Source organism: Mauremys mutica, chromosome 4, assembly GCF_020497125.1.
Source record: "Mauremys mutica isolate MM-2020 ecotype Southern chromosome 4, ASM2049712v1, whole genome shotgun sequence".
In the NCBI taxonomy this organism is placed as follows: domain Eukaryota; kingdom Metazoa; phylum Chordata; order Testudines; family Geoemydidae; genus Mauremys; species Mauremys mutica.
The window spans coordinates 138,422,275-138,493,486 of record NC_059075.1 but is presented as its reverse complement, the minus strand read 5'-3'; the positions used below and the strand labels follow the sequence as shown (position 1 = coordinate 138,493,486).

The 71,212-nt window shown below is 46.7% G+C and overlaps 2 protein-coding genes across 2 annotated transcripts; one reads left to right on the top strand and one right to left on the bottom strand.

The window, feature by feature from the left end:
• Positions 1–8,191: 8,191 nt before the first annotated feature.
• ELK4 (ETS transcription factor ELK4) lies at positions 8,192–24,827 on the top strand. The gene is made up of 5 exons (XM_045015973.1): positions 8,192–8,363; positions 16,488–16,703; positions 19,491–20,378; positions 21,738–21,854; positions 24,049–24,827. Exons 2-5 carry the CDS (start codon positions 16,497–16,499, stop codon positions 24,145–24,147), a joined length of 1,311 nt encoding a protein of 436 aa, XP_044871908.1. The 5' UTR covers positions 8,192–8,363; positions 16,488–16,496; the 3' UTR covers positions 24,148–24,827.
• A 9,968-nt stretch (positions 24,828–34,795) lies between these two features.
• MFSD4A (major facilitator superfamily domain containing 4A) lies at positions 34,796–70,627 on the bottom strand. Its single transcript, XM_045012325.1, has 10 exons — positions 70,210–70,627; positions 61,144–61,342; positions 60,744–60,983; positions 50,649–50,817; positions 46,519–46,634; positions 42,585–42,758; positions 39,854–40,001; positions 39,171–39,241; positions 37,155–37,275; positions 34,796–35,157 (listed from the first exon to the last, which is right to left on the bottom strand). The coding sequence occupies exons 1-10, from the start codon at positions 70,437–70,439 to the stop codon at positions 35,093–35,095; spliced, it is 1,533 nt and encodes a 510-aa protein (XP_044868260.1). The 5' UTR covers positions 70,440–70,627; the 3' UTR covers positions 34,796–35,092.
• Between the last annotated feature and the right edge of the window lie 585 nt (positions 70,628–71,212).

Below are 71,212 nucleotides of genomic sequence, written 5' to 3'. Positions count from 1 at the left end.
AAACATTGTATAAAGTCGAGTGCACGTGGCCACACTAAGCACATTAATTTGGCAGTGTGCGTCCATGTACTGAAGCTAGTGTCAATTTCCGGAGCGTTGCACTGTGGGTAGCTATCCCATAGTTCCCGCAGTCTCCCCCACCCATTGGAATTCTGGATTGAGATCCCAGTGCCTGATGGGGCAAAAAACATTGTCGCGGGTGGTTCTGGGTACAGCCTCACCCCTCCCTCTGTGCAAGTAGCAGACAACTGTTTCGCACCTTTTTCCCTGGTGAACTGTGCAGATGCCATAGCATAGCAAGCATGGACTCTGCTCAGCTCAAGACAGCAATCATGGACGTTGTAAACACCTTGCGCATTCTCACGCAGTCAATGCTGAACCAGGACCTGCAAAACCAGGCGAGGAGGAGGTGGCGGCTACGGCAGCGTGGCGATGAGAGTGATGAGGACATGGACACAGAATTCTCTCAAACCACGGGCCCCTGCGCTTTGGAGATCATGCTGGTAATGGGGCAGGTTCTAGCCATTGAACGCCGATTTTTGGGCCCAGGAAACAAGCACAGACTGGTGGGACTGCATAGTGTTGCAGGTGTGGGACGATTCCCAGTGGCTGCAAAACTTTCGCATGCGTAAGGGCACTTTCATGGAACTTTGACTTGCTTTCCCCTGCCCTGAAACACCAGAATACCAAGATGAGAGCAGCCCTCACAGTTGAGAAGCGAGTGGCAATAGCCCTGTGGAAGCTTGCAACGTCAGACAGCTACTGGTCAGTCGGGAATCAATTTGGAGTGGGCAAATCTACTGTGGGGACTGCTGTGATGCAAGTAGCCAAAGCAATCACTACCTTTCATAGCAGCAGCTTAGTGACTCTGGGAAATGTGCAAGTCATAGTGGATGGCTTTGCTGCAATGGGATTCCCTAACTGTGGTGGGGCGATAGATGGAACACATCCCTATCTTGGCACCGGAGCACCAGGGCACCCAGTTAATAAACCGGAAGGGGTACTTTTTCCATGGTGCTGCTGCAAGCCCTGGTGGATCACAAGGGATGTTTCACCAACATCCATGTGGGATGGCTGGGAAGGGTTCATGACCCTCGCGTCTTCAGGAACACTACTCTGTTTAAATGGCTGCAGCAAGGGAATTACTTCCCAGACCAGAAAATAACAGTTGGGGATGTTGAAATGTCTGTAGTTATCCTGGGGGACCCAGCCTACCCCTTGATGCCATGGCTCATGAAGCCATACACAGGCAGCCTGCACAGTAGTCAGGAGTTGTTCAACAGGCTGAGCAAGTGCAGAATGGTGGTAGAATGTGCATTTGGCTGTTTAAAGGCGCGCTGGTGCACATTACTGACTCGCTCAGCCCTCAGCCAAACCAATGTCCCCATTGTTGTTGCTGCGTGCTGTGTGCTCCACAATCTGAGAGTAAGGGGGGGGAGACCTTTATGGTGGGGTGGGAGGCTGAGGCAAATCACCTGGCCGCTGATTACGCGCAGCCAGACACCAGGGCGATTAGAAGAGCACACCAGGAAGCGGTGCGCATCAGAGAAGCTTCGAAAACCAGTTTCATCATGGGCCAGGGTATGGTGTGACTGTGTTTGTTTCTCCTTGATGAAACCCCCTCCTCTTGATTGACTCATTCCCTGTAAGCCACCCACCCTCCCCCTTCGATTACCGCTTGCTTCCTAAGGAAATAAAGTCACTCTCATTTAAAAATCATGTATTCTTTATTAATTATAAAAAGAGGGAGAGAACTGACAAGGTAGCCTGGGTGCGGTTTGGGAGGGAAGGAAAAGGCCACTAAAAAAATTTCAAAATAATGACAGCCTTTTGGTTGGGCTGTCCACTGGGGTGGAATGGGCAGGTGCATGGAGCCTCCCCCCACGCATTCTTAGTCGTCTGGTGGGTGAGGAGGCTAAGGAACATGGTGACGGGAGGGCGGTTATACAGGGGCTGCAGTGGCACTCTGTGATCCTGCTGCAGTTCCTGAAGCTCCACCAGATGCCGGAGCATGTCAGTTTGATCACGCAGCAGCCCCAGAATTGCATCATGCCTCCTCTGATCTTCCTGCCGCCACCTCTCATCTCGAGCATCTCCTCTCCCAACGTTCACTGGCATCTTTCCTGTACTTTGATACCACATCCTTCCACTCATTCAGATGAGCTCTTTCATTGCGGGTCACTTCCATGATTTCTGAGAACATTTTGTCTCGCGTCTTTTTTTTTTTTCCCGCCGCCTTATCTGAGATAGCCTTCGGGACGGAGGAGGGAGACTTGAAAAATTTGCAGGTGCAGGAGGGAGGGAAAAAAAGGGAGAGAAGTATTTAAAAAAAGATACATTTTACAGAACAATGGTTATACTCTTTCACAGTGAACAACGCTATTCACCTTACATAGCACATGTGATCTCACTACAAGGTCACATTTTGCATCTTCATATTGAGGGCCTGCAGCTTTGGTGTTAAAGATCACAGACGCAGGTCCGGGCATTAGAATTCGGCTTGCATGTGGCCATGGTGAGCCATTGTCTTTCGGCTTCTGCAGCCTTCATATATCCAGCGCCCTCCTTTACCAAATAGCAAGCAAAGCCTGTTGAGTGCTGCTTCTTTCCTGTTAACGTGCAGCACCAGAATGGCCCCCATCCAATTCTCTGGGATGATCGCTTTACCCCTCCCCCCACCGCGTGGCTGGTAGCAGGGAAGATCCCAGCTTGCCAAATGCAAAAAAACTCAGCGCTAGTGTCCCGCCCCCTCCCCCTGCTTGGCTAAATGCAGGGAAGGATTTATTTTAAGCCACAGGCAAACAGCCCAACCATCTCTGTCCCCATAATTAAATTCCTGAATTTCAACCAGGTTACCATGAACGATATCACTCTCCTGAGGATAACACAGCGAGATAAAGAATGGATGTTGATTGAATGCCAGCAAATACAGGGACCATACGCTGCTAGGCTTTGTCATGCAATTATATCAGATTACTTGCTACATGCATGGCGTGGTCAAGTGTCCTACCATGGAGGATGGAATAAGGCTGCCCTGCCCAGAAACCTTCTGCAAAGGCTTTTGGAGTACCTCCAGGAGAGCTTCATGGGGATGTCCCTGGAGGATTTCTGCTCTGTCCCCAGACATGTTAACAGACTTTTCCAGTAACTTTACTGGCCGCAAATGCATCCCAAGTCCTCGGCAAATTAATCATTAAAAAACGCTTGCTTTTAAACCATGTTTTATATTTACAAAGGTACACTCACCAAAGGTCCCTTCCATGGCTTCATTGTCTGGGACAGTTGCTTGGGAGGGTAATTCCGTCAGGGTGAGAAAAAGGTCCTGGCTGTTGGGGAGAACGGAGTGCTGTGTGCTCTCTGCAAGCTCGTCCTCCTCCTCATCTTCCCTGTCCGCAGAATCCTCAGGCATGGCTGAGATTACCACCCCCACCTCGGAATCCATGGACAGGCGTGGGGTAGTGGGGGAGGACTCCCTTAGAATTGCATGCAGCTCAGTGTAGAAGCGGCATGTTTTCGGCCCTGCCCCGGACCTTCCATTTGCTTCTTTGGTTTTCTGGTAGGCTTGTCTGAGCTCCTTAACTTTCACACAGCACTGTACTGAGTCCCTGGTGTGGCCCCTCTGCATCATGGCCTTGGAAATTCTTTCAAATCTTTTTTCATTTCGTCTTTTGGAATGGAGTTCTGTTAGCACGGAATCCTCTCCCCATACAGCGATCAGATCCAGTACCTCCCGTGCAGTCCATGCTGGAGCTCTTTTTCGATTCTCAGGAGACTGCATTGTTACCTGTGCTGATGAGCTCTGCGTGGTCACCTGTGCTGGTGAGCTCTCTACGCTGGCCAAACAGGAAATGAAATTCAAAAGTTCGCGGGGCTTTTCCTGTGTACCTGGCCAGTGCATCTGAGTTCAGATGGCTTTCCAGAGTGGTCACAATGGTGCACTGTGGGATACCACCCGGAGGCCAATACTGTCGAATTGCGGCCACACTAACCCTAATCCGACATGGCAATACCGATTTCAGCGCTACTCCCCTCGTCGGGGAGGAGTACAGAAATCGGTTTTAAGAGCCCTTTATATCGATATAAAGGGCTTCGTTGTGTGGACAGGTGCAGGGTTAAATCGGTTTAATGCTGCTAAATTCGGTATAAATGTGTAGTGTAGACCAGGCCTTTGAGTGGGTCATGGTACATTTCAGAACAACCTTTGACCCTCTCCTTTCTTTACTTGACTTTCTAATATAGCTGGGTGTGTGTTGTGGGGGAGGAAGAACTAGGAAAGATTGAGTCAAGCATCTCCCTGTTCCACCATGCAAGTGTCTTGCCAGGCACAGTATTAGGATCCCATTTCTGTTCATATGAGCCCTACTATGTTGGGTGTATGTGATCAGGGCTGCCCAGAGGGGGGGCAAGTGGGGCAATTTGCCCCAGGCCCCGCAGGGGCCCCCACAAGAATGTAGTATTGCAACTTTTTTTTATGGAAGGGGCCCCTGAATCCTCTGGGCGGCCCGGTATGTGATAATCTACCTGAGTGAGATACTAGTTTCCAGGAGCTAGGATCTGTATTTAATGGAGTTTTGTTTTTAGTTCTAGAGGTTTGTTGGATATTTCTGCTGTTATGAAAGATTAACCTTCAGCACCATCACAGGGGTTGCAAATTGGCAGCAGTTAGCCATGCTTGGTGCTGTACAAGCAAATGAGGGGATACGGTCCCTGCCTTCAGGAACTCTCAATATAGGGGTTCCAATTTTGCAGACCTTACGTTTGTGAATAATCTAATGGAGCTCATGAGGAATTCAACTGACTTCAGTAGAACTGCTTCTGTGAGCAAGGATTGCAAAATCAGGCCCCTACTCTGTCCCAAACATATCTCTGAGCTGAATTAATGCAGATACTGTATTGTCAGGCAGATCATGTGCTGCTTTTCAAGAGGGATCTGAAGGGGGGAGGGATTTTCCTCAGTGTGTGTGAAGAGAAGAAGTTGTAAATAGAGGAAGCAGCATGGAACAAACTACAAAACCAAGACTAAAAGGATACAAAGAGGGTGGCTAGGAATGGTTTATCCAAAGACTTCATCCCTTCTCTTGGCTGAAGTATCCTGATCTCTCATAGTGTTTCTATAGTAGAGTAGCTCCTACAGGCTCCAGCAAAGAGCAGGTCTCCATTGTGCTAAGGGCTGTCCTAAGGCATAGTAACAGTTCCTGCTCCAAAGAGTTTATAGTAAAAATGTACAAGACAAAAGGAGGGTGAAGAATCAGAAGTGCAGAGGTGTGAAGTAACTTGCTCAAGGGACGGAGCAGGAACCCGAACCCAGGTATCCTGAATCACAGACAAATCTCATCCACTAGGCCACACTGTGTCCTAATGAGATGTTTTACATGAGCAAAAAGATCACTTGTCTTTTTTCCCCTCCTCTTTCAACTGTCAACCTAGAAATGAGTCTTCATTCATTTTATTATAGAGTCACTATAAGGAATGAAATGGATCCAACAAAGAAGGGGGACTGATAATGGCATATAGCTCACCTCAGCTGAAATAATATAAAGTATAATATGCAGTGTTCCTGTTTAACCAGGAGCTGAGCAAATGCTTTTAGCATATTAAGGGGTATGAAGATAATGCCTAAGTGAAACTTATCATGGGCCCCATGTCTTGTATTTTTTAGTGCTGCGCTCTGTTGAAAATCTGCCCCTATGCTCAGTTGGGTTTGGAGGACTGAGTTCCTAATGGGTGCAATTAAGGTGAAATATTTTAGTAAAAGACTAAAGGGGCACACAATGCCCTGTGAAATGGCATCCAGGAAACTTGAAACTGCCTGTTCTGTGGTATCAGTTCCTTTCCTAACTAAGTGCTGCTTAAGCTTTCTTTGCAGCTGGGCATGAGTGGGAATGTGATGGAGGGCTGGGACTGATGTTATTTCTATTTGAGGAAGGAAGAGTGCAAACCCCTCTGTATTTCCTCTGTTGTCTTTGTTGCCTTAATGAAACCATCCCATTGAGGAGGGGATGACAAGCTGCATCTGTCCTAACCAGGCTTATAAGGTGGTAAAGTATAAGGCTGATCAAAATGGATCTCTAAGCCAAGGCAAAGCAGTCAATCCTTCAATGTCTGACCCTAGAAGATCAATTGCTCTGTGTCCCGACAGTGTGTGGGTGGGCTGTTTTAATGAGCTTTCCCACGAATTAGGGCTCTCCATGGAGTGCGTAGTCTCCAACTTCCCTTTTAAAGGAATGGTGTGTTAATAAAAATGGAGTCTCAGATACCTAAAAGACATGCATGTTCTAGCACCATAGGTTGAGTGAACCATATACAAGATACAGGAACAGAAAGCTGTCTAGAGCGAGGTTGGGGAACCTGATATTCTTACATAAGAAATAGATTTCTATGGGGGTTAAAATGTATTTATTGTGTAATATAGTGGCCAAGCTCTACTGTGTTCCCTAATGACTGAAAAGAACCGTGGTGTCATTCCTCAAGGAGGAAATATTTTGCTTATAAACCTCTCTCAGTAGCACAGTGTGCAGTGAAGTGAGAGTTAGTGAGAAAAGCGACACTGTCTGATGGTAGCTCCTAGCTTTAGCAAGACTCCCCCTCTATAGAATCCTCCCTGGCTCAGGGCCTGATCTTCTGCTCTTTTATCACTGTTCAGGATCTTTTCTACTACTCTTATCTTTTAACCTTCACTACTATTTTCATGCTGATACTCCACTGATCTTTTACCACTTTTCAAGGGCTTCCCCTTTCCCGCCTCTTCAGTTTCTCTCAACCACACACTCGTGACTTCACTTCTGCTTTCTTCAAACTAAGCACCTCAAGGATGGAAGCAATTCTCTTGGGCAAGATCCTCAATCACAGCACGGGCTCTCTCATTCTGCTCTATGGACTGTAGACTTAATCCTGAAACTTTCTTCTCTTCCTGCAGCTCTTCTGTGCTCACATTATGGCCTTCACTCCCTCCACAGTGTTTCTCATGTAGGCCTGTACTCCTTCCACTGCTCATGCGGTCATGTGTGACTTGATCTCCTTTCACCTTGCTTATTTAGCTTTCCTTCTTTATGGTCTAAAGTCTTACTTCCTGTATTCTGGCTTGGGGAGAATGCTGCCTCCTATATGTTAGTTCATCATCCGTTTGAGCAACTGGACTTGACACTTGTTTAATAATCACATGCTTCAAAAGTTCACTCGCTAGGGCTTTTTAAAAAATCTTCCCTGGAGTTGCTCTTGTTTATTTCACGGAAACTTGCTTCTTCCTTTCCTAAAATGATCTCCTATCGCCTGCCTCTTTTCCTCTCCCGCCCCTGCCTTGATGAACCCTTTGTTTAGTATGTCATCTCCAATAGCTTCCTTATACCTCTCTGCCTCTAGCAGTTTCTTACCTTTCTCCCTCACCACCTTATGTTCTGCTTTAGCTCTGTAATTGTGTAATGTGAAAACAGTGGCTGATACAGCTGGCACTGAGAGTCTTCAAAGTAAATTTATGTGTAAAAACATTAGCACTGTCAACTTGTGATTTTAATGTCCCTGTCTGCTTTTTCCACGGAGGATTCTAAAGTGTCCTACCCTTGTTGATGAATGAAATAACATCCATTCCCCCCACCTTTGAAATGAGCCAGTATCATTCTGGTTTTGCAAAAGCACCACTAGGGCTGTCAAAGACAACTTTCTTGTGCCTCCTAATGTTGCACATGCAGCAGCTGTGGCCTTTGGTGTGGTTTTCAGAAAGGCTGAGCACATGCACCCTTCCCTCCTCCCCCTGCCCCCCTTCCAGAGGTGAGGGTAGGGAGCTGCTGGTGCTCAATGCCCCTGAACGTAGATGGCCTGGGCACTACACCATGGTTGGATGCTGTGATTTGCCCAGGCACATGGCGTGACTGGGGGACCGAAACAGACAACCCAGGACTCCTCCTGGGTCTTATATGCTGCCTACCCAGGAGTCCGCCCTCAATATTTGCCCCCTGTCCAGTCCTTAGGCACATGGTCCAGCTGGCCAATACTAGCGCCAACGCCCCCGAACTACATTCCCCATAATGCTCTGCAGAGAAGGAGGTGGAACAAGGCTTTTAATAGGTCAGTCGTTCCCCCAGAGGCGAGCTGTGATTGGCCAAGTCTATTCTCGCCTCCAGTCCCCTCCCTCCGAGGCGGAAGTGTGGCTTACGGTGGCCGGACGGGCCCGTGTCGCGTGTGAGCGAATGTGCCCTGTGTCCCGCCATGTAGCGCGCTGCCGCCGCCGCCTCCGCTCTGGTTCGGTTCCAGCGCCCGGGATGGGGGCCCGGCTCCCGTCCCGACAGGGGGGCCCCCGGCCATGAGGGGAGCCCGGTACCTGCCGCTGCCAGCGACCGCGCCGCTCGGGGAGTGGGGGCTCCGCCTCGGTGAGTCCGGGCTCCGGCCCCGCCCCTGCTGCCCCCCAGTCCTGCCTCGTGCGCCCCGACCGCCCCGTACCCCTGCAGTCCTGCCCCGTGTCCCCCGTGCGCCCCGACCCCCCAGTCCTGCCCCGTGTCCCCCGTGCGCCCCGACCCCCCAGTCCTGCCCCGTGTCCCCCGTGCGCCCCGACCCCCCCGTGCCCCTGCAGACCTGCCCCGTGCGCCCCGACCCCCCCATGCCCCCTAGTCCTGCCCCGTGTCCCCGCAGTCCTGCCCCGACCCCCTCGTACCCCTTCAGTCCTGCCCCGTGCGCCCCGACCCCCCCGTACCCCTGCAGACCTGCCTCGTGTCCCCCGTGCGCCCTGACCCCCCCGTACCCCTGCAGACCTGCCTCGTGTCCCCCGTGCGCCCTGACCCCCGCGTACCCCTGCAGACCTGCACCGTGCGCCCCGACCCCTGTACCCCTCAGTCCTGCCCCATGTCCCCCGTGCACCTCAACTCCTCCCGTACTTCTCCAGTTCTGCCCCGTGCGCCCCAACTCCTCCCGTACTCCTCTAGTCCTGCCCTGTGTCCCCCGTGCGCCCTGACTCCCCCCATACCCTTCCAGTCCTGCCCTGTGCACCCCGACCCCCCCGTGCACCCTGACCCCCCGTATTCCTCCAGTCCTGCTCCGTGTCCCCCAGGCCTCTCCAGTCCTGCCCCGTCTCCCCTGTGCGCCCCGACCCCCGTGTCCCCCATGCACCTTGACCCCCCCGTACTCCTCCAGTCCTGTCCTGACCCCCCCTGTCTCTCAGTCCTGCCCCTTTCCTCATACCCTTCAGTCCTGTCCCCTCCCCGCGAGTCACCCCATGTACCCCGACCTCCCATGTCCCCTGTGCACCCCTCCCCCAAGTCCCCCAATCCTGCCCATGACCCCTGAGTCCCCCCACATCCTGTCCCTCCAAGTCACTCCATGGATCCTAACACTTCCCCTCTCTTTCCTCCCCCCATATATCTAATCCATTCCCCTCCCCTTGAGTCCCCCATGCATCCCCCCTTCCCCTTGTGCTCCTCCCAGTCCAGCGCTCTCCCCTCCTGAGTCACTCCCTGGACCCTAAGACTCCCCCTCCCCATCTCTCCCATGCATCTCAGCCCTCCCCTTCAACGGCCCAGTCCTTCTAAGTCACCCTATGGACCGCAACAGTTTCCTCTATATGCCCCCCCAGTCCTCTGTGGGCTGCCTCCCCCAAGTCACCCCATTCAACCTGGCCCCCTTCTTCCTGATCTTCCCCCCAGCCCCATTTTCTGGCCCAGTGCTTGTGCCTCCTGCCCCTCCCAGTCACCCCATGCATCCCAGCCCCCTTTCCCAAGCAATTAACCCATGATCTGCACTCAACTTGCCCCTTACTACTGCCCATTTTCCCTCTTTCTTTCCCCATTCCCCTCCTCTCCTGCACCCCACTAAACTGCTTCTCCCTCCCACCAGCTTGCCACCCTGGCTGGGAGATGGGGCAGCAGCAGTGGGCGGCTGCAGGAGGAAGGAGCCAGACATAACAGGATGTTTTTATGGCTGGTAGGGGTTGGGTGGAAAAATAAACAAATTTAGGTGCTGGTGTCACTGAATGAGTTTGAGGATGGGGTGTCTTGGGGATTAATCTGAATCCTCTCAGAAGAAGAGGCAGTAAGTGGCTTATTTTGTGTCTGTCACAGTGAAAAGAAAGCTAAAGATCTATAGTAACATGGTGTCAAGTATCAGAGGGGTAGCCGTAACATGCACACTCTGTATTGGGTTCATTTATGTGTCTTAAGACCTGCATGGTTCATATTAGCACACTTGTGGAAACATAAACTGATTTTTATATGGCAAGTAAGGTACTTTTCTTTGTGGGTGGGTGTTTGCTTTATTTGTATGAAAAGGTTGGGGTTTGATTCGGGGTGGAGGGGATTTCTGTGTGTTTGCCAGGAAGTTGGAAAATGAAAGCAACTCTGTTAAAAGCTTTGAAATGGTGTAGTTCTCCTCAGGACTTTGATCTGTGTCACTACTATCACAGTTGTTTCATGATTGGTGGAAGCTCTCCCTTTATCTGGTGTGAAGTTTCCTTTCTCTCTCTTCTTGCTTGAAGTGCTTCATTTTTTTTTTAACGGAATACAGTTATTGAAAATGAGGATAGACCTAATTAACACACACTTCTACAGTAGTGACTGTATGAATGCCTAGTCTCAGATTTACAGCTATCCAGCAGTCTTCCCTCAGCCTTTTTATCATGGCATTTTTAGTGGGACACTTTCCTCTAAAACTAGGACTATTTCCTTTCTGATGTAGTATTTTAATTGCAAGACTTAAACCCTTTGCTATTTGGTACTTGTTACTTATTTGGCTCAATGTGATGATGTGACTTAGAGCAGGGCCATGGTTTCTGTTCCAAAGTTTGCTATGGCCTGTTTGTGATCATAGGCAAGTTTTTGTATGCTTCTGCCCCTCAGTTTTTTCACCTGTATAATGAGGCTGATACCCACCTTGATAAATTAGTTTGAGGGCCTTGGATGAAAGCATTATACACCTCTGCCTCGATATAACGCTGGCCTCGGGAGCCAAAAAATCTTACCGTGTTATAGGTGAAATCGCATTATATCGAACTTGCTTTGATCCGCCAGTGTGCAGCCCCGCCCCTCAGAGCGCTGCTTTACCGCGTTCTATCCGAATTTGTGTTATATCGGGTCGCGTTATATCGGGATAGAGGTGTATAAGTTGAAGATGTTATGTTTGAGTAGCATGTGCATTGCTGGGTATGTGTGTAGTACATGTATACATACTACATTCACAGTATGTATTTTTTGTTTCCACTGAGCTAATTCCTGAATTTCATTTTCAATCTCTTCCCACTCAAGTGTGGGTACAAGATCTTGGTGTTAAATAGCAGCTTCTGAAATGTAAAGGGATCGAATCACAAGACAATGCCTCATTCACTATGTGCAGATTTTAGTGGTTACAATTGACTTATCTTCCTAATGTATTCAAAACAAACATGATCCATATAACAAGCTGACACTCCCTGACTGAACTGCCTGTTCATGATTTTGGTCAGCCTGTTTATTTTTAGGGTCTTAGCTCCTGTTTGTAGAGAATAGTTGTCCTGTCGTCGTAGCAACCAGGCTATGTGTACTATAAACATTATTAAAGGAAACCTTTTCCATCCTAAATGAGACTTCCTTTTCATAATAAAGTTAGGGTCAACATGCAAACATTTAACCTTTTTTGTTCAGGGATTATTCAACAGCATGCTACAGAGAATTGTCCATTCAGTCATAAACAAGGATGCTTTTACTTTTAGCAGATGTGCATATCACAGCTAATTTCATACGCAGCTGATAAACACTTTTTCGCCTTTGTGCCTGTGGACCAGGAGAAAACAAGTATAGTTTACTGAGAGCTGAGTGTCCTTAGAAATAGGGGGTTTATAATACATCCTGGAAACGAAAAGTATAATTGTCTTCTTTCCCACATCAGGAAGGTTAAAAACCAGATAAAGGCATTTAGTTCATGATGTTTTCTATTTCAGTTCGAATGACTCCTGTGATGTTTCCCTTTAAGTCTAGTATCTCCTTGTGGGGTGAAGGTGATCATGGAAATTCAGACTTCCAACCATGTTGAAAAAAAACTATGAAGGTTAGGTCCAGTGACTACATAACTCATATCCTTGGGGAGTTATGACGTCTCCAGCCAAGAAAGCTGGTGGATCAGAATGACTGCAACAACTGGAGGAAATGCATGGAAAATTATTCTTGATCACAGGAGTTCTCCCTACTTGTCACCTCCGAACAGGGATTGAAATGTTTTAAATGCTAGTTTAGGCAAGACAAAACTGTTTTCAGCAACACTGGAACAAGCATGGAAGATTGTCTCAATCATGCTTCCTGTAATGATGTTGGAAAACCAATGTTGGTCCATCTGCTGTAGCAGCCTAGTAGTCTTCAATTCCAGGGTGGCTAGGAGATCACATTATTGAAATTGTTACCAATGACTTATCTTGCTACAGTGTGTGTTGGAAACAAGCACGACTTTCCCATGGAAATGTATAAGGTACAGAAGACAAGGATATATTTATTTAGTTGATGGTAAATGGACTAGTTATTGAGGGGGGGTGTATATTTCACCTCTAGTTCTAAAAATCTTTAGTGTAAAATTGCAACTTAATTTTGAGACATGGACTTGGAGGCTCATGTGCAGTGTGAGTTTGAAGTAGACATAACTGTCAAATGATAAAACATGAAAGGTGAAAATTATAGACAAGCTCTTATCATAAGGGTATCTCCTCCAGTCTTGCCCTCAGAGATGCCTCCTGCCTTGCTGGCCACAGTTTCTCTTGCAAAACAGGCATGTTTTTATGTCTGGCATGAAACCCAGTGTTTAGTGGAAGCCAGAGAGATAAGGAGGCTGGATTTTTGAATTCTTTATTTTAGAAGTTTGGCTTTGGATTTCAGCATTTACTTAGTGAAGAAGTTACTTGAAGGATATTCCCTGAGAACTAACAAGGTGTTTTGTTTCGTTCAGGCTTTTGGTTGGGAGTGTGGAAATCCAGGTCTCCAGTTTAAGTTACTATCTGCAGTGAATTGCTTATCTTAATTTTTATTGTAAACAGGCCTTTACTGGCAAATGCCTGTTTGAACTGGAAGCCTTATTGAGTTTTGAGGTAATGTTTAATGCTGAGTTATGGCTTGCCATCAAAATACTAGCTGATGCGGGCAGAAGAAGTCTAGATCGGGGTCATCAACCTTTCAGAAGTGGTGTGCCGAGTCTTCATTTATTCACTCTAATTTAAGGTTTCACGTGCCAGTAATACATTTTAACATTTTTAGAAGGTCTCTTTCTATAAGTCTATAATATATAACTAAACTATTGTTGTATGTAAAGTAAATAAGGCTTTTAAAATGTTTAAGAAGCTTCATTTAAAATTAAATTAAAATTCAGAGCCCCCCCGGACCGGTGGCCAGGACCCGGGCAGTGTGAGTGCCACTGAAAATCAGCTCGCGTGCCGCCTTTGGCACCTGTGCCATAGGTTGCCTTCCTCTGGTCTAGATGATGCTCTGGTACATCTTGCATTTCAGTAAAGTTGTCTTTTGTGTGTACTTACATTGTAAACTTCTTGAGCAAGGGGACCATCTTTTTGTTCTGTGTCTGTACAGTGCCTTTCATAATGGGGGCCTTGTCTGTAACTAGGCCACCTAGACACTACAGTGGTACACATAATGAATCATCAGGATAGAGGGAGAAATACTTGGGAGATGCTGAGATACTACAGTGATGGGGGGAAGGAGCGGAGATGCAAGTAGCTAGATAGTGACCTTAAGGATTAGCATGGAGATGGTGTCCCACATATAATAGGCACCAAAATCCTTACTTTGTTCCAGGTAAAATGAATAAACTTGTACATGAGATAAAACATTAAGAGCAGTAATGCAGGAGAATCCATTTCCCTGAGGCTTAGAAGTATTTATATGAAAGAATTAGCGATAACTGGATATTACTTTTTAAGAATTGTGCTAATCCAATCTCTGCCTGGTTAACCTACATGTAGATAAGCCATTAACACCTGCTTCCCTTTCCAGTGTATTAGAGCTGCAGGTATTGTCCAGAGGGATTCAACATCTCACTAGCATGGTGGTCCCCAACCTTTTTCGTTTGGTGGGTGCCAGACGATGAGCCACCGAGGACTGTGGCTGGTGGACGAGCATCCAACAAAATGCCGCCGAGAAGCAGCAATGTCAATAGGCGTCACTGCCGACAAGCAGCGTCATCCAGAGGCGTCGCCACTGAAATGCCACCGAAAATCAGCGGCATTTTGGCAGCGACGCCTCTGGATGACACTGCTTCTCGGTGGCATTTTGGCGGATGCTCGTCCGCCGGACAGTACACGGGCGCACATAGATGCCCCGGCGGGCACCACGTTGGGAACCACTGCACTAGCATATCTCTTTTATCCTCATTCATTTCTTTTGTGCTTTCTCTCCTATTTTTTCAGTTCCTGTTTTCACTCTTCCCTCTCTCTTCTGTTTTGTCTGCCTGTCTTTAATTTTACCACTCTACGGAAAAAAAAAACCCAAAAACATTCCTCTCTTCTAGGGGCAGAGAAGTGCTGCTTTACTCTCTTGGTACTCCATTTGTGCTCTCTCTCACTTAGCCGTTCTGGGAGAAGGGAGAGATAATGCTTCTTTGGGCAGGTTTCAGAGTAGCAGCCGTGTTAGTCTGTATCCGCAAAAAAAAACAGGAGTACTTGTGGCACCTTAAAGACTAACAAATTTATTGTAGCATGAGCTTTCGTGAGCTAAAGCTCACTTCTTCAGATGCATAGAATGGAACACACAGACAGGAGATATTTATACATACAGAGAACATGAAAAGGTGGAAGTATGCATACCATTAGACTCTGCCTGTTGGTATGCATACTTCCACCTTTTCATGTTCTCTGTATGTATAAATATCTCCTGTCTGTGTGTTCCATTCTATGCATCTGAAGAAGTGAGCTTTAGCTCACGAAAGCTCATGCTACAATAAATTTGTTAGTCTTTAAGGTGCCACAAGTACTCCTGCTTCTTTGGGCAGGTACACTTCAAAAATAGACGAACTGAATTACAATCGGCCCAAAAAAGTATCTGCCCTGAGGCACCTAATTTAAGTAGGAATGTTGAGCCCTGTGTAAGCTGTCAGCTGTAATCCATTTACAGGACTGACTAAAATCTGACACTTGGACATGTAGACTGCCTGCTCTTTCCTTAGGCAGGGGCTGGCTTCTGGCCTGTGGGTGGGTATGTGCCAGGTAGTAATGAAATCATTACCAAAGCCTTTTATTTCACTGGCAGCCCCAACTGAATCCTAAACTTACCAATGCACGTAACCTGCATCTTGGAGAATCCTGGCACAGTTTCACCTTGCTCAAGAACCACTTGGAGTACAATGCCTACACACGAATGATAGTTTGTTTTGTCTGATTCATTTGCTTTGGTACACAACTATGCCCTCAGGTTTGCCTGTAGAATAGTATTTTCCCATGTAGCCAAGCCAACAGTTACTATTGGTTTAGTTAAACCAATATACCAGTATAACTACGACTCTCCATTCAGGAATAAAAGTGCCTTTTCGGGTTTATCTTAAATTCCTTCCAAAGCAATGTGAGCCAAACAGGAAAAAAAGACTTTGCTATGCTGGAATAAGAGTGTCCACTTTGGGCGTTATACCAGTGTAACTATATCGGCTTAAATCCACATCTACCCATAGAAGAAAGTAAAGTTAATTTAACCACATCACTGAGCACTGTAGTTAAGCTGACCTAACCCTGGTGTACACAGCGCTAGGAAGTATACTGGACTGTATATTTACCTATGCAGTCATGATTGAAGTGCCAGTGATGAGTTCAGAGCTGACGGGGGCTTTAGCCCTGGGAGTTTGCACTGTAAAAGACAGACACCGATAGGACAAGATGCAATAGGTGTTCGTTTGGATCTTTATTTTCTTCCCTGCTTTCTCACCCTCTCAAAAGGTTGGGAAAGAGCCAATTTGTGGGATGTGAGTTAGGAGAGAATGGGGACTAGTGCGCTGGGATTGAGAGACTTTTCCATACATAGGAGGTAACAGAGGCTCTGAATGCCCAAAGGAAAAATGAACTATGCTGCAGTATCAGTGTTTGTCTCTCTAATTCCTGCTAATTGTAATTGCTTTGGAGGGACTTGACCAGCCATCTCTTTCCTTTCGAAGAAAGATCTGGAGTTTGTGGGAGGGGAGAAGGAGCTCTGTAGCACTGCTGCACCTGCGCTGTTTTTCATGAGGCAACACAAGCCAGAAGTGAGTGAGCACAGAGCAGTTTAGAAATCCTTTTTCGCTAATGATTCAGTGTGACTTTCCCAAAGTGACCTGATTTAGTTAAATGTGGCTAAATATAGACCTTGTGAAAAAGACTGTGATGTGGGAGGAGACGATGGCAGCCGACTTCTAGGCTGTCATTCTGCAGGGAATGTCTTCCACGACTGGTGACTAATAATTTTTGACTCCTGCTGCCCGTGGAAATAACATCCTTGCTCCCTCCCTGTTCTGGTGAGATGTAGGAAATGGTACAGTTCATAACTCCTTGCCTATCTGATCTCTACCCTTCTGCATTTCAGCTCACTGCTATGGACAGTACGATCACCTTGTGGCAGTTCCTCCTCCAACTCCTCCAGGAACCTCAGAACAAACACATCATCTGTTGGACCTCCAACGACGGGGAGTTCAAATTGCTGCAGGCAGAGGAGGTGGCCCGGCTTTGGGGAATCCGCAAGAACAAGCCCAGCATGAACTATGACAAACTCAGCCGTGCTCTCAGATACTACTATGTGAAGGTAACAACTCCCATTAGTCCGCCTCACATCTTATCCATCTTACACCCAGCTTCCGCCTAATAAGCTTTGTGTCCTTTTTCATTCTCTTCAAGAAGATAGATGTCAGTTGTGTCTTTGGCTTAGGTGAGGTGTGACAAAAGGTTCCCCCTGCCACAGTGTTACTGTTTTAATTGTTCAGAGATTCCAGAGAGCTTCCTGCGAAATATCACCTCTTTAACTTACTTGTATCACGCTCTCCATTATTAATAGTCCACAATAACAGGTGTATACTTCAAAAGGGTTTAAAGTCTTGAATGTTCAAAATCAATTAAAATCTTGCTAATAACTATGAGAATTTTGTGTCCCTCTCTCTTCTTCAGATCTTTCTTGCAACTGTTTCTACAAAGTGGCCAGTAGAAAAAACAGGTTTCCAAAGTAGCCCCAAATCTTTTATTTTTCTTCTTGTTGTGCTCAGTATAAATCTGCACCTCTATAGTAGAGAATGCGTCAATGAAACTCAGAGAAGCTTCTCTTGTTTAGCTAATGAATTTACTTCTTGTTACCTCTTGAAAGTCGCAGATGCTCTGACACCACCCAGGCACTGAGGAAAGGACTGAATTAGAATTAGAAACGGGTAGTGACCATAATTTCAGTAACCTCTCAATAACTAGTTTATCCCACAACTCTTATTATGTGGGTGTTTAAGATAAGAAAATAACATACAGTTTCTGAGCTAACTGTTAGTCGGTTGCTCAGAATTTATTGTTACCAGGACTGCACAGTTTCCTTAATCTGTTCTTGTATTAAAAAAATCTTAGTTGGTAGTAGGTAGCTGTACAATAAATAAGAATCCATTTAGACCAAAACTGTTTGTGTATGCTTTTCAATACATACAAAAATAAGTATTAACAAATGCTGCATGGGGGATAGTTTGGCTGCTGTTTAGCGTACTGTTCTGCTGAATACTTCATCTTGCCTATTTCTTTTGCTTTTATTATAACATCTTATTAAAATAAGCATAGTCTGTTTTGAATACTCAGGCCCTGATCTTGCAAACACTTCAGCACGTGAGTAGTTCTACTGACGTCACTTGAGATGCGTATTTGCAGGATTGGAGCCTAAATTTGTGATTACCCACTGCATACTTGACTCATTGGTTTTGACCTTGATGCTGGTGACAGGTGACATTATCTGCATCTGTTTGTTGTTGCTAGTTGTGCTTTTTTTTTTTATTATGAGACTAAAAAAAATTGCTGTGTAGTTTTAAGGTCCTTGCTAGTAATCAGGGTGGATAAAAATCAATGATTTAAAAAAAAATTTTTTTTTAAATTTAAATTGGATTTTTTTGATAAAATGCTTTTTGAGGAAAAACCTTATCTAAAGATACACCTCTACCTCAATATAATACTGTCCTTTAGGAGCCAAAAAATCTTACCGCGTTATAGGTGAAACTGTGTTATATTGAACTTGCTTTGATCCACCGGAGTGCACAGCCCCACCCCCCTGGAGCACTGCTTTACCGCGTTATATCCAAATTTGTGTTATATCGGGTGGTGGTATATCAAGGTAGCGGTGTAGTTTTAATTAAGATACGTTATAGCTCAAAGATATCTCATCATGGAATAGGGATTATAAATTCTAATTCTATAGTATGAGACAATATATTCATGTAATGTTTAAAAAATTTTTTGTAAATGAGTTCCAATAGTTCATGGATTAGGGACCCAATCTGAAGGGGTTCCACAGGCTTCTGTATAGATTATTTAGGTTAATCTTTCTATCTACCCAATGGGGGGACTCAATGCTCAGCCTAGAAGATACCACCAGAGATACTTAATTTTGCAGTTCTCAAACTGTGGATTTCTCTCTCCAGAGGTAAAATGCTTGTTAACAGCAAAAATGTTTTAAAATAAATAAATAACATAAAGAGGTGAGAAATAACAGACCTCAACTCTGTTGTCCCTATGCAAATTTTTGTACACAGAGTCAATCCCTTTCCTCTCTCTAAAAGTGTAATGAATAGAAGATTGTTGGCAGCAGACTAGATCTGGACAAGGAGAAGAAGTCTGGAGAGAAATGTGAGAAGCGAGGGACATATGCTTGTTTTGTTAAAATATTATATGTTTGCTGTTGAAGAAAAAAATCCAGAATACTTAATGTTGTTGTTTTAGTTAAATAAAACAATTTAAATATCTCTCTGGTGGTGATCTCCTCCTAATACAGCATGCCAAGAAAATCCTCCAAATATTAATGATTAACCTGTTGAATTGGAGATAGTTCACCTCCCAATGGCTTCATAAATATCTGCTTCAGTTACCTTTGGTAAATGAAATAACCAAACAATCGTTCATTTTCTGATATAGCTGTAAAACTAATCTGAAAAGTTTTCAAAATAAATGACGTTAAAAATGTATAGTGTGTACCTTCTAAAAATGAAACCTACATCTATCTCTGAGTTGTGAAGAATATGTATTAAGGTTATAACAACCAACAAGAATGCACTTTTATGTAGAAAACCATGATTAAATTGAGTCTTCCTGACTAGTGATTTAAATCATGATTTAAATCAAATCCACCCTGCTAGTAATGCATTTCAGGTGAGGTTTGCTTGTGTTTTGGTTGGGGTATTTTAGAAATAATAGTTTTGGTGGGTATTTTGTAGATTGTTGGAATCCTAATGCTCATAAAAAGTGAAAAATTTTCCTACTGAAGTAAAGATGCCACCTACGCATTAGTCAGTTTTGGGGAGCGTCTGTAGCAAGAAAATTAGTAGGTGGAATGATGGAAAATTATTTTCTCTACCCACAGAATATCATCAAAAAAGTGAATGGTCAGAAGTTTGTGTACAAGTTTGTTTCTTATCCGGAGATTTTGAATATTGCTCCACTGATGGTGGGCAGGATTGAGGGAGACCCAGTGATGGCTGGCTTTGCAGAAGTCAGCAGTACTCCGAAGGACCTGGAAAACGGCGTGAAAGAGAAGCCCCAGACCTGTGCTAAATCATCCGGCCGCAATGACTATATCCATTCAGGCCTGTACTCTTCCTTTACTCTGAACTCCCTGAACTCCTCCGGTGTGAAGCTCTTCAGGTCGGTCAAGATTGAGAATCCAGCTGAGAAACTGGTGGAGAAAAAACCTGCTCAGGATCTGACACCTTCAGTCATAAAGTTTGTGACCATGCCCTCCAAAAGGCCTGCAGCTGCACCCCTTGCCTCGGCCACTTCAATTGTCTCCACGCTTCCTACAGAATCAGAAGAAGCTCTCCAGACCTTGGAGACTCTAGTTCCACCAAAATTAACTCTCACCGAAGCTCCAGCCCCTTTGCCAAACTTCACCGCCACCTTCACCCCAACACCACCTGTATCTTCCATTTCTCCCACTCTGGAGGTTCCTTCCACACCCCCTTCACCACCCGTGAGTTCTAACCCTGACCTGGACATTGACACGGACATAGAGTCGGTGGCTTCTCAGCAGTTGGAGCAGTCTCAGAACCCTCACCACCTATCACCAGAGCCCAGAGAGCACGATTTATCTCTGCTAGAGAAGGATCTTGCCAATCACCTCTCCAGAGCTAAAAAACCGAAAGGGCTGGAGCTAGCTCCCACTCTTGTCATTACAGGCAGTGATCCAAGCCCACTGGGGATACTAAGCCCTTCTCTCCCTACTGCTTCTCTTACTCCAGCGTTTTTTTCACAGGTAACCTTATTCCCTTCTCTTGTTTCTATTAACAGCATCTGTTGTGCTTGACAACAGTAAGGGAGGGCAGGTTGAAAAATGAATAGCCAACGGCAATGGTTGTGTTTGGACTCCTGAAATGAGGTGTGTCTGCCTCTTTTAAAATAGAAATCTATTCTGGAACATAAATGACCGGTGTTACTGGCATCCTATTTGAAAAGTGCTCAGCAGTTCTTTGACTATGGACGTCTGTACAATACTGATGTACAGGAGGAAAATAAACTGGGGTACCCAGCTGCCTCTGTTGTTAAATCATTTGCATAGGAAGCATGATTAAAAATACTTTGAAGGTGACTCAGTGTTCTCGCTTCAGGGCCATGTCATGAGGCACTTCAGGCAGACTTAAAAACATTTGTGTTTTAGATGATTTAATAGAGAAATGTTGAAACCTCAGCCTAACTGTTCTTTCACTCTATCCAGTAGGAAGCTACTTTCAACAAAAAGGAGGCTGAGTGGCAGCATAATATGGGTGTTACTCTTCTATGGAAAACCTGGCTTTCACATCTCTTGGGAAAATGTGCAAAATATTCAAAGAGCTCTGAATCTGGTTGTTACATTGTTCTGGTTGGTTTTAATCTCTTTCCTATTAGTAAATTGAAGTTAGGTGCTTCCCTAAATTTACAGTATTGGAAGCACAAACTGCTGAAGATGTGGGAGAGAGAACCATTGTACTGTTACTTAACCATTCTTGGTTGGACTTGCCAAAATACAGTAGTTGTTGGCGATACATGGAAAATCTAGAATGTGCCTAAGTAGGACACTAGTTATTTCTGATCAATGGCTGAGGTTTTCAGTGCCACCTCGGGCATTTGGATGTTCAAATTCCCTTTAATTTTAAGCTCTTTGGTGGTTTTGGAAATAACAGTTTAAGGATACTGTGCACTGAATCCCAATTAGAGCAGGCAGCCGGAAGCCAGGTCATGTCACCTTTGTGCCTCCACTCTTTTCTCCTGTAAAATGAGGTTAATTCCTGCCTCCTATGGGCACCTTGATTTTTTGTAAAGAACTACATAGGTGCTAAGAACAACATTTTCTGACCTAGGTACCTACACAAAGGTGTATATGTAGGGACTGAAATAATTGGCCTGATTTCTCAGCAGTGTAGAGCACCCGCAAATCCCTTTTGAAATCAGTGGGAGCTGCAGATGCTCAACACATTTGAAAATCAGGCCTTTTTTTGTTTTGTTTCTTTCATATGGAATTAGATATCCAACTGCTGGCAGCTAGGGTTTGAGACTGTTGGCCTAAGTGTACAAGTGCTAAGAATTACTAGATGTAATAACCTATAACATAAATGACTGTGTTTTGTATCTCTCTTAGACTCCCATCTTGCTGACCCCAAGCCCCTTGTTCTCAAGTATTCACTTCTGGAGCACGCTCAGTCCAGTAGCTCCGCTCAGTCCAGCAAGATTGCAAGGTGCTAACACCCTTTTTCAGGTAAGCTCCAACAAGACTAGCCGTGCCTGTCCAGTTGAGCTCCACTTCTGACTGCCTTCTCAGCGCACTTTGTGGAAATGTGGGGGGGTAGGGTTGGTCTAAAATTTTTACTGCAAGATTATGCCAAAAATATAAGGTCATAAATGGCCAATAACTATCAAATTGTAGATTCATTAGTTGAGACTTCACCAGAAGTGGCAGTTTGTTACTCCATTGCCATGATTGTATGTCAGCATAAGTAACAGTGTTACAGTATAAGTAACAATGATGTAACACTTTGTTAATTATTTCTTTCTCTTGTGAAATACACTAATGCAATCTTCATAGTGTTGGGAGAGGGAGAGTGTTCCTATTGTACAGGCCTGTGACAACCTGGATCACAGTTTTGCTGCATGGACCCTGGATTCTGCACCATTCCATTGCAATGGACTGGAAATTCTGTCAGATTCATTGTTTTTTTAAATTTTTTTTAAATGGAGATTTTTTTTTGTTAATGAACTACATACGAACACAAATTATACAGTTGGTACTTGTTGCTATTAAATGGAACTGGGTTAAGCACATCTGCTGCTTGATTCTGTGAAAATGAACCGTGACATTTTACTGGCCATCTTTGTGTTTTGAACTTAACATCTCCATGGAGATGAAGAGAGTAGCTTACATGAGTGTATCTGCAGAACCGTTGGGCTCCCCACTGTCTAAATACCTGCAGATAATATTGAGGCACAGTGTGGAATGCTTGTTCTGCTGTGCTGGTACTTGCATTAAAGAGTCATAGAACTGTGGCTATTTTATTAGTTGGGATAAAGGCTTTGCTCAGTACAAATATAAACTGGCCATCCCCAAGTTTAGGATTGAAATCAGAGGAAGGTTTCTAACCATCCGAGGAGTGAAGTTCTGGAACAGCCTTCCAAGGGGAGCAGTGGGGGCAAAAAAAACCTAACTGGCTTCAAGACTGATCTTGATAAGGTTATGGAGGGGATGGTATGATGAGACTGCCTATGATGGAGCAGTGAGCACTGTCCGGGGTTCTCTGCTCGGTGTCCTCGTCAGGTTCCCTTTGTTTACCCCTGTGACCTCACTCCTGTACCTGTTATATCTTTAGTTGTCCCCTGTAATTAATTGAGATCAGGGATGTTGTGGTTCCTCCCCTTAGGCTGGGAGAGGTCTTTAGCAGTGGGCTCCACCCACCCACTTGCAGGATCCCAACAGGATGGCATGTAGCTGATCTGCGACTAGCAAATATCTCCAGACAGTAGATAGGAAGGGCTCTGAGTTACTACAGAGAATTCTTTTCGAGATGTCTGGCTTCTGGGTCTTGCTCACATGCTCAGGGTCTAACTGATCACCATGTTTGGGGTCAGGAAGGAATTTCCCCCTGGATCAGATTGGCAGAGACCCTGGGGGGGTTTCGCCTTCCTCTGCAGCATGGGACGCAGGTCACTTGCGCGTTTAAACTCCTGTAAAGGGTGGATACGCTGTAACTTGAAGTCTTTAAATCATGATAGAGCAGCAGTTCTCAAACTTTCTTGCCCTGTGACCCCCTTCTGACAACAAAAATTACTATACGACCCCAGGAGGGAGGCCCATAGATCAGGCCCGCCCGAGTCCCGCCACCCTGGGTGTGTGGGGGGGAGGCAAAGCTGAAGCCCAAGGGCTTCTGCCCTGGACCGGGGCGTGTAACCTTAGCCCCGGGCGGTGGGGCTTGGGCTTCAGACTTGCTAGGCCCAGGGCCAGCAGCAGCCTTGGTGACCCCATTCAAATGGGGTCGTGACCCACTTTGGGGTCCCAACCCACAGTTTGAGAACCCCTGAGCTAGAGGTTGTGTGTGTCTTACAGGAGTGGGTGGGCGAGGTTCTGTGCTTGCGATGTGCAGGAGGTCAGACTAGCTGATCATGATGATCCTTTCTGGCCTTAAAGTCTGAATCTAACATACAAACTTAATCACTGTGTCTGCTGCAGCTACACTGATAGTAATGCTGGGGTTCAGGGACACCTGAGTGCATTGGCAGTTAAAGTTTCCATTGCCAGATGATGATCTGTAAAAGCCCTTGGTAGTGGAGGAAGCCATATGGGCTTTTTCAAAGCCTTTTGGGCTCTTTGTAGAACTTATTGTGGAGAGATCCTGAGACATGAGAACAAAGAAACTAAAATAAAAAAAACAACAACTCTAACTCTCTGTTTTGTTTCTTAGTTTCCATCAGTACTGAGCAGCCATGGGCCATTTACTCTGTCGGGACTGGATGGACCCTCCACCCCTGGACCGTTTTCCCCTGATCTGCAGAAGACATAGCACATGAACTCCTGGAAAGGACAAATTGGGGAACAATGGAAAGAGATGACATTAAATGTAATCCATTTTTAAATGAGCAATTTATAATTCCACCCACATCATGAACGGTCATAATTTTTGCCATTCCCAGTTCAAATGCCTTTTTGCAAAATTCCCTCTTTTGAAGACTAAATTGGGAATGCACATGGAAACGCCTTAATTGGAGTCCAGGCTCCACAGTCTTTTCTTTGCCTCCTTGGTTAAGAAGTCTCTTAAAGGGAGTTTCTGGTGGAATGCAGTGACTGAGTTTGTATTGATTGCAGCAAAACAATATCTAAGAAGTCTCTCCTCTCTCACTCTGACACCTCCATTCTTCTGCTTCCTGTGCTGGGCATGAAGAAAATGAATCATGATTGAAGCTGGCATTCCAAGAAAAGGGTTTGAGTGCAGCTTTGCCCTGGGGCTAATGGTAACTTCTCCTGCAACAACAAAACAGCGAATGTCTCATGCTATAAAAACATCTAAACTTTTTGCAGGGAGACATTTTTAAGGAGTACTTATGGTGGTATAGGTGAAAAGCAGACCATTGTTTGGATAGTGTTGCACACAGGTAATCTATCAGTTAAATTCCCCTCCTTGAAAGGGGGGGTGGAGAGTTCCCAGAGGCTACTTGTAATATTGTGAGCAGGCAGGGCTCTGAGACAAATGGATCATGGCATGAATTATTTGGGGTTCTTGAACTGTTTGAATTCTTTGGTGTTTCTTGATGGTTATATATACACACATCTCTGATGCCTGATATCTGTGTAAAGCCTGTAAATTGGCTGCTAGAGGATTAACAAATCATGCTAACCTAGGACTCTCCCCACCTCCATCCCTGGTATTGGATATTCTGTGTGAGATTGAGGGTTGTCTGTGTATTTGGCAAACGACACTCTGGGGCTGGCTGCTGCTTGATGTTCTGATGTGCAGCTCAAGGGGAAAAAACACTCAAATTCTCTGCTTTTCCCAGAAATGAGGAACCAGAAGTGGAGAACCCCTCTGCCCAGCTCTTGTTGTCTCAAGTTGTACTTTAACCACATTGCTTTTTTAAGTGGAGGAAGTGTTGGAATTCATGAAAAGTTGGGTTTGATGTGTGCAGCTAAAATAGGAAGAGAATTGTGCAGTATCAACAGTAAGGTAAAATCACGCATGTTCCAGGTAAACATGCCCATCTTTTGGTGGTGAGTAGATGGGGGTGTGTGTTGGGGGGTTAATATGAGTGTTCTTGAAAGCCATTTCACACTGATGAGCTAAGACCAGCAGCTAGGACAATAACCTCAAGCAGTCTTTTGTGGGAGAGCTGGGATGTGAAAGAAACACCTAAGAATGGGGGATGTCTTAGGTGTTTGCGGTTGGACTTCTGCCATCCGCTGTCAGGCAACAACTTCCTCTTGCTACCAATGTACATGCAACGAGGATGCACTTGGATAACCTGTCTGCTAGAAAGTGGACTGAAACTGCACTTCTCTCGGTCACTCTTACTTCGGGTGATGAAATGTTCCCATTTTATAGGGACAGTCCTGATATTTGGGGCTTAGTCTTGTATAGGCGCCTATTACTTCCCACCCCTGTCCCAATTTTTCACATTTGCTCTCTGGTCACTCTACCCTTATCAGCTGTTTCAGAAGAGATGCTGAAGTTGGGATGAGCATGGAGAAGTGGTACTTTCAGAACAGAGTTGAGTCTTGTTAGTGCGGGAAGCTTGCAGTGTTACTCCTTTCATTACACCTGTCCTTAAGACAAAGAGAGGACTTTGTTCTCCAGAGCTTTCAATCTGACACTTTTTGCAAGCTCTAAATTCACTTAAAAGCATGTGTGTTTGAGAACGCCCAAAACTGAATGTAGTAAGATGAAAGTAGCTTGTTATATTCCAGCACTGAAATACATACATCAATATATCATGTATCTTTAATATTTTACCCTTGAGAAATGAATGTTAGAGTTACTTTTTTGGACTGTTCAGCCAGAAAATCGCTTGTCCCAAGTGAATTCAGAGGAAAGGATATCTAGTTTTTGATGGAAGCAGAAGGGAGTCTGCTGCCTCCCTGCCAGATCAAGTTAAAGGCATGTTACTAGTTCAGCTTTTGAACATCAGTAGCTAATAATTAGGAAGTCCCATGCCTGTGGATCTCAAAATGACAATGTGCAATATTTACTAGTTTTTAAGGTAGAAATGCAGAAAGAAAGCTGCAGGTAGTAATTAAGAGCAGGCATCTGGGATTCTTTGGTTTGCAGGATGGCTTATTGCCTACTTAAAAATATATATATATATATAATCAGCAGCACTTTGTGATGGTTGTATTAGGCTGGCTAGCTTTATGCCCAGTAAGTGTGCAGACTGGAGGGTAGTATTGTAGAATGAGGATGTATTTTTAAAAAAAAATTTCATGAGCACTAAAAATTGCAATTTGATTGCTTCCCTTTCCCCCATGGAGAAAAGCCAGGTTTTTTTGTGTGTAAAGATTGCACGTCTTTGTGTGTGTGTTTTCTCATATTTGTGTGTCGTATATCTCTGAGTACATGTAAGCAAGAGAACCAAATGCACATGCATGTTGGCGCAGACATCAGTTTCGCTTGGTCCAGTTTCATGTTCCCCTCTCAGCAGCTTCGAAGGGATGCACTGCCATAGCTGGTTGACTAGTAACATGCACCATCTGTGATGATATACATTCACCTTCTTATGGATGGGGAGTTGTGTTCTCATTACAGGAGGATACCTTCTGTGGAGGTAGTTAACAAGAGAAGCTAAGTTGCAAATGCAGCTTGTGTGCATATGTCACTGTCACTCTAACTTCCTACTTCCTGATAGATACCGTTGAGAACTATTATTGCTGCCCCTTAATGACTGTGGAGAAAAAAATTCCTACATACGGTTAAATACTGTCAGGAGGTATGTTTGGAAAGCAGTGGTAATATGAGTTAAAGAAGGGAAGCAGGTTGAGGTGGGTAAGAAGAGGCTTGCTATGAGATTAGTTTACGTAGCCTTTTCTCTTTCCCCTTCATAACTTTTCAGGTCACTTTAAAAAAGTGTCATTGTCTTGTGTATATGGTGCTTTGTAGTGAAATACTGTATCCTGTAATTGCGTATTTACCACCAAGTACACAGTTGCCAGCTTTTCCGACTGGCATATTCCTGACAGCACTTATTGCTATGTGTCATCCTCAGAAGCTTAGGTGTTTTGCAGAAGCTTAGGAAATAATGAAAGATGGATTCCTTAAATTCAAGAACTCTTGCTTGCGCCCAAAACTTCTCAGGCTTCAACAACTGTGCACTTTTTGGCTTATGAACAGGGTTTGCATTCTGAAAGGCCTTGGCATTCAGTGACTTTGCTTGGGAAAAGTTATATCTCTGCTATGGTTTCACAACCTCAACATTATCTAGCAAATAGATTCTTTTTGGTCTTTTTAAATTGAGTTTAATCACAGTGAAGGCCATTTGTATCCAATTCTATGGTATGTATATCCTCCTTTGAAAAGTTAATGTGTTGCATAAACCATTTCTTAACACGGGAAGAATCTCTCATGCAATCATCTTTCATGCAAACTGCAGAAAATCAAAATTAGATACAAGAACTTGATTGTAACATCTGTGTAATTCCACTCACCAGGTGAACAAAAATGTATAATTCTGATCTATTTATGTAAAGGTTTTCCAATGCTGCATTCAACAGTCTGCAGTTCTGACCATCTGTTGGATATTTGCAGTGTTCTCATAGCCGTGTTGTTCCCAGGGCATGGGAGAGACAAGGTGGGTGAGGTAATGTCTTCTATTGGACCAACTTCAGTTGGTGAAAGAGTTAGACTTTTTTGCTCTGCGGAGCTCTCCGTCAGGTCTTACCATATCTCTGTATCATCATATATCTACTTTTTAGTTATCTTTTTGCTACCGTTTTATAGTATTTTTATATGTAATCCTATTTTACTATACAGCTTCAAAAAATTTTCAATTGATGCATATTTGTTTACAAGACACATCTCAATGTTGTATCAAGAGGCTATCTTGGTATGTGTCAAACAAAAAATAAACTAATTCAGTAGTTAAGGGACACTGTCACAGTTGACAGACATTAAAACTTGATGTTTGGGTTTGTGGGTATCTGCAAGGATTTTGCTTGGCATCTTTCCTTCTCATGCAAGAAATTTACCTAAATTCTGGTCTTTGAGACCTACGGTTATGTATATTTTTATTCTGTCTTAAGAATGGTGCCCAGGGCATAATATGTCCGTTGTTGTAAAGAAAACCCAGGACCCACCAGCAAAGTTGAAAGTGCCATCACTGTTGCAATCCTGGTCTTTGGGAAGCTGATTTGGGATACCTGAAAAATAAAAAGGTACAGGGTGACCTGCTAAAATAGGAAGTCTCTTGAGGAACTGATTTTAACTTAACGATAGTGGATACCAGTGACTGCTGCTTATTCTGGACAGTATTAGCAAAACTTTCACTTCATGTGGAAGCATTTGGCTAGTGCCAGTGGCTTAAGTGGTGGTGGTTATGTAAAATACCAAGTTTTGGTCCTTTCAGTACAGACACTGCCAAATGAAGATTTAGAGGTGGAATACAGTGACAGTTGCTTTTATTCTTTTAATATTATATGCAGTTTTTGAAGACTTTTGTTTTTAAAGGTCTTCCCTTAATTGGAACTGTTGGGTCATGGCAGTGAGTTGCCTAGTGAGAGAATTCTACTAGGTAATAACATGGCTATGCTGTGAGCTAGTCATTCTTGATAGGGCCTCTTTTAAAGGGTGGTGGTTCAGTACAGAGAAAAGTCTTTCAAGATGACACCTTGTTTGTGTATTCGTCTCCCCATAACCTGCTATCAGCAACAAGAACTTAATGCTTTGGGCACTACAGAGCAATTGTAATTGCAGGAAAGAAAGCAGCCTTGCAGTCTGCCTTGTGCATCAACTGGTTTGCTGTTTAAATTTTTTGGCTCTGTCTCTGGTGGTTCATGAAGCAGAAAGAACAGAACTTTTATCTTCAGATGACTGATGGAGCTTGAAGTTAGAAACGCCATGACTTTGGCTTGTGAAATGAACATATTCATATCAGAGAACAGAGTCAATGCGGATCCTTTCTGGAGGACACAGCTTTGCTGACAGTGATCATGCTTTTAAAAAAGTGATACCAGGTAAGAAAACCAAGCAAAACCTGACATTCGTTTGTGAACATGCACACCATTGTATGTCTCCTTCTTTCATGATGTCAGTTTTAACTTAGGTGGTTCTACAAAAGCCCGTACGTTAACTAGATTTAATATTAAACTTAATTCCGCCCCCCTCTAACCAAAAGAATGCTGTAGAACACATTAACTGACTTTGAAGTTATTCCAGTCACCTGGTTAAATGCACAGTTTTTTGGCAGTTGAAGATTTGTTTTTATGCATGTTATTTAATTGACTGGAACAGCTCTAATCCCATGAATATGCATATTTATATATATATTTTTTGAGGGACATGTTCACTTTTTAGACTAGCTTCCAGACTTGTATCATATAAATAATGCTTAAGATATAGATTAAAAATAAATACTGCACTTGGCAGTTGCCACTTTTTAATGTCTTGCACATTTCAATTATTTTTTAAAATAGAAATAAGTACTAAAATCTATTGTGCCATAGTATGGGCTGATTGCTTGCCAAATTTTATTTTTTTAAATCTGTCTTTGACATGATGTACATCTCCCAAAAAGTGTCTTAAGTTGGTCCTTGATTAGTTTTATCCTCATAGACCTTAAATTTGGACACAGGTTTTATTTTTAAAACTTGGAAATAAATAATTGCCTCTCAGTTGAGACCTTGTATTAGAAGGGTCATCGCAAAGCAAATGGCTTAACAGCAGAACTCTGAACCTCCGGAAAGCACAGTTCTTTTAACAGAGATGCTGACATGACTTTAAGTGGCATGGTGTGGATGGAGGGGAAAAAGGTTGGCAGGAGTTCTGTTGTAGTCCCATTCAGTCCTTGAGCAATACTTAAAGGAGCACTATACTAATAACTGGAAGCTATTATTGTCAACAACTTCACACAAGAAGGCTTTCTGAATGGCCTTTGCATGGTTTTTAAAACTTGTACTGTGTGTGTGTATGTGTGTGTGTGAGTGAGTGAGAGAGAGAGAGAGAGGATTAAAATACCCAGTTTTGGAAGTAGGTTACTTGTTGTGTTGTGGGGTTTTTGGTTTTGTTTGTTAGTTCTGGGGATTTTTTTTTTTTTTGGCTAGAAGTCTTAAATCTATAGGCTACTGCTTTATACAGTTGTGTTGCCTTTGTTCTGCTATTGTTCAGTTGCACAGAGTTTTCTATATGATGTGCTAGATTCTAATGTTAATTCTTTGTAACCATTGTTGCGGTAATTCTGTATAGTTAAAAAAAAAGTCATATTCTAAAGTTCCCTTTTAAAAACTTGTATTTTTATTGCAGTGTTACCAGATGGCCTTATATACGTCAGAGTGTTTGTGATAGGTACAGTTGCGTATTTAATACTTATCCCTTCTCTTACTTTTGTGTGTATAGCTGAGATGTATAGTCTTAGTGCTTGAGATAAGCATACAAGAAAACTCTCCACTTGTATTTTGAGGACTGACTTGAGCCCTGGTTATCTGCTTTGAGCTGTATTAAGACAGCAGGAAATACTGACAGAAAACTCTAAAGAGAGTTAATGAGCATGAGACTTAGTGGGGGTATTTTGAGCAAGCTGATGCTCACTTGATGGAAAGTTTTGAATTGTGGGGCAGATCTATAGCTGGTGTAACTTGGAATAATTGACTCCAGTAGACCTGAGCTGATGTACACCAGCAGAGAATCTGGCCCTGTAGCTTTTTATCTAAAAGGCTCAGAGCAGGGGGACATGAGTTAATTTTGGGAGAACTTAAGCAACATGGTCAGTTATGGTAACATGGCACAGTAACTTTTTAAAATTAATAAAGTATAATAGGTTCAGTGTTTGTCAGTAACTTCAGATTTAAATTCGCTTTGTTTACAAGTTGGAAAACAAAACAAAACAAAAACCCTGCAAACTCAAACTAAGATCTGAAAATTGAGCTGGGTTACTTTCTTTGCGTACAGGGCCAGCTCCAGGGTTTTTGCTGCCCCAAGCGGCAGGGGAGAGGGGGATGCCGCGAATGCGATTGGCGGCACTTCGGTGGCAGGTCCTTCCCTCCGAGAGGGACCCACCGCCGAAAAGAGCCCGACATGGCGCCCCAAGCACCTGCTTGCTGAGCTGGTGCCTGGAGCCGACCCTGTTTATGTATCACCCCCTGTGGATGATGTCTGTAGCCTAAACTCTGCAGTTGTTTTCATTGATGCAGCCCTTTTGTCTTCACTGATGGTGAACTCGTGGAGCAGAGGGCAGAATTATCCTCCTGTAATTTGATTCTATTTTTTTAACTCTGAAAAGAACCCATCTTCCTTCCCGGTAATTCTGGCTCTGCCGAGCCCACAATGGTAAAATCTAACCTTAAGCACTAAAATCAGCAGCTCTGACTGAATACACAGGGGGCAGTAGATGCCATTTTTCACTTATTCTTTCCAGAGTAGAATTGCACTTTAATACAGAGTCAGCAGATAAAGCAAATTTCTGCTCTGGGGCGGAGTTGTGTACATCTGTTAACCTCCTATGTATTCTACACACGATCTTAGTTTGGGATAAATACTGTAATCTTAGACAGTCCTGGTGCTCTAATGACACTAGGGTAAACTTAACTGGGAATAAAGTAGCTTTTTAGTGTAACTCTGTTCTTTTGATAATTGTACTTTTATAATATCCAGTATCTTAATGCCATTGTGCTGTTAAAAAAGAAAATGCTGGTATGTAATGCAAGTGCATAAATTGCCAAAGTTCTGAGAAACTGTTCAGTGTTACTAAACCTGATTTTATTTAACTTCCTTGCATAAGAGATTAGGGAGACCTTCAGCATATTAAAATGTGATCAAAACTGATCTGATAGAATTTGAGACACTGACTACAGCTGATATGCACTTGAATGTGTTTCAGCTTTGAGAAGAATTATTGGGGCAAAGTTACTAAATTCTAAGGTGCAGAGTCACTCGTTGAGGAATTGCGCTGCAGCGACACTTTGCGTTAAAAGTTGGTGCATTGGCTAAAGTACATTCAGACATAATTAAGGTCTTCCCTGAGGAATCAGGTGACTTGTCTCTTGCTTCTGTGCAGAAGAAAATAGTGTACGGCAGATTTTTAAAAAAAAATGGGGTAGAGAATGGTTGGGGAAAACTATTTTGTGTAAGAATTGACAGAGGGATTTGCTTTGTACAATAATGCAAGCTGGCTTTAAAAAAAAAAAAGCATTGTAGCAAACTATTCAAGTCAATCATATGTTAATAGATACCTGCAACCAGACATGGAAAACAATTGTATTTTTTTAAATAAATATTTTTAACAAAGTCCTTGATCTTCTCTTCTTTAGAGGAAACACACCTGTACAACAGCTGTGACTAATTAGCTCCCTGATAATGAGGACTGTTCATTACCTTCAAGTGTGTACTGGCATCTTGACTAGCAGAGGTAAAGATCCTATTGCACAATCCTTTGGGCAGAGGTCAGTGCTGCTCTCCAGGTAAGATCTCCAATCACAGCACTCTTCTTAAGGATTTGGAGATGGTAAAAAGCTGGATTTATAGGGCCAGGGAATGTGAAACATTGCATCCTGGCAACAGTATTTAGCCTACTGCTCTCACCCTGCAAAGACCAAGCTCTGTTTTTTAAGGATGAAATACTAGGATCTCCAGTACAGGTAATGTCTTATTTGGAGTAGACTCCTTTAAATATAGCAAATGACTGGATTTTTACTGTTATTTTATATTAATCCTGTATTGTTAGTGCATAATGGAAATCAGTCCAGTTGTACCTGAAGAGACAGGTGGTTGACTCCCCCCCCCCCCAATGCAAGAAAGAGGCATGTCTGAGGACCTGTGTCCTATGAGGGTGGGAAAGGATCTCTTATCTTGGGGGCCCTCTGTTAAAGAAGGGTTTTTATACTGTAAGAGGTGTTTGAAATGCACCTTAGTACCAGCTATTCAGTGTAAGGGGGAGTATTTGCAGAACAATTACTAAGACCTGTTGTCCTGCCTCACTGAACCATGTGCAGAGTAAGAGTGGCATCAGGTGGTGGTACAGAGGAATTACAGTGCATTTCCAGTTTCACGTGAAGGAGTAAAGTCCCACTAACTAAAACCTGTTCTTCTGGAGGACACCTGTGAGTAACCATTTATTTCATCTTTAATATAACACCTCCGTTTTGTTACTGCTCCTTGGTCAGGGCTACTCTGGGCTCGCCTTACATATGTATGACCCTAAACTAGTTATACAAAAGTACAGCCTCCCAAGGGAACTTTCTGGGAAGAGATTTTGCATTGCTAAGTATAGGGAAAATGGTAGGTGGGATACGGACTCCAAAGGGCACATGCAACTGGACTTATGGAGGGTCCTGCAGTTTGGAATTCCAAAGTGAATGGTGCATATTGCACAGAGTAAATAAGGGCTGAAGTCACATTGCTCTAGATAACAATTGCAATTGTTTTATTTAAGAGCCAGTGCTATTAGCCTCAGAGGTTGTCTGGCCGGAAGGGGTTTGGTTCAAATCATTTGGGTCCTGTAACAGTTACACTCAGAGCCTAGTGAGAATATAGTAATCACTTTTAATTAACATTGCTTTATATACACATACACACGTACATCCACATACAATCACACTAAAGCCTACATCTCTTCAGACTCTCCCAAGGTATTGCCAGAAAGCTAGCATTGTCTTGTAACAGCTCATTCGTGGGGTATACAGTACCTCTAGAGTTTATCTCATGGAAGGCACCTTGTGTAGTGGATATTGCACAGATTAAATGGGTGAAGGTGGAGCCTTGGCTGCACCTGCTTAAGGTTTCAGATAGAAGCTAGACTACAAACCTCCCTAAAATACTGCTACTTGAACCAGACGCTTTTGCAGCTTACCAGTGACTTAAGCAAAAATAAACCAGCAAAACTCATTCTTTCCGCTGCTCTATAACTAATTTAAATACTTAGTAGGCTGGAGCTCATTGATTAAGGCTCTGCTGCAATGAACATATCTGATACTGTGTAATAGAGATGGATCCTGTTATCAAAGTGCTCCTGGTGGTTTCTGCTAATATTGTGATTTCCCCTTTGGGAGCACAGTTGAAGCTTGGTTACTCTTACTGGTCTGGTTGCTAGAAAACTAATTCTGAACCCCTCTTGCAGCACAGCATTATGCAGAGGGTTGTTCTGTATTTATTGAAAGCTAGAATTGGTTGTCAGGACCATGGCTACAAATGGGTCTGTGCTTACACACCAATAGAGAAACCTACTGGTTATAGTAACTCTAAACCAGGTGATACTGTTTCATGTGTCACATTTTGGGTAACAGAGTTACAACTTCCAGCCTATCTTCTAAAGGGAAGCTTTAGGGGGAGGGATAGCTCAGTGGTTTGAGCATTGGCCTGCTAAACCCAGGGTTGTGAGTTCATTCCTTGAGGAGGCCGCTTAGGGATCTAGGGCAAAAATTGGTCCTGCTAGTGAAGGCAGGGGGCTGGACTCGATGACCTTTCAAGGTCCCTTCCAGTTCTAGGAGATTGGTATATCTCCAATTATTACCTTATTACCTTTGCTTACAATTTTTCTTCATCAAGCGGCCATAAATTGCAGATTTCCAGGATACAGGATTCTGCAGTTTGACATTCATCTTAGTGGAATAACAGACACAAGCAACTTCAGCTTGCTGTACTTAGCCTCCCAGGGGGACTTAAAATGTTTGGTTGGTTTTCAAAGTTAACATTTTTGATTGCAGAAAACTCAAGTAATTTAGCCATGTAATTAGTGTGAAATCATCCTTCCTAGTAACACTTGACGATTTGTGTTTATTGCAAATACATAAAACTCCTTGTTCAGGGCTATGCCTTCTTTTTAGCCCTGATAAAGTCCAGAGTCACCCATCATTGCTGGCTTGTCAGGTGAGGAGGCATCCACCTCTGCAAAATAAGATTAGTTCCCCTGTCAGTAGACCATAACAGTATAATAAATGTGCAGAACCAGTGAGCATTCATTCTAACACGCTTTAAAAGAAAATGCATCAGATGAGACCCTCTGCTCTATTGGATACCTGCTTGCAGTAGTTCTTGAAGTTATTGGTGCAGAGGTGGTTTCTTCTGCCTTCGAGAGGTAGCAGCATTTAACTTTGGGAGGAATCCCTAATGCCAATCAGTGACAAGTGAGGGAGAGCGTCGGATGGGTTTTACAGCAGGAGTTGAATCTATTCCCAGCATTGTGACTGCCTGTCTTATCCTGGCCAAGTCACAACTTCGCAGGACCTCTCTTCACTTGCTTTCAAAATGGATTTACTTCATAGGGGTGTCATGAGGCTTAATTCCTTTCTGGGGAACAGTGATCTGGGTGCTGTAACAGCCCACTGTGTCAGAGACGACATAGGAAGTGTCCCGTCTCACCTAGATAGACTATATCACTGCTGTCTTTAGATGGGCAGCTGCTTTCTTTGGAAGGTACAAGTTTGCAACTAAGGCACTTCCTAGATTCCAAGGCCAGATTAGGTCAATGATAATTTAGTCTGACCTCCTGTATAATCAAGGCCATAGAATTTCCCCAAAATAATTCCTAGAGCAGAGTTTAAAAAAAAATCCAATTGTGATTTAAAAATTGTCAGTGATGGAGAATCCACCACAATCTTTGTTCAATTGTTCCAAAGATTACTCAGTGTTAAAAATGTACACCTTTATTTCCAGTGTGAACTTGTCTAGCTTTAGCTTCCAGCCATTTCTATCTTCCTCTGCTAGGTTGAAGAGCCCATTATAGATACTTAAAGTGCTCAAGGGGTGACATGATTAAGTCTAACTCTCTTTAAGGCATGTTTTCTAATCCTTAGAATCATTCTCATTGCTCTTCTCTGCAACTCATTCCAATTTATTAACATCCTTTCTGAATTGGGGGACCAAAACTGGACACAGCAGTCACCCAGTCCCAAATACAGAGGTAAAATAACATCTCTCTTCCTACTTGAGATTCCTGTTCTTGCATCCCAGGATCGAACTGACTCTTTTGGCCAAAGCTTCACACTGGGAGCTCTTGTTCTGTTGATTATCCACCACAACCCCCAAATCTTTTTCTGACTCACTGCTTCCCAGAAATACAGTCCCTCATCCTGCAAGTATCTCCTGCCTTCTTTGTTCCTACAGGTATACATTTAAATTTAGCTGTATTAAAAACCACATTGTTTGTTTGCACCCAGTTCACCTAGTGCTCTTGATTGCTCTCAGTGAGTGACCTTTCCTCTTATGTATCACTGCCCCAGTGTTTGTCTCATCTGCAAACTGATTGTGTTTTCTGCTAGGTCACTTAGGAGAATGTTAAATAGCATAGGGTCAAAAATCAATCCCTAGAGTACTCCACTGGGAACACCTACTCAGTGACTAGTCCCCATTTAGAGTTACATTTTGAGACCTATCAGCTCACCCCATTTAATGGGTGCCATGTTAATTTTATATCATTCCAGTTTGTTACACAAAGTGTCACGTGGCACCAAGTCTAAGCATGTTACAGCAACACTATTAAAAGCTCTGGCTTTGTGTCTTTCAGAGGGAAGGCTGCGTTATTCCTGGGCTTAGCTGGGAAGAGGCCGGACAGACAGTACAGGTTGCAACTGTCAAGACTTGCTTCTACTAGTTACATAGCAGAGTGGTTTGGTTTCTCAGCTATCATCCCACTCAATGTATGGTTCCTCCCTTACCCCAAAAACCTGCTTCATGTCTTCCCACATCAGACAAGAAAGCAGACGCAGACTTGTGTCTGCCAGGGTTTTGTGGGCAAGTCAGAGCAGGAAGAGGGAACAGGAAGCAGCAGGAAAATAAACATTTCCTTGCATTTTACTTGGAACGCTGCATGCTGGCTGCATGTTAACGCACATGTCATTTTTCCTGTCATTCTAAAGTAGGCCTAACTGCTGGCATTTTCTTACCTGATGAGGGCTTGGGGTACATCCTGTGGAAAAACAAAAGGAAAGTGTAGAACGTAAAGGCCAAACCTCCAAAGATCATCCCACAAACCAGGAAACTGTAGCTGCCCTGATCATGGATAATCTGCAGTAAAGAAACATAAGGGTCTTAAGTACAGTGAGAGGTGCTTCATACCAGGGCAAGCCCCAGTGAGCAGCAGGCTGTTTACATAGCGCCTGGCGGAGGTCAGCAATGTTCCTTTGTTTGAACATAGGGGAACCTTCAGCTCAGGAATCCATTTCCCCTGCTGGTCTGGCCAAGCCAATCTGTTGACCTGCAAGGCAGGTGCCAAGGCCCATCTGTTTTCACAGGCTGTGTTGGCTCTTGCTATCCATCTGTACAGATGGCCCATTTTATGCACATGTATTATATATGTTCTACAAATAAACCCTGCCCATGAAATGGCCTAACCAAGACCTACCTGAACCAGATACAAGGTGAATTGATATTCCCGTTTCTCCACCTGGCAGACTCTAGTTATGCCTCCCCCAAATAAAAAGTGATACAAACTCATGGCAGAAAGAGCAGTGGGGAGTGGAGCTTTTGCAAGCCCCAGAGCTGGGTAGATTTACATTTATGGGCACGTAGCTAAGCTTGACTCCCTGCCACAGCACCTCCTGCTGGTCATCTTGGAATTAGCTCTTTTCCAGCATACAGAGCACCCTCTGCAGGCAAGCATCTCCCCTGCCTCAGGCCCCATGTCCCTCCTGGACCTCAGGGTTCTGCCCCCGAAGTACCCCCACATGCTGGGTCTCCCCTCCCAGGGAATCCCCAACCCTCTAAACCCACCTTGCCTCAGTGGCTACTGCCAGTCATCATCTAGCCCCCGCTCACTGGGGCAGACTGCAGTCTGTAATGGCCACTCATCATTGGCAATGCAGTAGGACCTGCTACCTTTTCCTATTCCCAGGCTGCCTCTCTGCAGCCCTAGTACCTTTGTAGACCTTCACCAAGGCCTGCAGCCTGGGGTTTTACCAGGCTGGAGCTCCCCAGCTCTCTTGCCCTATTCCTAGGGTGACTAGATGTCCCAGTTTTATAGGGACAGTCCTGATTTTTGGGTCTTTTTCTTATATAGGCTCCTATAACCCCCCCCGATTTTTCACATTTGCTGTCTAGTCACCCTACCTGTTCCCTGGCACTGCTCTAATTCAGGTAGCTTCCTTCCAGGGCTGGAGAGAGACTCCTCCAACTTCTGGCCCCCAGCCCTCTTATCAGGGCCAGCTGGGCCCTAATTGAACTGGCCACAGCTGTGGCTGCTTCCCCAGTCAGCCTAGCCTGGCTGCTTTTAACCCCTGCCTATGGGAGAGGGGCAGTCCCCCCACTACAGGGCATTTCTGCTCTAAGGAACACCACACAATGCATATGTTGCCTCCACAGTTCTCCAAACTCTGGCAACTGAATTTCTAACACCAGAGGTAATGCAAAACAACCTATAGCCGTAGTAGTACTGCTTGGTGATGGTAAGGAGTGGGGCAGCTAGCCCGTCCCACCACGACTATACTGCTTTTTTGGCTAGATTTACCCAACCTGGAAACTACAGCTCCACTGTAGACCTACTGCTGCAGTAGTAGGCACATCTATAATTATACCTAGCACTCTTCAGCATTGGTGGTAGCTGTATCTTAACAGCTCCCACTGATTGTATTGCCTGTTTTCTCTACAGAAGACTGACCCTTCTTTCCTTGAAGAATGATTGTGTGGCTTTCAGAACTGTCCAAGCATGATTGTATAAATCGGCCATGCACTAAGTGTTCACGTAAACCTGCTGTCGTGCAATATACGCCTCCTAGTGTGCTTTGATCCACTAAGTGCACTAGGGGACTTTTAGTGCGTGGCAGCAGGCTGTTGCGGGATACATGTATGCCCCATCTTGGGTAGGCAAAACTTCCATTCGCTCAAATACAGCTCTCTGTGTGCTTGAATTAAAATTCTAATCAATTCAGGTCCTATCCTGGGTTTTCCCTTTTCTCTGCACTTACCGACCCCACCAGTAACTGCAGCACCATCTCTCCAATTGCAGCTCCAGTCACTAACACCGTCGTGGCACAGCCTGAAAACAGATGGTACAAGTTCTGGGAACTGCTGAAATGAATAGCTTCAGAGGGCCAAGAATGTCCCCAGGCTAGAGCTCTGTGAGGTGAGACCCACCTGTTCTACATTCATGAGCCTGCACAAAGGTGGCCCTTTTGCATTCTGATATTATATCAAGGCTTGTCTACACTGCAAGTTACTGCAGGGCAACCTACTGTGCTGTAAGCCCTAAGCTTCCTTACGTACAGCAGAGGATATTAAAAAAGTAATGGCTGCAGCGAGCAAGGGTACCAGTCGAATCATAGAATATCAGGGTTGGAAGGGACCTCAGGAGGTCATCTAGTCCAACCCCCTGCTCAACGTTACCTGATCCTCCCACTCTCCACTGTGTGCAGAAGTACCTGTGTTCCCTGTTAGCCATTCATTCTTCATTTCCCCCCATATCTACCCTACCAGCTTGGTGCATGGAGCCAGGTGGTTCCACAAGGTGGTAACTGGTAGTGGAAATCAACATCCTAATTTAGCTAGAGCTATTCCTGGGTAACCTGCAAAGCATCATCTTGGGAAGGTGAAAGGGGCTTGCTGCTGGTACTTTCTCTGCTCAAAATCTGACGGGGGTAGGGATGCTCACCTTTGTACTGGAGGATGTCTTCAGTGTAGGCCAGCATGCTGGGGAAGGTGCTGCTGAGGAACAGACCCAGGCACGCTGTGCCCACAAACAGGAAGACAACACTGTAGGAGAAAATCAGGAGCAGGAGGAAAGTTACAAGCACTCCAACCTGCAACAATACAAGCCCAGAGTCACTTTCAGGGAAGAAAATAAATGCTGAGGTAGCACTGGGCTCTAGTGGGCTTTTAAAAAGACTAGTTAAGGGACTGGAAAAGAAATAGATTAATCTGGTCTAATTGAGATAGACAACTGAGTTACAGGCATAATCTGCAAGTCACATAGTAGTAACCTTATTCACTGACTGAGCTCACAGCTAGAGAGATCAGAGTCTACTCACCTTCAAATGCAGTATTCAATACTCTCACTAGAGGGACATAAACCAGCTACATTTGATTTTGGTCAAAAAGCCAAGCAGAACCATCTGTCCCAAGTTCATTAGACAAAGAATTAAGATCACCCTCAGGCCCCCTCTGATTTACAAAATGTTGCATTTGGTGTTTCTAATGCGCTTTAAATGCAGATTTTTGCGATTTCCCTCATTTGCACACACTTGTTATTAAAGTCACAACTCTGTGCTGTTCTGTTGAATTGCTAGTGACAACCCAGCAGGGGGAGCTCTCACCAAATCTTGTAATCCCAGCCAAAGATAAAGGTGCTGTTTTTTCCCCCTAATTCCTTCAGGATTGAGTGATAGGTGGTTTTAAAAATGTGTGCATGTCTACACACGCACAGAGCAATCTGGAATCTAAGAGCTAGTCTTCTAAATGTAAGAGAGAAGTCAAATTTTAATCCTAAATGACTGTCAAAAGTGTGTACAGACAATATTAATAATTGCAATTCTAGAACAAATTTTACTCAGTGATCACAAACAGTTAAAATAGGTATGTAAAAGGCAAAACTTCCGATTAATTCAATAGAAGGAGCCCGCCAAATCAGTTCTAGCTAACACCAGAACCCAGGAGTCTGGAGGCCTAGCCCTCAGATCTTCAGTCATGCCTGATCAGACCAGTGGTCTACCTAGTCTGGTGACTAGTAAAACACTTCAGAGGAAAGTGCAAGAATTGTCGTAACTATGCAAATAACTAATAATCTGGCAGTAGCGGGAAGTTTCTCTCTAATTCAGGCAGTTTGTGACTGGTTTATGTTCTGAAGCCCTCTGGCTTCAGATAGTCTTAATCTTTAAAAATGATTTAATGTAGCTGTTTCTCTGTGGCCTAATTTTTTTTTAAAGTGACTTGTGATTAGGTGCCTCAGAGTTTGGGTGCCCAATTTGAAACACCTCAAAAGCACTTGGTTTTTAGAAAGCACTAATCACTTCTGAAAAATTAGACCCATAAATATCCAGTCTCATTTTTCCCATTATCCTACCATGCTCTTAGCCTCACATGTATATTGTGGCAGTGAATTCCCCAGGTGAACTATACATTCTGTAAAATATTTCCTTTCCCCCCCCAATTTTAAATGAATTGCCTTATATAGATTCATAATTATAAGGCCAGAAGGGACCACTGTGATCATGTAGTCTGCCCTTCTGTATAACACAGGCCAGAGAACGTCCCTGAATTTGCTGTTTAAACCAGAGCAGATCTTTCAGAAAAACATCCAATCTTGATTTAAAAATTGCCAGGGGTGGAGAATCCACCACAAATCTTGGTAAATTGTTTCTATTTAGCTGTTTGCCCCCTGGTTCTTATATTAGGAGGAAGGGTGATTAGGAGAGTCGGAATTTCTCTGCCCCACCTCTCATGTCTCCTCTCCTTTCTAACCACTCTAAATCGTCTCAATCCCTTGTCACACAACACTCTCTCCAGGCCTCTATAATTTTTGTTGCCCGGCTCTAGTCCATCTTCCATCGCCTTTTTTGAGATGGGGTGACCACAGCTAACAGTATTCTAGGTGGAGGTGCACCATTGATTTACATAAAGGCATGATAACATGAGCGTTTTCTATCCTATTCCTTATGCATCCTCACATCGTTTGCTTTTTGACTGTTCCTGCATGCTGAGCATTTCACTGAGACAGGCAGAGCCCCCTTCCAAGTGATTAGCGTTCATTAGAACGCAGCAAAGTAGCTCGAGTAGTTAAAATTATTCCTTCCAATGGCCATTAGTTTGCATTTATGATCATGACACTGCCTAATTACTAGACGACAATAGAGATCGGTTGGAGCACTCAGTTAAATTACTTATTTCTACAGAACGATTTCATTATAAGCCGAGGGTAGTGCAAGCAGAATTAGGGGCAGGGTGGGCTGTACTGAAATAATTATGGACTTTGAGTCTTCTGCCGTACTGTCACAGGACATAAGAGTAAATAAAGTTGATGTCCACGTCACTCAGCACTACCACTGAGTTCTAGTAGGTCAGATTTTAGCCTACGAGAGAAACCAACAATGCAATAAAAATTTAAAAAATGTTTTCAGACTTAGCCCTTTGTTTAGTCTTGGGTTCTTTGTACGAGGTTAGCAGTGGTGTAAATGGTGATTTGTGCCTGTGCAGCCTAGCCTAAATTGGGGTGCAAATCACTGCTTGTACTGGTGCAGCATATCCACATAAGGAATATGTAGCGACGTTGGTGCAAGAATACCCAGGGTAACCAAGCCTTTAGGCTAGTTCAGTCCACTTCTGGGGAAGATCCTTTCCCCTCCAGATCAGAAGCGCTCTGCAGAGGGTGACGGTAAAGTTTGCCTTACCACGTTTATGGACACCATGGTTGCAGGTTTCATTCGGTAGGACACAGGGATGGAGATGAGCCTGCCTAGTGTGATGAACCCCCAGAATAAGCTAGGCAGGTAGCCAGCCACCTTGTGCACCACAGAGAGAGGTTCCTCCACTGCATAGCTGTATACGAACCCAGAGTACTCGCCCTGCAGGGAAAGCAAACAGCACTCTGCATTAATTTTACATCTCATAGGCCTAGCCTCCTGAAGAATACAGGCCTGCTCTAATATGTCCTCTATGATACTGTTAATAAGTGTGTCCCCATTGTGATAGGTGCTGTACAACCACAGAACAAATTGCTGCTCTCTGCTTCGAAGAGCATATAAAAGCAGTAAGTGTCCATGGAGGGCTTGCAGGACTGATCCCTAAGGGAAAAGGAAGGGAAACTTACTGCTTCTGAAAGTGAGGGATGTCATGCAAACCTCTAGAGAGCTGTACCCTGGCCTGAAACAATGCTGCTTCCCTGCAGGCCACCACAAACTTTTCCCTGTGTAAGCTATGCTAGTCTGGCTTTGAACCTCAGTCTCCAGACAGGATGCTGCATGTGTCCTCCTTTCCTTACGTTACTGAGCTGCAGCAAATAGACACAGCACAGCGAGGAGCTAGGTGCATGCAGTGGCAGCACAGCTGGGATGCTTACCCAGGGCCAGACTATAAGGATATTCAATTCATGTTAGAAATCTTGAGCTGTGAATCATGCATCTGACTTACCGGATATGATCACGTGTCTGCACATGGAAATGAGCACCTGAATGGGATAATGTTGCTTCTCTCTCACACACACACACCCCTCCCGCCCCCCACTCCACCCCTTATAGGGGTGGAGATAAACAGGGATCTGTCATCTCTCAAATGAGGGCCCTAAGATAGGAGATACTCTGATGTGGCCTGCTCTTCATCTCTTGTTGAAACTGTTCCACTGTGGTAATGGGGGCCACAGACAGCCTGAGAATCACTCTATCGTCCAGTGGTTTGGGTACTCACCACGGCCGGGGGAGAGGCTGACTTAACCCCCACGGCTGCTTGAGGAAAAGGGATTTGAATAGCAGCCACCTACCTCTCAAGGGGCTGGCCCATAAGTATTCTGCTGTGGGCCCCCCACCCCCTCAACCTTTCCTCTTAAAACTGCTCCACTGTAATTAATTATGAATTGGGCCTAAGTAAGATGTAAAGGTGAGGTGCCTGCAGGAGCTCAGAGGGATGAAGACCCTGGGGAATGGCAGGGATCTGAAGGGGGAAGCGCGTTCAACCTTTCCTGTTGAAGTGTTTCCACGTTACTATAAATTGGGCCAAAGCAAGAAACAAAAATGAGACATCCTCACTAGCTCAGGGCTTAACGTTCTTTCCTGAGCTGTCGATGCCCTGGTTTCAGTTCTCTCTCTCTCTCGCTATGGTGGGGCAGGGATTTGAAGAGGACTGTCTATCATCCTTGCCTCTTGAAGCTGGTTCCACTTTAATTAACTATGTACTCCTAGCGAGATGCCTTCTGTGGTGTAGTGGTTGGGGTACTCCCTTGAGCTAGCAAAGCTGCTGGTTCAATTCCTCCCTCTGCCTGGGGAGGGACAGGCCTTTGAGGTGGGAGTACCCTCAGCCTTTCCTGTTGAAGCTGGTTTCACTTTAATTAACTATGAATTGCTCCAAAGCAAGTTCTTTGCAAGAGCTGGCTTCTCTGGTGTAGAGGTTTGGGCACTCTCCTGGGATGCTGAGGGCCCTGGTTCAATCCCTGTGGTGGGGAAGGGGTTTACACAGGGGCTGCCTGTGGGGCCTTTTATTTAAATATTGGGGGGGGGGTGTCCTGCTTAAAAAGCAAGTCACTCTTTTGTCCCCTGTGGCTAGGCTACCCACCCAGGCTGTGGGAGACCCCAGGCCCAACCCCTCCTCTGCAAGGGGTTGTGCCAAGGCTCTCCCACCTCCCAGGAGACCTCCCGCCTCCTGCCTCCCACTTACACCTCCCAGCCCCACCCCCAACCTGGCCCCCTAGCCACCACCCCTCCCACCTCCCAGGCCCAACCCCCCACCCCTCCCGCCCTTGCCCCCACCCACCACTCTTGTGAAGTGAGCGATCTCTGTTCAAACCCCCTTCTGTTTCCAGAAAGACAAGGGCCTTCCGCAAGCGAAAGGGGACCTAAACAGGAACCTCCCACTTCTCCCCTGGGAGGTGGGACAGCCTTCTCCAAATCCTTTTAAATAGTCAGAGGAAGGATTTGAACCAGAATCATCCACCTCCTAAGCAAGCAACTTAACCACTGGACTATAGAGTGACCCTAGAACTTGGCCTGGCCCAGTTCATAGTTAACTAAAGTGGAGACAGCTTCAAGAGGAAAGATACAAATGGCTCAAATCCTAGCTCCTTCAGGACTGGAATCAGGCTCTCCAGCACCATAGGTGCAGGCCCTGGCCACCAGGCTATAGAGGGCTGCTTACAGATTACTTTTCTTTGGACCATTTAATAGTTAATTAAAGTAGAACAACTTCAACAGGAAAGAATATTGCTGTGCTAAACCTTTCCTCAAGCAGAGAGGGATTGAACCAGGCGCTCTAGTACCCAATGCACACACCCTAACCACCAGGCTCTACAGGGCTTCTTGCAAATGAGGCCTGTTTTGGCCTAGTTAATTAAAGAACAGCCTCAAGAGAAAAGAAGCTCCCTCTTTAAACCTGTTCTTAACAGGTAGAGGAAGGAGTTGAAGCAGAGTCTCCTTCCTTGGCGATCAGCAGCCTAACCACCAGTCTATAGAGCAATTCTGAGCCTTTTACTGGCCCAGCTGGTAATTAATTAAAGTGGAAAAGCTTCAACTGCAGTGTGGCTGATGACACTGGCCTCCTTAGTAAAGTGCTTTGATATTTAGTGCTGAAAAGTGCAGTGTAAGACCTAGCGAATGAAGGGCTAAATTCTGCTCTCAGTTATAGTAAGTAATAACACCACCTATCTACATCTACTGCATTGCTGTTGCCTGGGACTTGGGCAAGAAATGCAAGCCTCTTTCCTTACTGCATTATTACAGTGGCTTTCTCCTGGAGCTGCTATGGCAGAACTAAGCCTTCTGTGGCTTATATGCGTTGTCCTTTATAACAGCTGCATGGATTTCAAAAGCAGGCAAGTAGGCTGCTGCATTAGTGTGATAGATAGTGCCTGGGTAAGGGCCAGGGATGCCTGTGTCAGCAGATGGGATAGAAAAAGGTTCTCTTTGAAGGGGGCTGGCAGTTCCGAAAAGATGTAATAATACCAGAGGCTCCAAACCAAGCTATTCTGATGCAGGGGAAAGATAAGAGCCACAGGAGGGGTACCCAGTGTCAGCAGTTACAGCTGGAAATGGAGGGCCAGTTGTGTTCCAGCAACAGCTCCCATATCTGCTTTGCACACTGAGGCACGTTGTCAAGACTATTTAATGCCCCAGTAAGACACGGTGAGTTTTGCACTTTCCCTCACATACCTGGGGCAAAATCAGGCAAAATGTACAAAGAGAGGAATAGCAGCCACCCCTCAGTTCTTGGCCATACCGCCCATTTTGGGGGGTGGGATGGGGGAATCCTCCCCACATCCCCCACAAGTAGAAAGGAATCCAGATGTGATTCCACTGATCAGGGCAGAGGAGGGGCATGTAGAGAATGCACAATACGCCATGGAAACAAACCAGGTGGGAACTTCCAGCATAGCCCTTCTAGGTGCAGGAAAGCTCCCCAAACACAGAGCTAGCAGCCATTGCATCTGCAAAGCGTAGCTGCTCTCACTCCATGAGTGGAGTGATGGGAAAGGATTCCTTCAAACCCCACTGAGATCCAGCCCTCAGTGTGAGGGAGTACGGGTATTTTGCCTGACGCTTAGCCCGGCTGTAAAGGATTCAGGGTGAAGACAGTGCCACGTAGCTTTGATTCCGAGAGGATGCCTCGGCCAGCAGTACTTACTATGATCCCGTCACTCATGAAGAGGACAAGAGCCCCGGCGACGTGGACTGCGAAGTAGGAGTAAGGAGCTCCTCTGAAGTTTTTGCTTTGGCAGCAGCTAAATAGGTCATCATGCCCTGAGTTAAAAGAAAACAATTAAACGCAAACGTAAGTGGAGCTCCCAACTACCTGCTCGCCCTACCACTCACAATGGGGATTTGTTCTGTAACCTGCCCCAGGACAAATGGAGAACAAACATACAGCTCTGTTCTGGGTTGCGTACACCCCGGAACACTGATAACCTCTGCCCGGGTGAAATTTTTCCATAGTATGTGCCATCTGTGGAGCCAGCGGTGTCACCTCAGTACTCCTTAAAGCTGAGGAGGCTAGGCTTGTGGAGCACTAGCCTGGCTGATGATTTAGAAGATATCAGTTCAAGTCCAGCTCAGCCATGAATTTATTATTATTTGCATTGCGGTAGCTCCTTGAGGCCCTGCCCAAAATCAAGGCTCCATTGTGCAGGGTACTGTACACAGCGAGAGAAAATCCCTTTCCCAAGAGCTTACAGGCTGAGGCTAGGTCTGCACTGCAATCAGTAGTAATACAAACCCATGGACCTCGGCGGGCTCATACAGCCCATGCTGCTGTGGCTTCACTGCTATTGATAGACCAAAGCGAGCTCGGTATGTCTCCATGGGCTGCAGTCACCACTCTGCTTGCAGTGGAGAGAGGCCCGGGACCCCATTCCCTGATGCCTCTGGGAGCAAATCCCTGAGTCTCACAAGTCCTCAGTAAAATGGGGGTAACAACCCTTGGTCTATGCAGACTACGTTATTTGGGGCAAGGTCTGTCTCTTCCCATGTATCTATACTGTGGGGCCATGACCTTGGCTGGGACTAATGTTGCACAAAGAATAAATAGGGGGTGGAGTGAAAAAACCATGGTAGCTTTCAATAAAGTTAATACTGTGTGTTTTTCGAGTGTGTTTTTCGTCTACAACACAGTTTACAAGGTAGTAACTATCCCGCCTTGTAGGTGGGGGAACGGCATGATGGGGAAGTGAGGGGATTTGCCCGAGGCCACAAAAGGAATTAGCATCCTTATTTATGGGGCTCGGTTTTCTCCTGTCCTGCATCTTGTGCAGTCATTTACTCCAGCCGAGAGGGCACATGTGTAAGACAGAATCACAGAACTGGAAGGGACCTCAGGAGGTCATCTAGTCCAGTCCCCTGCACTGTTGTGACAATGCTGAATTAGAGCAGGGGCTGGTTAAAAAATAAAACCTGGTTTTACCAATAAATAAATTTAGTTTCCATTTCAGGGCATTTGAATTGGACTTTCTGCCCCCCCTTAAAAGATCGGGGGGGGGGTATTGAAACATGATCAAAAAGCAGGTTTTTGGAAAGTGAAAAATGTCACTAATCAGACACGTTTCAGTTGCCAAAAACCTGCTGTTTGTTAAATGAAAATTTGATAGCCATTTCGGGTTTAAAAAAAAAAATGAAAAAAAAATGTCAATGCAAAATTTCTTTTTTGGAAAAATCAGACATTTTTCAACAAAAAAACCCTTTTGATTCAAAAGATTCAGCCAGCTCCAGTGAGTCCTGCTTCACCTGCACTTTTGCACTGGCATAAATGACAACACAAGGTGCAGGCCCATTTCTTTCTACTGTGGTAGTGCCTAAAGACCCCAGTCCAGGCTCAGCGCTCCACTGTGCACAAACACTACCAAGACAGTGCCTGCCCCAAAGAGCTCAATTAGACAATACCCGAGAGGCGGACAGACCAACAAACTGGGGGGAGGACACGGTAACACAGATCGCTGCATCTGAATAAATTAACAACCAACAGTGGCCTCCAAAGTCATCTTAGATTAGCCGCTAGGGAATCTCTGGCCACCCATCCTGTGCATTAGTAAAAATCTCCGGACAGGGTAAAGATCAGGGTTAAGGTGCACACAGCTTTGGATCCTGTGCTACATCTATACCAGTGCTTAATACACCCCACCGGCAAAGCTCACCTAGTGTGGACACAGATTATCCAAGCAACTGTGTGTTTGCCAGCATAGTTGATGTCACTATAACTAAGTCTACAGTAGGGCTTTCCCCAGGACAGCTCTCTTGGTCAGGAGTCACATCTCTGCACACCTCTGACTGACAAACTGAAGCCACCAGAAGTCTGTACCACAGATGTGGTCAAGCGTCCACTCCCCTATCCCTGCCCCAATTTTCTCTGCCTAAAAGACTCACCTCACATCTTTTACTTCATTGTAAAGAAAGACGTGTCTTTACCTGCGTTACTAAGGCCAAGTCTACCTTGTAGAGCTCTGTCAGGCTAGCGGTTGGTCAAGGTGTGCACCTGACCAGCTGCACGGTCCCTAGTATAGATGCAGTTCTGTTGGCAAAGCTGGACTTTTATGGCTAGCGCTTGTTTCACTCAGAGGGGGTGGCTTTACTGCACCCATAAATTGCCACTTGCCAGTATAGCTCCATACACAACCAGGAGTGCTCCGTTGGTCTAGTATACCAGTATTTCCAAGCCATAAAGTGCTCCTAATACAGACATGGCCTTGCTTTAACGTAGATACTGAAATGAAAAGCATTTTAAAATTCCCATTCACTTACCACTATTTATCCCAAAGGTTAAATATACTTGGCATTTGTTTCTCTCAGCTTGGCAAAGAATCAGTTACGTGTGTCTGGTTTGCTGCAGCGGCTTTTGGGATCCACATAGGGTGACCAGACAGCAAGTGTGAAAAATTGGGACGGGGTGGGGGGGTAATAGGCTTCTATAGAAGAAAAAGCTTCAAATATTGGGACTGTCCCTATAAAATCGGAACATCTGGTCACCCTAGATGCACACAATGCAAAAGGGGCCCCTGCATTCATTTAAGAACTGAGTTTAAAGAAAATCAGGGAAATAATTTCTTTTGGTCTTGGGTTTTATATAAGCTCACTTTCTACAAAGTCAAAATTTAGGCCCAAACAGGTGAAATTCTTTTGGTTGGTTTACCCCCTGCCTCGTGAGAATGGCACAGAAGGAAACAGAAATCCAGCCGAGAGGAGTTTGTTTCAAACTCAGCAAACAATAACAAAAGAAATTGAGTCCAATGTTCAAAAGAGCTTATGTGATTTATCAGCCCAAGTCTCCTTTCCAGAAGTGACTGAGGCACTTAGTAATGTGGAATAGTTGTGTAGTCACATTGCTTCACACACCACTAGAAGGTGGCCAGGTACTACCACCTGGGCATGGTATAAAAGCTTAGAGAGCAGTACAGTGTCATTGAAAATACCTGGGGCTGGGGCTCCTAAATCACTTGGGTGCTTCTGAAACTTTTGCCATAGCCACAAGGGCCCTCGCCTTCAATTCAGTGGCCAAACTCCCCTTGACTTCCATGTCACGGGTTCGGGGCCTACGTCGCTTAGGTTCGCAGACATCTTACCCATAGTCTAGCGCTCTACCTCCAGGGCTGGCAGTGCACTCCCGCAGCTCAAGCAGTGAACAGAGGAATCAGGAAACTATTCACAGCTCTGCCACCAACCGGCTGTGTGGCCTCAGGTGAGTCACTTCACCGCTTGCAGAGCCTCTGCTCCCCCTCCCACCCACTGTCTGTCTTGTCTGTTTCGGGCAGAGACTGACTCTCTGGGTGAGTACAGGGCCGAGCACGGTGATCCTGGTTGGGGCTTTTAGGTGCTACCGTAATATAAACAATAAATCTGCAGTTCTGTTCTGGGCAAAACTAACATGCAGGAATAGGTGCATGCGGCAGTAATTTGACGCCCGATGGACCTGCTGGCCGAGACAGACAGTTTAAAGGGAAAGCCAGTCCCCAGCCAAGGCCAGTCCCCCCGACCTGGATCTGTGACCCAAAGTGCAGGTCAAGCCATTAGAGTAGAACACCACAAAGGTCATCCACGAAAGCATGACCACATAGCTGCTCTGCGCACACCAGCAATAGCAAGAGACTAGGTTCACCACTGCTGGCTGATATGAACGGGAGCTATGGGGGATTGGGGCCCCTTTGCAGATGTTATACTGCCTTGACTTTTCCATGGCACCTCCCCACTCCCGGAGGTTCAGTTTCAGCCCATCCCGTGTCCCCTTCTTGGAATCCGCATTCCTTGGGGGGGAAGGGGCTGTCGTCATCTCACCTCTGTCTGGCGTGGTTCTCGGCAACGTGACGGAATGATTGTCCTTCTCGGCCGGCTGCGTTTCCATCGCCAGTTCGTCCGCAGACAGCAGCGGGCGCCTCCCGTTACTGAAACAGGGCACCAGCCTTTCCTTGTAGAGCAGGAAGAACACCGCGATGGGGACCGGTAGCTGGGGGAGCAATGGGAAGAGGCAGGTCAGCCAGCCTGGATTTATTCTCCCTCTGAATCAAATGTTCGATGATAACAGTCGGCTGCGTGCGTGTTCCCTCTGTGTGCTGCCCTGGCTCTGCGCAGGTAGCTGACCCAGCAAACCCCGAGAGAACCCCCAAAGACCACAGACTCTAGTAAGATACGAAGCCACCCGGGCCAGGTTTATTGTCAAACGAAGCACAGTAATAGTTTCCTATAGACTCTACAGGACATGCTACGAATATGTGCCCCCTGGCAATGGACACAGCTCAGTCAGTGGCAGGACTTTCCACTGCCCCCTGGGCTGGACAAAGATACGCACTCTGGGACAGACTTTTATACAGTTACAGGACAGATTACTTATCCCTCCTGACGTATTGAGGTACAGCCCCTTGGCTCATTAGGGTGCTGTCTCCCCTTTGATCATGTTGTTCCAGACAAACAGATCTATCCATCATGCTGTCCTGTCTTTAAGATGCACCTGCCTGTTCCTTATGTCTGTGGAGTGTCCTGATGTAATCTTGGCACAAGTTCCTCTTCTCGCTACTTCTGTGAGTGAGGCCTGCCTCTGGCTCACAGCCCAGCTTTTGCTTAGCAATGCCTGGAAGTACTTTGGTTCATGCTTCAGGCCTCAGACTAGGCCTCATAAACAAGAGTTTATATTTCAGGGCCTCATCTTACTACACATGCCACTCCCACAACAAGCTTTCACTGGCCTCTTTGGCAGCCTCAGCTGAAAGACCATGGGGCTGAATGGAGACTGAGCTGCCCCTCTCGGCCTATTTACACTGCAGTGTCACCTAGAGACTCCCACTGAATTCGGTGTCTCCCTTGTGCCGGGGGTCGTCAAGGACAGTCACTGCTGCAAAGAGCTCACTAACATTAGCTGTTCCCGGACAGAGCTGCAGCTCTCTGGTGAATCGGCTCCAGGGCTGTCACTGCGCCAACACACATTGGTGCAATGCCACCTGGCACTTCCCTGCAGCATCAGCCCAAGGTCACGGCTTAGGTTGGGCTTCTCACACCCACGACTCAGTGGTGCCTTTAGCCCCACAGGGATTTATTCCTTTTTGTCTGAAGGGAAAATAAAGAGAATTAAGTAAAGTCAGGTCCCCTCCTTCCCCCCCAACTGAAGTCCTGTTTATTCTGTGACAAACCGAGGGAGAAAGCCAGGAAATCCATAAGTTACGGCTCACACTCTGTCCCAGCTCTGGCCACTTGGTTTTGTTTTCTACACATCTGTGAGCAAGTGTGAGCGCTAACGCTGAATTTCCTGGTTTTTGTTGGCTCAGGGTGTTATTTAAACGTATGGAGGATTTCTCCCCCTCCTCCCCCCACTGAATTCATTTACGAGGACTCCATTGTTCTGGGAACAATGGGAATGGGAACAATCAGTTCGGTCCCATGGAAGAAAAATGTATTCACTTGATAGTTCTAATCCTTCCGGAGGTCAGGACCATATTTTAATTGCGGATTTGCAACAATAATAAAATAGCAGCTTAGCAAACTCTCACAATGTATCTACACGGCACCTTTCATCCTAAAGGATCCAAAGTGCGTGGGAATAAAAGGGAGGCCACTGTGGGTAAGGTACTAGACTGTGACTCAAGAATCCAGGGTGCAAACACTCCCTGTGGGACCTTGGACAAGTCATTTGACCTCTCTGGGCATCAGGGCCCATCTGTGAAACAGGGATAATAATCGTCCTCTCTCTTCAGAGCAGGGACTGGCTCATTATGAGTATGTACAGCCCCTAGCAGAATGGGGCCTCTTGTTTAACGCCTCTAGGCCTTACCTTAATACAAATAATACCAAGTGTACCTTACTCACACACACCAGAATTAGCAATGGGCCTGAGCCAAACCCTAGAACTGTGTAACCAACATTCAGTGGCCTCTCTGATACCACCCACAGTCAGATTTTCACCCACCAGCCTAGTGCAGCCACCTCTGGGGTGAAACGTGGCAGCCAACTACATGCAACAAAGCGAATTAGAATGGCCCATCCTCTGCTCAGCAGCGAGCTGCTTCATTCATGAAGACGGATGGAGTTTCTCTGCAGCCAGATTGGATCGGGACATCAGGCCATTCAAATCTGCTACCCTGACTCCAGCAGTGGCCAAGATCGGTTGGTTCCCTAGAAGGCAACCATAGCCAGCTGTGCAGTGCAGAGCAAGAGCTTCCAAGTTGAGCTTCCAAGTCCTGAGATGAGGCTACCCTAACTCTAGGATGCCTGAGTCCCACTGACCTAGCACATACATACACATCAAACCCATTCTGGTACTCGAGCAATCCAATGTTCCCAACAGCGAAGTGTCAGGAGATGTTTAATTCTCGTAGTCTCTGCATACATTTGGTTTAATGCACAGAGCATTTCATTCTTGGCCTCTCTCTTGCACCTTTGGCCCAAGGTGCTCAAAGAGCTTTACAGGCATTAACTGTTCAAGTATTACAACAGTCTGCTGCAGCGGACAGGACACAGGCCCAGGAATCGGGTTCTAGTCCCAGCTCCACTAATGACTAATCAGGTGACCTAGGGCAAGTAACTTCCTCTCTCTGTGCCTCATGTTGTCCCCATTTGGGATAATGGCACGGATCACTGTAAGGCACTTTGAGCTCTCCGGATGAGAAGCGTATTATTATTATTGTAACTCTCATATGAGGAAGGTAAAGATCATCTTCATTTTACAGGTGAGAGGAAACTGAGGCACGGGGAGAATAAGTGACTCGCCGCAGATCACACAGCAAGTCAGTGCCTGGGGCAAGACTGGAACCCAGGAGTCTTGAGTCCCAGCCTCCTGCTGTAGCCATTAGACACACCATTCCCTCTCTCATATTAGAAAATACAGGGTGAAATCCTGGCCCCGCTGAAATCAATGGGAATTTTGCCATTCACTTCAATGGGGTCAGGATTACATCCACCACACCAACCAGCCGTTGATGGGAAAGGCCTTGCTGAAGCATGGATTGATTCCTAGCCTTGCGCCGGAAGCGAGGACACCAGTGTACAGGAGATCGGTCATTCAAAGCAGAAGGAGCCATCTGAAAGGGGCTCTGATCTTAAACCAACTCCAAGCTGGTTGGCTAAAAGCCTGCGGCGACATCCACGCCTCACCACCACGGCTATGGGAGAGGCTGATGTCACTCAAACCAGCACAGGGCGAGTATATGGGGTGGGGAGTCGGCCAATCAAAACAGCTCATTTGTTAGATGAGCAAACAGAGATCACCACACTAGCTTTGCAGGGGAATGTTTCACTAAGCAAGGAGCCAAACTCACCCCTGGCACAAAGTGCACTGACTTTGGTGGAGTCACACAAGGGGACCGATTGGTCCCTAAGGCTTTAACCTGGGATTTCTCATTAGTTACACGCACCTTCTGGAGCGTGCTCACGCTGCTTGCCTGAGTTCGGCCAAGTGTCTTATAGAACCAGCTGCCTCTGTCCTCCTTTGATATTTCCATATGTTCCACCAGAAAAGGGCAAACAGTGAGGAGCTGTGTTGGCTCACGGATGTGGTTTGTTTGCCAAGCTATATGGGGCAGGGCTGACGCGTTTATTACAGGAACTTGCTCCTTGGAGAGGCTTGGTTTTCTTAGGCTAACACGCTGATCACCTGGGCTGCTTGGCACATGGTTTAATGAGACTTCCTTATACCCTGCAGCGATCCTAAACAGAACTATAAAGCAACAGACAGCAGACGCAGGCGTTACATGGCTAACAGCCCCACCCACGGGGCTGAAGATGGATGAGGTAACACCCATTGAAAGGATAACCTTTTCAAGGCTCTGTCTACGTTTGGAAAGGTTCCTGCTTCCCCAAGCAGCTAGCAGGGCCATCCATTCGGGGCACAACCAGGTGATGAAAGTTGGTTCCTGGCCCATTCTCTCCTGGGGTAATCCCCCGACTTCAGTAGCAATGAATTTGGCCCAGAGTTTTTTTCAACTTAGCCCCTTGCTAAGGATTGCATTGGTAAGGAAGCGGTCAGAATCTCTCACCAGATCTTGCTGTTTTGTGTCAGCTCTCAATAAACGCAGGTGTTATTCCTCTCTCCTGTTCTATCTTAGGGACTTCTTATAGCTCACATCACCATAGTATGTGAGTGTATCACAGTCTTTGATCTATTTATCCACACAACACCCCTGTACAGTAGGCACTGCCATTGTCCCCATTTTAAACATGGGGAATAAGTAACTTGCCCAAGGAGACACAGTTCATAGTGCAACAGGGAGCTGAACCTGGCTCTGAGTCCCAGGGTAGCACCCCAATCATTGGACCAACCTTCTTCTCAATTTGTCTCCATTTGCTCTTTATTCTAAACTCAATAAATTGGTGCATCAAGGTGGCAAATACCCTTAAAATCATAGTTCTCTTCCATCTCTAGATTCTATTTCAGCCCATCTCCCTCCCAGAACAGGGATTACCCCCAGCCTACTTCTTAAGAACCCAAGCAAAGGAGCTTCCCCCAGTTCCTTTGAGATAATTACCCCACAGACAAACAGATCCCACCCTCAGGAACTTGCACTGCCAGAGCCGGACTGGAGTTTCCATTCTGGGGAGAACGCTGACGCGTTGAATCTTGCTTTTGTTCAAGTCAGAACAAAAAGCTGAAATTTCAACGTCTCCCGCAAAACGAAAGTTCTGAACAGTTTTGACTGAAAAATCATCGAAACACTTTGGTAATGTTGAATCATTTTGCTTTGATAAGACAAAAAGGTTTTGTTTTGATCATTTCCAAACATAACACAAAATATTGGGTCATATAATAAACAATAATGTTCGTGTTTTAATAGAAGATAAAAGTTGAAACAAGAAAGTCACAACAATTCATTTTGACTTTTTCCTGTAGAAAATGGTGTCAGATTAGACTCATTCCCCCCAAAAATGTTTCGATTTTGACAAACCTGTATTTTTTCAATGGAAAATTGGCAGCCAAAAAATTTTCGGCCACCTCTAAAGCCTACTTCATTTCATCCCCTTGCTCCTAATTTCATTGTACTAATTTGTTTCTCTCTTTTTCCTTGATGTTTACACCTTTCAGACACGGGTGGTGTGATCTCCCCTCTTCCAAGCTACATAGATTAATCTGATTCAAGTTGGATTCTTTCCATCTAAATATATTTTCAGCATGTTTGGTGGCAAGGCAGGGATGCATAAAGAGAAAAACTTGCTTTGGGAATGCAAAATTCCTAGAGTATTTGAGATCTGGATTTATCTCCGTTCGTCAGGGATAAAAACTTCATTGAGGAGAGAAGTGGAAACCATAAAGTTTCCCTATACAAGGCTAATATCTCCTCCCACCTTCTGCCTTCAATCTAACCAGATCCCTTCCAGCTATTTGCTCAGTTTATACCCGTATTTTCTCTGAAATGTGGCAAAGACAGTGCCAATTCCAATCTAATACTGCTCTTGTTAAACTAGAATTACTGGTTTGGATTGTATAATTCAACAGGAAGGACAAATTTAGTCCCGGTGCCACAGGCAACTTGGGAAAGAGAACAAGGACGCTACTTTGGCAGGAGACAACCCCCCACCCCCCAAGAAGTTTACAGAAGGTGTGCCCTGCTTCCCAGCTCGCCTTGACATTTGCTACCAACATCTCATGCCACAGAAGGGGCTACGTTTGAAAAAAGGCTTCACTAAATGGGCCTCCGGTGGCCATCATTCCGTTTTTGCAGCCACGATTTTTCAAGCCCAAGTCTGCATGTTTGAAAACCCCAACCTTGATGGAAGTGCAAACTGCATTTGTGCTTGCGAGTCAACTAGTTACACACCACACTTCTTCCTCGGTGTGAACAAATGTGGTTTCTGAGGGTATGCCCATACCGCAATCACAGGATGTGACTGCAGCTCAAACAGACATACCCAAGCTAGCTTTAATCTACCTAGCTCTGCTCTGGTACCGCAGTAATGAAGCAGAGGCTAGCCCTGGGAGAAACTACCCAGAGCTGCAGGTGGGTTTACACAGCCCATGCTGCAGTGTGCGCTGCTGCAGCTTCACTGTCCGCGACCCGAGCTAAGCTCAGGCAGGTCTCCTCGAGCTGCAGTCACACACTGTGATTGCAGTAGATACACCCCCTGAGTTTGCATGCACAGAAACCAGGATGCAAAGAAAATGGCGAATACAATTCTAGAGGCCAGTTTTGAACATCTGAACCGAGACATCGTTTGGGGCCCAATCCTGCTCCTAATGAAATCAACAGCAAAGCTCCCATTGACTTCGCTGGGAACAGGCTCAGGCCCCAACAAAAACTAAACCATCAAGCACTGCCACTGCACATCAAAGCCCACATTAACCGCAGTCTTTACTCCTTTCAGGGACGAATGCTAAAATACAGAGGACACCTCCCGCTGCAGCAGACACAGAGTTAGAGGTAAGTAACGTTGGATTCTCACCCTAAAGAGGCTGCACCCCACTGAGTTCTGCAAGGACAGTCTCGCTTTGTACCATTTGCTTCACTGACGCAACGAGAAGCACATCAAACAGGCTGCACAGATCTCAGCTTAATGAAAACTAGCTGTGAGATGCACCTGAGTGGTGTTTTGGTTTATAAGCACATGGACAGATCAAGATGGTATGAAGAAACCTGTTCCTCTGCCTAGCACAGCATGTATGCACTGGGACCATGGGCTGCTCCCCACTTCAGTCTGGGGCTGGAAGAGGGAATGGGATGGGATCGTAGACAGCTTGGCTAGCCGGTCAGCCACGGTCAACACTCTGAGTTTAGCCGGCTGTATGTAGGGAGAGATGGAGAGCGGGACTCTCCTGGCAAGCACATAGAAAGAATAGAGATAAATAAAATGAACTGAATTAACCCACCACTCGTGACTGTGCTTTGAGATCTTTCGAGGGATGGTGCTACAGGGATGCAGAGAATTATCATCACTCTCTCTCCTGGAATTTCTCTGGCCCCATCACCACGCTATCCAAGCACCTTACAAACGTTAATGAACGCATCCTCACAACCTGTCCGCATAGGCCGGGCCATTTCCCCCATTACAGAGGAGGACCTAGGCACGCACAGCTGAAGTGATCACCCGAGGTCACTCAGGCAGACTGTGGGAGAGCCTGGAATGAAGCCCAGACCACCCGAGTCCCAGACAAATGCCTTAACCACAAGGTCTTCTCTTTTGGTGCACTCCACCCACCCCTATGGATTGCCTGCACTGCTCGCTACTAAGCCCTGGGTTCGGATCCTGCCTTGGACAGCTGAGCTCAGATGGGTTACAGGAATAACAGCACATACTTGAGCTGCAGAGCAGGCAGACAGGACGTGCTCATCTGATTGATCAGCACCATTTATTATCTTGGTGCTAGTGCCTCCAGGGAGGGCACTCAGCCCTAGCAGGAGGAGGAGGACGTCCACTTTGGTTGTCTACGAGAAGAGGGCACGTCAGGGGTAGCAGAACAGAGTGGGTGGAGGAAAACATGAGCCCCTTTCCCAGGCAGGCCATTGGACTTGATACCAGTTGTACAGAAGGAGAGATTGCATCTGGTTGCCTGGTGAGAAGAGTGCGAGACACCCCTTTGTTTCACCAGCAAAAGCTGCTGTGTATATGGCATCAATCAACTGGGCGCTTTTATTGCAAGTGTTTTCCAGCTGTAACTCACGTGCTGCTCGCTGCCCAAGAATGGCCAGAATCCATCTCTGTGGGCAGACAGACAGACACATGTCTGGGACTCACTGCTGCATGTGAAGATTAACATTCCCTCTCTGATCATTACTTGGAAACATTACACGGACCCATTATACTGAAATACCGACAGCAAAGATGGCTGGGGAGTCAAGGCATTGTGACTCAGATCTGGGTCCTGCCTCTGCCACAGACTCCCTGTGGGACCTTAGCCAAATCACTAACACTCTGTGCCTCGGTTCTCCACCGGTCACACAGGCATACCACTACTGCCTGTCTCCTACCTGTGCTTGTCTACTTAGACTGCAAGCTACTCAGGACAGAGACTGTCTCTCACAATGCACCTTGCACAGCCTGATCTCGGCTGGGGCCTGGAGGTGCCACTATAAAATAATCGTAATGTCAGATTGTTGCCAGCCTTGATTGGTGACAAGGCAAAGCCGTGTCATTCTAGACACTATCTTGTCTTCTCTCGTTTCAGTTCAGGTGCTGTTTTCAGCAGCTGATCTCTGACAAACCGCTTTATGCCATTGGAAAGCCAAGATCCTCAGCTCCAAGAGAGTATAGCGCAGTGGGTGCTAGCTGTACGGACTCTCAAGACGACGACCCCTTAATATCCATTTGAATTGAAGTAGTGGGGAAAGCGCTCAGGCAGTCCGAAAGGGTGAGCCCCGGTCAGAGATCGCACGACTAGTCAAAGCAAGAATAACGCGATGTCCACTGATGGAGAGCTGGGCTCTCAGCTTCCTTGCAGCTTACAACACTTGTCTCCCCATGGACGTTTGCAAGACACCAGGCCCAATAATCCTTTCACTGGTCTCTAGGAACAGTATCCTGGCACCAGTCCAGGTGTGAATCTAACCAATCCCGGTCCTCAGGACAGGAAGTGAAGACTATTGAATCCAAAAGAGGGGGTGCAGGGAGGCAGGATGCAGTTACCTAGGTTGGTAGCTGGCCAGGACACTGGGGCTAACACCTCTACTCTTGCAAACAGTGCGAGATGGAAAAATGCCACCTACTGAACCATTAACACAGCTTCCCACTCCACCCTCCCTGCTCCTTCCAGGTCTCCCACTCAAGCACTGACCCTCCCTGGCCCTGCTAAGCTCTGGCGGGGTCTCCATCAGGCGGGAATAACAGGATTTATTGTGTCAAATTCTGCATCACGCTCCCCTTCAGGGCGAATACGCAGCTCCCCCCTCAGGGCCGCACATCAGTGACTCCCGGGAAGTCTGGCTGCACCATAGCCTGCTGATCAACAGCTGCTCTGGGCCACCCCAGAAATGTGCCGCAGGGGAGAGCCTGGCACATGAGCACCAGACAGCTGAGGAGCGAGCGAGAGGAGCTGGGCTGGGCTGACAGCGTGTTCCTTGCTGCCTATCTCCCAGGGAAAAGGCCCACACTGGGTGTGTGGGAGGTTTACACCAGACGAGCCTTGAGGGCATGGAAGGGCCCAGGATCCCAACCCATGCAGGCTAGCTGCTGGGAAACACCACACCAACCCCATTAAAACATTGCCCTGCACGGAGCGAGCAGGGGCGGGGAGGAGGGAGGGTAGCGGAGGGGCCTTCACACCAAGGTTCCAATGTCCGGCGCAAATTGGAAGGCTCGGAGGGGACTGCTGGCAGCAATCCTGCTTCCCTGTCTGAATATTCACCCACCGCAGTCACCCGTGCCGGCTGGCTGAGCTGCCAGCGCGACCTTTGCAGCGACCTCCACCCCCAACCCGGGGGCCCTGTCTGGCTGCGGGATGAGAGCCGGGAACCGGGCTGAACTCCAGTGCTGGGGCAATGACCGCTCAGGGGATCCAGTTCCTGGCGGGGGCCTGGAGGGGCTCCCGGCATCTCACTGCCTGTTGGATTCCAGGTCAGGATGCAATGAGACGGGGACAGGGCCTTAAAGCCACCATCCCATTAAGCATTAACTGCCACAGTTTAGTGCTGCCTCTCAACTGTAAGGTCAAATCATGAAGGAACTGAGTCCCTATGGCCCAGTCTTGGGCCCCAGTAACTCAGCTAGGCCCCGGGGAGCTCCCTATGAGAAAAGAGGGGGCAAATCCTTCTCCTGCCTACGTATTCCCAGGCCATGGAGCTAATCCACAGCCTCGACTCCAGCCTGGCTGCTGGAGGAGACTCTATGGCCCTGCTGCTGGAGGCAGGCAAACCGTGGTGCCCGGGGAGGAGCGGGAACAACAAGCCGTGGCACCACGCTGAGGAAGAGCTAAGGCACAGGACACAGAGGACTCCCGTTGGTACACCAAGCCGCAATACTCACGTTGATCAGGGCCATGATCCAGAAAGCATAGGACACACGTGTCACCACCATCCCTTTCATCGGCAGTTCATAGTGTGACAGGTTGCCGGGATGGTGGGGGACCAACGACTTGCGGATGTGAGGGAGGTTGCTGGTGGCATTGAGTGTGGCGTTTGACAGGATGCAGTTGGTATCCGAGAGGAAAGGGTCAGCTATCAGCGGGCTCAGCAGGGCTCCGAACCCCACAAAGAAGTGAAGGGCCTGGAAGAGAGGACGAATGCCAAGAGGTTAATTTTCTGCTCTCCCCTGCAGGGAAGCTGTCAGAGTCTCCTGAAAGAACGAGACCCGACGACAGAAATACATCAAGAGCCGCCGCGTCCCAACAGAATTGCCCCAGGGGAAGCCAACGCATCTGCCTCACCTGCAGGAAGATGGCCGAGTCCTTCTGGTAGATCTTCACCAGCTGCATGTTGGAAATGGTGTCGATGCATCCCATGGCCAGTCCCGCCACAGCCATGACCACAGCCAGCACCACCACATTGTGGCAGAGAGGGATGATGGCGAAGACGACAGAGATAGCGAGGGACGACGCAAAGAGGGCGACCAGGGACTGAGACAACCTGAGCCAGGAGAGAGGAAACAAAGAGACAGAGTTACCTCAGGGAGAGCACAGTCCAGCAATGACATCGACCTGCTCACCAGGACACACCCACAGCTATGCCCTGGCAGTAGCATTCTTAGGCTATTAATAGGCCTGCCCCGGTCCCCCGAGCATTCAGAGCCATTGGAGCACTGCAGATCAGTCCATGGTGCAGGCACCAGTCACTACGCTGGCTACGTTACCATTCAGCACGTGGTGGGGAAAGGATTACGAGGGATATTCCTTGATCAGACAACGGACGTAGGATCCAGCTACGCTGCAGGGAGGCAGGATTTCGCCCTTAGCATGGTTTCCACGCATGTTAAGCCCAGACGGGACCATTACAATCACCTAGTCTGACCTCCTGTCCAACACAGGCCACAGAAATATGTCCCTTAGTTACAGGCTCAGCTGCTGGGGTAGGGGTGAGCAGGACGGACTAGTTCAAGAGACTGGGAAGCGGGGCCTGGCGATAGCTCCCAGCCAGGTCAATAACAGCAGAAGGCTGTCACCAAGGCACTGTCAGCTGGTAACCGATGAGCAGCGGGTAAGTGGCAGCCTCCACCTATTCCCAATAGGTGACATGGTCCCATCACTACCCTACCCCTCCAGCCACCCCCACCTCTTGCTGTCTCAAAGGCACAGTGCACTGAATGCATCACGGACACTTAACTCCTTGCTCCCCTGTAGAGGCCCAAAGGGGGCACATTGGCAGTGAGAATATGGCGCTGACCATGCTGCACCTGCGCTGTGGGTAGACTCCAGCCCACAGGGCCACCAATTGCACTGATGTCACGTTAGGAAAAGCTAAATCCATTCAGTTTGTATTTAGACCATGACAAGGTATTCTGTTCTCTGGAGGGACACGTATAACCTGACTAGGGTACTGGGCACCATAATGTCTGATTTCAACAGCCCGTTTATTGTTGTAGTCGTCTCCCCGTTTGGCTTGTCTCTTGCCCTAACTTTGGATCTCCGCAAGAACCTGCCTTCTGGGAGGTCACCCCTTCCTCCTTCCTTTCCTGGCTGCAGCTCCACAGAGCAAGCAGGACGGCCGTCTGAGGCTTTCTTCCAAGCTTCGCCCTGCACACCCAGCCCCAGGCACCACGTTAAGGTCCTTGTGTCCACGTCCCATGATCTCACCCAATGTTTGCATGGAGGGGAGGCGATAACCTTGATCGCCACATCAAGGGCTGAAACCTCTTTAATCAGGTGGAATTTACCCAGATACCTAATGGTTGTAGGATGGCTAGAGGAGAGGCTGCAAGCCAGGTGGGACGTGCCCTCCGGTCAGGAGGGTTTTGCTCTGCTGAATGGTGTGCTAGGGACCCTCTATACCACAAGCGTTATATTGGAGAGGGGCAGCACATTGTGACCGTGAGATGGAGTCACGCTATACCCAGCCCCGTGTGTATCTGACATGCTGCAAATCCATTATTTGCTGCAAACTCTCAGGTTTCTTTTGAAATTAAAAGTTTCTAGACCGGATGGCTGTGAAGAGAGAACTTCTAAAAGTGACCTGAGTGTAAATGGTGCAGCGGTGTCAGTCTGAGTCTGCAGACAGCCTGAAACAAGAGCTCCAGGAGTCATGAGCTGCTGTGCTCCTCTCAATGAGTGTTAATTCTAAAACCTACTGATACCAGGTTCAGAATCAACTATTTCCATTACTGATAATTTTAATATCATAGTATATCTGACCTAGCCTCTGCTTAGACTGTAAGAGGCTGAACTGTCTCTTTTCTCTGCTTATATAGCTCCTAGCACATTGGGGTCACAGTCCTGACCGGGGCCTCTGCATGCTACCATAACAAATATTCGCTTTACTCCTACTTCCCCAAAGCTCCAGCTACAACCCACCCAGGTGCCTGAAGTTCCATCTTCCCCAGTGGATCCCTTCCTCCGTTCAGTCTGGTTACATCCCCAGTGAGGATCACCTCTACATGACAGCAGCGGGACCTGTTCAGTGTTTCCCCTGTAACCAGCTGAAAGGGGTCTGAGCTCCTACTTCCCTAGCCACTCCCACAGGTGAGTGGCTCAGAAAAGCTTAAAGGACCTTAGCATAAGACGGGCAAGTGCATCACGTCACAGAGCATGCGGGTAATAAGCCCGCTCCCCGCCTTCTGTCCGGACTGCTCTGAGCTAAGCAGGGAGCCAGGCTGCGCTCACTGAGAGCTGAGAGCCGGCCAGCTCGCTGAGTTAGAAAACCAAGCCCAGGTTGGCATTGCACCGCTGCGAAGCTGCCAAGTCTGAAGGCAGGAAGGAAGGAAGGAAACAGAGACCAGACAGCAAAGCACTGAAAAGACCAAGACTAGCAAAACGTGAGACTCTGTAAAACCTCAGCAGAGAACAGCGAGCACAGACAGGTCCCCCTGGAGAGACCGCATCCCCTTGAGCACCTCTCTCCCCCTGTAGGCACCCCCAGCTTTCTGATGGAGCAGGGCTGGTCCCTTTGGCACATGAAAGCATCACTCCTTAACTGACCAGAGGGGGGCATTATTGGGTGATGCAAGACACTCCAGTTCTGGCTGGAGACAGAGAGAGGGATCAGCAATAATAGCCAAGCCCGCCCGCACAGGCATGCAAAGGATATCGCCTGCATGCAGAGTCCATTCCCCTTGCTCCCAAGCAACTCGCAGCACAGAGGGAATCCACAGCCACATCTCCCTGGGGAGCAGCTTGGCTTGGGGGCAGCATCTCTGAGTCACAAGTCACGGCTCCCCCCACCCCAGAGCTGACACCGCCATGCAGCACAGAGGGACGCCTGTGCCATTCGCAACACCACAGCTGCAGAGAGGAGACTCAGATCAGAGGGACCCTCGGCCTGTTTCTGGGGGTCAGCAAGGCAAGTGTTTTGGATCATAGGGGAATAACTCGAGTGTCCCAGCCAACGTGCTGCCCCCTGTTGCTCAACAGGCAAGAGCCCCGGCTGGGCAGTAGCCGATTGCCAAGCTCATTTGCACGCCAAGTCTGTAGCTATCTCCCTGCCTTGCCAAGGGCTTTAAGATAAAGGGGATGAGAAACCAAAATCCATTCTCCAAAGCAGGTTGCCTACAGCAGCCGGCCAGGAGCCAGGACATCTGCTATGTGGTCCTGATGGCTATTTGCTGGCTGGCTGGCCCTGGACAGACCCCTCCTCCTCTCTGCACCTCCGTTCCCCCATCTGCAAAAGGAGGGTAATTCCTGCCTCACCGAGTGCATGAGGCCGAATAGCTTATAATGCACTTTGACATCCTAGGGCAAAACGGACCTAAATGCAAAGTTACTGTACTTCCTTACTCTGCTGGATGGCATAAACCTGGAATTCTAGACTCACAGACCCATTTTATCTTGGAGCCCAATTCCATGTATTCAAATTTAAAAAACAATTTAATTGTTTTTGAAGGTCCAACATTTTGCAGGGCACTAACCCAGCCTCTCATGCAGTTTAGTCCTTTTTAACACCCTGATCCCCACGAGCAAATTCACAAGACAAAGGAAAAACAAACCCCAAAGACATAAGGCCCTGGAATAAAACAACAGGCAAATAAGAGAAAGGAGCCACAGAGGAACAAGGCAGCACCCGTGGGGAATCGCAAGAGCCCACTGGGGAAGAGAACTGTAGGGATTAGCAGCCAGTGAATATGAGATGGTAGAAACATGCACCAGGAGATCCCAGAAGTGCCTTTTATATTCTGCAGTGTTAGCAAAACAACTGCAGAGCTGCCTCGGCTTGGTTAGAGAGTGCATTCATTACCGGAGTTAAACATTAAACGCTAATTATTTCATGTCCTTAAAAAGCACTAAAAAGTTTTTTTTTAAAATAGCAAAAATGTCTGCCTCCAGCAATGTACCGCTAATTACACCATCACTTCTTTATACAGCCCCCGTAGCAAGCACCAAGAGAACCCACTTTGCATTCTGCCCCGCTGACCCCTTCCCCCGCCAACTCTGGCATTAGTGAGTAGGAAGGAATTGCTTGCTTCCAGCCACTGAATCCAAAATGAAGTCATTTGCTTTCAGGTATGTTTGAAGAGTGCACAGCCCAACACCAGAGGTGGGGTTTGGACTCCCACTGAAAGGCAGCGTGAGTTGGGTGTCTAACCTGTTAGGTTCCTTTGAAAATCTCAGCTCTTTCCCTGTATCTTTGTAAGAGGCATGACATAAACCCAGGTCCTGAGGATGAAAAATCATTGCACACCTCATCAGACAGTTAATACTCTGTCTCCCGGCTGCAATGGGATACAGTGGTAACCTGTGCTAACCTGTTGTGGAGAGTGTTGCCTTGCATAAACATCTGCTATCTCTCTCTCTCTCTCCCCTCCCCACTTCCACACACACCGCCCCCCCCCCCCGAGGCTGCATTGCACTGGGGGCAAGGGATTTCTGTACAAACAGAGAACCTGATTTTCAGAAGCATCCACATCTTGTTGAAGCCAAGGGGAGCTAGGAGAAGGGATATGGAATCTCATGCTTCAGGGTTTCATCCAGTCTTTTAATGATGGGGTAGAATGAGACCTTCATGGGGAGACAGATTATCCTGCATCTGCCAACTGCAGGGTTTCTTGCACTGACTTTGAAGTAGCTGGTGCTGGCCACTGTCAGAGATGGGATACTGGGCTGGATGGACCAGGGGTCTGAGCTGCAGATGCTCAGTCTCCCTGCAAAGTCAGGCCCAATGCTCATATTGCAGTCCCAGGGGGCTTAGGAATGAAAGGCACCATATAAATGTGCCACACTCAGCACCCTTCAGTCCCTCCCAACACCAGAGCCACACATGGTGCCAAATGAAGGAGACGCCTAAACAAAAACCTTAGAAAGGTGGGAAGGGTGGAGGAGGAAGTGACTATAGGACCATTCTTGGTGTTTCCCACTGTTGCCTTCCCTAGTGACAGACACAGGCCTTGGCTTCAGTGGGGCAGGATCAGGCCCCAAGAGGGGAGAGAGTTTAGGATTACGGAAAGTTGAAGAATCTCATCTCATCTGCCCTCACAGGACCACCTAGGGGAACACACCTTTGGAGGAAGCCTGAGCAGGGTTACACCACACAGTGCCAAACACACCCATGTCCGATCCACATTCACACCCCCAGCTTGGCTAGCACCAGTGGGGCTAGCTCGGTGCTGTGCCAACAGCAGGAGAAATGCTACCAACTCTCAGAACAGACACAGCCTCTGAAAAAGCAACCAAGGGTGCTGGCGCCCAGATACCACTGCAATGGGAGCAGTAGGAGAGCAGAGACTAGATGGCCATGGAAGGGCAGCACAGAGGAGTGCAAGGGAAAAATAAGACATTGGTATTAATAACAGCAGGATCCAGTATTAAAATCAACCATCAGGAAAAGTTAGAGGAACTGAGGAAGGTGGGTAAGCAGAGAGTGAGACGACAGCTTCTCAAAAGAGTGCAGGGCCAGGTTTCCTAGCATTCAGCACTCACCAATCAGCTGGATTTTCTAGAGATCAGCTCCTATTCAAGCACCTAAATCAGGGCCAGATTTGCAGAAAGACTCCACCCAGACCAGCTCTCAGTGTGACACTTATGGCCAGATTTTCACAAACATTCAGCTCTCAGCGGGTACCCACTGTGCTCAGCTCATCTGATAATCCAGCCCAGAGAACACAATAAAACAGGATTCTTTAATCCATTTCTAGCCTCAGTATGCTACGGGGCTGCTTGCAAGAAGCCAACCTGCCAACTGGAAGATGCACATTGACCTCCTTTACCCTAATGGATCTGACATATAATTTAGCATCTCTCTAACAAAGCTAAGGTAGTGTTAAGGTGTGATCCAGGGCGCGCAATATCCTGAAAAGCTGTTACCACCCATGCAAGAGAATACCCTGTTCATGTCATCTTATAAAAAGCTATATTCTTCTGAACTCTGTACCATGGTGCAATATAAAAACTACAAACACACTGAGTCATAAGACAGTAACATGCCAGTCTTATGAACAAGGATCACACTTTTTGCTGAATTCTGTTCCTTTCAGTTATATAGGGCATTTCTCGCCCTACAGTTTCAGCGTAGCAGATGCCAACAGTAAGATGAAAGGGCAGCTCCCAGAGTCAGTAAGATGGACTGATATTTTCATAACAACCCAGGCACAGTAGCGCATGTTCTGCTCTGTTACATGCCTGCAGACTCCCAGATTCCAGTGGGGTTACACAAAACCAGAGTTTGGCCCAATGTTAATTCAACTCTCTGGTTAAAGGAACCAAAGGCCATCTTGAGCCCGATCGATGCTACAGTTACAACCAGTGGCACAGTTAACAGCGTCGTTATCCCCTAACTTGATTATAACATTCCATTTTGTAGAGCAGCCAGAACCAGAACCACATCCTAGGATTTAGCCCATATAAGAAACAAAGCCCAGATGCCATCTACACTACAAATTAGAGTCAGGTCTCGTGTCTTGATTGTGACTGTCATGTCAGTGGGGCCTTAGGAAGCTCTAGGAGAAGCTATCACCTTCTTAACTGTAAGAGGCATGGACTAGTGCTCTGACCACAGGACTGGGAGCCAGGAGCTCCCGAGTTCTAGCCTTTATAATCATGCAGCTTTCTAGCAAGCTGTGACTTCAGGCAAGTCACTTTACCGCCCTGTGCCTCAGTTTGCCCATCTATAAAATAGCCATAATACCAACTGCATCAGGGCTTTGTGGGATTTAAATAGCGAATGTCTAATATACTTACAGTTGGGTGCCACAGCACATTTTAAAGTTAGCTCTGTAATGCAGCTCAGTGCACCTTGGACACATGGGAAACACCCCCCCCCCACTGCCCGAAATACCCACCACTTCCCAATAGGAATTTCAGCAACCGTTTTAAGCACGTTGCCCGTGCTGTGAAGAGCCACGAACAGGGTCCTGGTTTATTAAGGCAGAAGGCAGTTGCTCATTTTGCCCCGCACAGAATTAAAAATCCAAGACATCAAAAATCCATTCTTAGGGAAACCCTAAAAGGTCCATGCAGCACAGGCTGGACACCAGGAAGAAGCATATCAACATGAACCTGGCATTTCCGACTGAGCAATCCTGGCTCTGCATTTGCCTAATCTCACCTTCGAGCACACAGGCAGTAGATGAAGTGCTGGCACCTGGGAGTCTGAAATCCACTATCCATATCACAGGCAGGGCAAGCTTCCCACACACCATCTCCTTCCAACATACACCACCCCTGAGCTGGCAAGCAGTTTGGTCTCCTAGTCAAGATGCTTCTGCTGATGGCCTCTAGAACTATTTCATCTCCAAGTATGTACAGCCCTTGGCTCCTCTACTCAAAATGCCATCAATGCAGCTCCGGGAGTGCTGGCTGGGATGGCAATTTCACCTCCACGCTAATTCCAAGACCCTTTACAGGTACTAATCAGAGTTATCTACTGAATGCCTCCTTCTTAAATCAAGAGAACAGTTTAAAAACAAACACTTTATACCCATAAGAGAATCATGTAAATAATAATCCAGATAGAGACTACAAAATCAGCTACATTGATCAGTAACACTGTAAATAATCAACTGATTTTCATATGCAATAGCGGTCATCACATCTAAGCCTACAAGTCTGTTTGGAAACCTCTAACAGTGCGGTTGCACATTTTCTATTTTAGAGCGATCTTAACACAAGATTTGCTACAAATCCCTTGCCTGGCTGCACTTGGAAGCCTGACTGATTTGTAAAGAATGCTGCTGTCACTCACGCATGCCTTGTGTGAAGTTGAAATACCGACTGTATCCTCTTCAACCCTGTAGCAACTTCATGTTTAGAGTGTTATTGTCTGAGGTTGAATCTTGTTTGCCCAAACTCCCGGAGCGTAAGATAACAGCTTGATTGCTGACACTGGGGTTATTAAAACAGGCTTTCTACAATGTTTTTAAATGATTAGGTTAAATAAATACATTGGGAAGTCTGGAGTAAGACTTGCAATCTCCCCCCTGCATGCACCATCTCTGCACTGAGCTCAATAAAATCAGTGGCACTCCACACAGATGCAACAAGGTGGATGGACCCAAGTACAGAATCAGGCTCCCACAGAATGAAACCTGCAGCCTTTACTCTCATGAGCAATTCCACTGACTTCAATGGAACTACTCAGGTGAGTGAGGGCTACAGATCCAGGCTAACCCATTACAAAGGTTTTAGTTTGTGCAAGATCTTTCACACAACTTGTCTCCCCAGATGCTTTGAGTCCCATACTGCAATTAGGGAAACAGACAAAAACAAAGAGAAAGTCGGGGTGGGGGGGGAGGAAGGGAAAGGAGGAGAAATTAAAAGACATATTTTCAGACATGATGTGAAAGAGACAGACGAGCTGGAGACGTGGAGCCCAAACATGGGACGTTCCAAGCCAGAAGGGGGAGAGTTGCAAGCCGCTGGAGGAACATTAAATAAAAATTGGGGGCGGTTAGAGCAAAAGTGATGGTGCAACCTTAACTAGGGCACTGATCCGCCAGCTGACCTATGGGGCACTGAAAGGAACGTCCCCACAAGTCCCAGTACAGTCCTCCCTGGTTGAACTAACCTCGTTATCTCTAGCCTGCTTCTGGCTTGCTTATATACACCTGCCCCTGAACATTTCCACTACTTGCATCCCATGAAGTGGGTATTCACCCACGAAAGCTCATGCTCCAAAACGTCTGTTAGTCTATAAGGTGGCAAGACTCTTTGCTGCTTTTACAGATCCAGACTAACAGGAGCGCCGGGAGGGAGGCTGAAGCCAAGCCACGTGGGAAGTTCAGTGTCACCAAGTTGGTCGGAGAGGGAGGGAAGGTGTGAGCAGGGGAACCGGGAAGGCGCTGGGTTCTGGATCAAAGCCGGCATGGCCCCGGGGGGAGAGGCCGATCGGGTGGGGGGCGAGCTCGCCAGGGGCCTTACGTTCTCTTGAAGACTCCCCCGAGGCAGCTGCCGAGCAGGAGGCAGAACTGCTGCGAGAAGAAGACCCAGGTGATCTGGGAGAGCGAGCTCTGGGTCTGGCAGCGCAGGTCCAGCAGGGTGGGCCCCAGGAAGGCGATGCAGAGCCCGAAGCTGAAGAAGACGCTCCAGTAGGTGAGGGTGGGCTGCAGGTTCCTCCGGAACAGGGCAGCCACCCGCTCATCCCACACCATCCTGGGCTCGGGCTCCGGCCAGGAGAGCCACGGGCAGGGCTCGGCTCAGCGCGGGGGCCGGCGGGTGGACAGCGCCCTGGATCTCATGCGCCCTGGAGCCCTTCTCCCGCTCAATCCGGATTCGCTCCGCTTCGCTGCAGCCCGCGCTCCGCTCCCCGGGCAGTGCGGGGATGTGCCTGGCGCGGGCGGGCAGCGCTGCTGGGCTCGGGCGCTGGCCCCGCCCCTGGGCCCGGGGAGCAGCAGCCGCCGCCTCCCGGGCAGCAGGGCGGGGACGGGGCTCGCCAAGGTGCGCGGACGGGCTGGGAACGCCGCGGTGCCCGGAGCCCTGCGGGGCTGCCGCGGGTCGGATCCGGGGCTGGAGCAGTTTTTATAGTGGGGGCACTGGAGGGAAATCCCAGCCCTGGCCAGGCACCGGGGCTGGTCCCTGTCCCCGCTGGATCGTGGGCTCCCTCAGGCTGCAGCAAAGGCAGCCAGGGCTAGGGAAGTGTGAGCGCCCAGCAGCCCTGCTGGAGCCGAGGCCACAGGTGCTGGAAGTAGGGGCGCTGCTACCCCCCCTCTCCGCCCCTTGCTTGAAGCGGGTTCTGTTATATCCAGGGTTTACAGTTTGGGTCAGTGGCTCTCAGCACCCCGCACGGTACAAACTGTTCCAGCCCCCTGGGTTGGGCTGCAGGGAAGTGGCAGCCAGGAGAGCTCCAGCCTCCTCCCTGAGCTCACAGCTCAGGCTTTTAGAAGGCAGGTGGCCCAGCCCAGCTGAATGTTGGGTTAGTTTCTAG

What these genes read in the sequence shown, in the direction of transcription:
- ELK4 (XM_045015973.1), top strand. Translation starts at nt 16,497, where the DNA reads ATGGACAGTACGATCACCTTGTGGCAGTTCCTCCTCCAACTCCTCCAG. An exon ending in TCAGATACTACTATGTGAAG is followed by an intron (nt 16,704 to 19,490) that starts GTAACAACTCCC and finishes CTCTACCCACAG; the next exon opens with AATATCATCAAAAAAGTGAA. An exon ending in GTGCTAACACCCTTTTTCAG is followed by an intron (nt 21,855 to 24,048) that starts GTAAGCTCCAAC and finishes TTTGTTTCTTAG; the next exon opens with TTTCCATCAGTACTGAGCAG.
- MFSD4A (XM_045012325.1), bottom strand. Translation starts at nt 70,439, where the DNA reads ATGGTGTGGGATGAGCGGGTGGCTGCCCTGTTCCGGAGGAACCTGCAG. An exon ending in GGATCATGGCCCTGATCAAC is followed by an intron (nt 50,818 to 60,743) that starts GTGAGTATTGCG and finishes TTGCTCCCCCAG; the next exon opens with CTACCGGTCCCCATCGCGGT. An exon ending in TCATGAGTGACGGGATCATA is followed by an intron (nt 42,759 to 46,518) that starts GTAAGTACTGCT and finishes CTTTCCCTGCAG; the next exon opens with GGCGAGTACTCTGGGTTCGT.